This window comes from Rhea americana, unplaced genomic scaffold, assembly GCF_003343005.1.
Source record: "Rhea americana isolate MKP2758 unplaced genomic scaffold, rheAme1 scaffold_172, whole genome shotgun sequence".
NCBI lineage: Eukaryota > Metazoa > Chordata > Aves > Rheiformes > Rheidae > Rhea > Rhea americana.
In genome coordinates, this window is record NW_028185839.1 from 135,631 (window position 1) to 207,719 (window position 72,089).

General features: G+C 40.8%; 1 protein-coding gene across 1 annotated transcript; it reads left to right on the forward strand.

Annotated features, from left to right (window-relative positions):
• The first annotated feature begins 22,129 nt into the window (after positions 1-22,129).
• Positions 22,130-58,043, forward strand: MMP2 (matrix metallopeptidase 2). Its single transcript, XM_085301060.1, has 13 exons — positions 22,130-22,466; positions 26,900-27,126; positions 29,184-29,332; positions 31,456-31,584; positions 33,177-33,350; positions 39,484-39,657; positions 41,590-41,763; positions 42,932-43,087; positions 44,849-45,002; positions 49,886-50,022; positions 51,938-52,097; positions 55,598-55,707; positions 57,039-58,043. Exons 1-13 carry the CDS (start codon positions 22,323-22,325, stop codon positions 57,140-57,142), a joined length of 1,992 nt encoding a protein of 663 aa, XP_085157186.1. The 5' UTR covers positions 22,130-22,322; the 3' UTR covers positions 57,143-58,043.
• The last annotated feature ends 14,046 nt before the right edge of the window (positions 58,044-72,089 follow it).

The following is a 72,089-nucleotide window of genomic DNA, read 5'->3' on the forward strand; positions in this document are numbered from 1 at the left end:
ATTTCCAATTCCTCAATCCTTGTATTCACATCCTTTCTTGGACCCAAAGTTACGTGTCTTTAGTGAAAAGACGTGAAGTTTCTTTAAGTAGTTCATATTCTTTCTTGCTCATAAGAGTTCACAGACCTGTAGCCCAGAGCTTTTCATCACTACATGTGCTCTTAATGAACAACTTTAGCACCTGAGAAAATAGAGCCTGCCTGGCAGCTCTGAACAGCCATCATTCTTGGATCTTCTTCTCCTAGTCCAGTGATGCGGTATTTGTCACACTAACCATACTTGTCAAAGGAAGCACAGTTACCAACGTAGCATCTGGGTTATAAGAAAGCTTGCAAAACTGAGAGGTAGCACTAGCTGCCTGCTAAATGTCTTCCCTTCACTGCGTACAGTGTATGTGTGAGACTCCTAAAGGCATTTTGGCCATTAGCATAAGAGGAGTAAAGGTCTTGTCTGTCCTGGGTCAACTTTTAGTCTGGAAAAAGGAGAATAAGTTGCAATTTCCTTCTTTCACTCTACCTCATTGTCTGACTAATCCATGCATCCTCACCAAGTCTGATCACATTTAGCATGGTTCCTGCACCTTGACACTCAAGCAAGGAACCTTTTCAGAAGAAAAACCGACTCAGACACCTCCAAAGAGTGAAATCATTAATGCTTAGCAGCTGTGCAGTTTCAGGTGATAAATGCTGTACAAGAGATGGTGGCTGTCTGAAAGTCACCCACAGCTGGCTGCAATAAACTTTCATAAAGATCTTAGCATCACTTAAGACACTTGTGATGTCTTCATTAGGTGCTTGCTGCCTGTGGAATTAAAAGTATCTTGCAGTAGCTGACATAGAGGAAGTAAAATAGATTGTAATGCTAAATCTTTACAACATCTCTTTTCTGCAGTTAGTACAAATTATCTTTGAGTAAGTAAAAGTCTGGAAAATTTATATTAACTTTAGCTTCAGCAAATTCTGTCATAGGAGAAGGTGGAAATTAAGCTTCAGCTTTTTTTACTTGCCAACTGACTTCACCCAAGTGTTAGAAGTATTTAAATGAAGCTAACATTCTTGAATTATTTGGGCTCTATCTTCTTATAAATATTTATACTCAGTATGAATCCAAGACAGTGTCTCTATCTAAAAATAGCATTCTGATTTGTGGCTTTGCAAACATGAGATGAGAAGTCAGAGCACTATAAACCACACACAGCAAGTGTATGTGATTATGCTCATTAAAATACTTTAAGTGGAAAAAACCCTTTGCCATCCTGCGATACCAGAGAAGCAGGCCAGACTCCCACCTAGATCGTGGCTGCCAACAACCATTGCCAAGACCTCACAATCTCATTTCTAACAGTTCACTTGGACCCTCAGCTGCTCGCTCTGAAGCTAGTGTCTGGCCATGCAGAGCAGGGGCAGAGGCACTGCTGCTTGCTGAGTAACTTCTGTAAGATTACCCAGCGCGTTTCAGGAAGGCTAACGGGAGAATTCTGGTCTGGACTTCCGAGTGTCTGAGCTGCAATTTGAAAAATGGCATGGAAAAGCTCTAAACAGGACACGTAGGCTCCTGTTCTTTCAGGATTTTATTGTTTAAAAAGCAGTTAGCCTGACTGTAAGGGGATTAGTGTTTGAGTATTCAGTGTTGCCACTCGACGGATGCTGCCTGCAAATGGGAGCTTCTGGAAGCAGAAGAATAAACGCAAACATCACCATCCCATAACTGCCATCTGTCTGCTATTCTACAGCCGGCTCCATTTGAACAGACGTTTTACTTTCATTCTGCTACTCTCTACCTTAGTTTTGAAAGCATAAATCCTCAGTATCCCTCCCACTTACTTAGGCTTTCTCCTTTCTTTCTCCAAACACCTTCACATTGCTTCCCAGCGATCCCAGCATGCTTCTGCYCTACAGAACAAGGGGAACCCTGATCCTTTTCACTTCTCCTCCAACTGAAAGCATAGCAGGAAGAACTCCTGTAGCCATGTTTATTCAGCTGTGAAACAGGCTTCCAAAGGAAGTGGCAAATAGCTAACACCTGAGTCATTTTATCGCAGACTGATCCGAAGCTCTGCAGAATGTATGTTCTCCACTAGCAGGGGCATAGCTTATCCTCCGTTGTGGAAAGCATGCTGAGAAATATGTAACTCCATATTCCCTGCCTGGAGAATGCAAAACAAAATATAAATCAATAAAATAAAAGCTGTGCATCAGTTCTTTGTACCAGGTAATAAATGCTTCATCAAGCTTCTGATTCTTGTTCTTTTCCAGGTCTGTTGCATGGAAACATGTTCAGTTTAACGTGTTTCCCCTCAGTAGGTCACTCTGACTAGCCTAGCTAGAAGGAAATGCACACTCTGGAGGACACATACTACTAAATGCCTCAGAATAATGAAGTGGCTGGAATTTAACACTTTTAATTTAATTCCCCAACATACTTTCCATCTAAGTACTTAGTCATAAACCTAATCTTCTTGGTAAACTACACTCTTTCATTTGTCAGGATGTCAGATATGGTTTCCATGTATTTACTCATTTCATTGGCACAGATATTTATCCACAGGAAGCATGACATTTACAGTGAAAGCAATCACAGTTCTAGCTCATGTGTTAACTATAGTGTTTCTGCTATATCAGAGATATAATTCTTTGGCCTGGAAGAGGAGTAGAGATAAAAGATGCCAGATGAGAAATCAAATTCAGATGGCTCCACAGTGTCCCCTGCCAAACATTTCCTTGTAGTCCCACCCATTCAGCGCACATGCGTGACCACAGTCCAGAGGAGGGTGCACTTATTGGCTAGTCAATCCATAAAAGAAGGTCTTGCTCGTTGTATTGGATTGCTAACATTGCAGGTAAATGACTCATACAACAGGAAGTAGCCCAAAACAAAACATTTTCATGACCTAAATATTAAACATTTTAAATGCATCTCATGTTGGTGGCAAGTGCAGAAACTTAGGATTATGTGTATTTTTTCCAATTTGAATCTTCAGACAGAGTAAGAAACATTACACCATATTGCACTTGCTGAATCAATTCAAGCTCCAAATGGTTAACTTCTTCTAAAAACACATTTTCCCTCCTGGGCTTCTTCACTATGGCTGAAACTGAAAACAGAAATGCCAGAATACCACAATAAAGGCTGTTCTTACCGTATTTTTGAACAGACCAGAAGAGGAAGGAAGATCAAGAAACCCTTTGAGAGATAATAAAAGACAAGCACTTGAAAACTGAATTGTGATGTGGCCACCAGAAATACCGCTTTTAGAAGCAAAAATACTTGTGAGTGCATCCCCAGAGAACAGACTGCCAAGCCCTGGCTCAGCAGCTCAGAGCTAGGTTATGCAAGGCTCCTCTGCGAGCACATGGAAGGAGGGAAGAAAAGCAGCAGTGGCTTTTGTCAAGTGTTAACCTATCATGGCAATCAAGGAATTATCATAGTCGATTAGGCTGCGTCCCCTATCAAGTTTCTCCTAGCAATTGTTAGCACCAGAGGCTCCAGAGGAGGCAGAGACAGTCCTGGTGTAGCATAACCCCCTGGGAGATGTTCCCTGCATTTCCCCTAGGCAGCGTGTGGATATAGCACTGAAGCGTTGGAGGGAGATTACCTCCCTCTGTGCCCAAACGCCGGAGAGGAAATGCATAGAGCATGGCTCCAGACTGCTAGGTCTCTGGATCCTCTCAGAGCAATTCAGAGTTAGCTCTAGTTCAAAGAGCATTTCATCTGTGAATGCGTTTAATAAAGCGATGGGGCTCCCATGTTCTGCCATATGGGTTTGTGTTTTGGAGCTGCTGAAATGTTTCAGTGAGGTGCTTTTCTTGTAAAATAGTGATGCACACCAAAATCCTTTTAAATGTCATATCAGGCAGATAATGGTATTATGCATGGTGAGCTAATACATTTTTAATAAAAATAAGTCATCCAACTAAATTTTTGCTATGAACACACGCAATAGTAGCCCCAGCTCACATGTTTAAGTGAGATGAGTACACAGCTCCCTTTTTCCCTATTACCTTTTGAGAGGCAGCAAGGCAGCCTCAGGCAGGCCCTGTCTCCCTGGGAACATCACTGGGGAGCTGTACCAGTTCAGACTTCTTCAAAACAGGAAAACATTTCAAAAGCAACCACACACTTTAATTACTGGCAATTAGAAATTCCTGTTTTCTTGTGTTTACAGCTCAAAAATGTTAATGTGTGCCAGTTGTGTCAGAAAGTTTGATTAAGCTCTTTAAACTGAACTTGAAATGTTACAATACTCCAAACAATCTATGATCAGAATATCTTGGGGGGCTTTCTGAAGTGACATGCCCAAGTCAGAAGTCGTGTAAGAGTCCCCTCACTGTTCCCAGTGGACCATGACATGCCTTGCAAAGACATGCACCTAACAGACTTGGCAAAAGACATTCTTATCCGGCAGTTTTACAAAGACTAGGCAGCATCTTAATCATTCTTCCGGTCACTATCTGCATGGCGTATTGGAATGAGGAATGAGGGTCAATGAATATATCCAGTGTGCAGGGTGAATTAGCAGCTGTGAAATTAGGTAAAGGTGAGGCTGAATGGATTAGTTCTCTTCTAACATACAGCAAAGCTGTGTTATTAATTTTGTTAGAAAATTAAAGACTGCAAGAAATAGCATCAATAAAAAACTRATGTTGGAGTAAGTTCACAGGTAAAATACAAAGAGAACAAAAGCTTTTTTTTTTGGCCTAATGGAGGTGATATTCCCTTAGATATGTAAGGCTGATGATGAATGCTAGCTACACAGCTCTCCATGTGTCATAAAACATAAGCAATAAAATAAAGTCAAAGAATTGAAAAGACAAATGACAAGCCTCTCTGCATCATTAATGAATGATGAGGCCAGAAAGGCAGAAGATAACCCTCCATGCATATAATAATGATGTCTTTGACTGGTGGTGCTTCTCTATGCTTGCACGTTTAATAAAATGTGTTAGAATTAAAAATTTAAAAATCAAATCCATGTGCTCCATTAAATATGAGGAAAGAAGCAACTCTAGCCTAAGTTAAGATCTTCACATTGCACATTTCATTCAAGAATGAGCTGTACTGATTTACGCAAATGCTCATAAATGAAGCATGGCAGCATTCTAATATGGAAACAAAAAAAAGTTGTATGGTCTATAACTTCATGTCTTATTAAAGAAGGAGTTCTGATAATTAGCAAGAGTTAGTAGGCCACAGGAAACACTATCTGTTATTGTTCCTCCAGACATTTTGCTAGCTTCTTTATACATGAAGCTGCTGCAGACATCAGGCTCTCTAGCAGGGTACTCTATTTTTTTCCTGAATATCATGCTTTAGAGGGAAGACACTTAAGAGTTTGTATTTTGTTTATAACATTGTCCACTGCAAAGGAAGAGACCACACTCAGTTTAATGAGCAAAACCACACAAACAGATTGGAACAACCCTTTCAATAGCATGTGGACTTCCTAGTGGAGAAATGAAAACACTAAGAATGGCAATTTTCTTTTTTCTGAACTTCAGGAAGTGTTTTTCTTTGTGCTATGCTCTCTRCTTCACTGCACTGTACCATAACACCATTCAATCCAGCAAGCCTTTACTGGGAATCAAAGCTGCATCTCAAACTTTCTCCAGGATCAAAGACATACCCACTATGTTCCCACAGGCAAACAGACAAATATATTCACAAAACAGCTCTGCAATTGTAAACATTTTGGGGACTTCCAAAAAGGCACTGATTTCCTTATCCTGCTGACTAACCATTTAGTTCTTTCCCAAATATTGCCAGTTAGGCCAAACCAAAATGTACTTGTTTTCAATTAATCACACCTTGATCACAGTGTATTGTTTCTGAAAAAACAAGCAATATTGTATGTTTTTCCTTTTGTTAGATAGGTCAGTTCAAAAACGTGAGATTTCACATCCTACTTTGTCTCCATCTTATTCCTTTCTACACATAGCTGGGGTCACTTCCTAGCCTTGCCTTTGCTGCCTTTCATATTACCTTCATCCCCATGTCTTGATCTCTCAGCTATTAAAAATGCAGATAAGAATAGGCAACAATCTCAATTTCCTGCACTCTAGATATTATAGGCACAGATCAGGGTGCAAGTACTACACTCTGGGAAGATTTCATCAGCCTCGGCTGTGGTGTGGCAGTTTCTGCTTTCTGCAGGCTTGAACTTCCAAGGAACATACTCTTTAAAAGGAGAAGAGAGGGAATTTCAAAATGTCACATCTGCATAAGACAACATGAGCACACTGTCCACAATTCTGGGATGCGGCTAAGTCACGGGCTGGGTTAATGCTCACCTTAAAAACCACTTAGCATGTGTTGTTGACTTGCATCACCAACAACCTAGTGATGAAACCACCACAGCTTGAATTTCGTTATTAGAGTTGGTGCTAACCTTCACGGCCAAATTCTCAATAACAACTATTTAATGCCTGAATTTTTTGTACTGTGACCTTGGCAACAACAAAAGAAATGTATTAAAGAAATAGAAATGGTCATAGAATACACCATAATAAAAGAACAAGAAGTAGAAACAGCTAGAAACAGCATGGCCATGATGGTACTCTGAAATGCAGTTGCATTGAGTTTTACACTGAATGCCAAACTGGAGTTGTGCCTCTACGAAGTGTGTTGGAGGGGCAGAAGGAATACCAGGTGTGTACAACCAGATGATGGGGTGAGGCTGATGTCCTGGAGGAGCAAAGTGTAATAGAGAGGGTAATGGAGCAAGGGCAGGTCAACCTTTTAAGGTTTGCAATCCATCTCACACCATGAGGCTTTTTTTTCTATAGTACATTAACAAGTAATATTTTTTGCCCCCCAGTTTGTTTGAACTTAAATATGATAAAAAAAAATGTGCTTTAATGAAGCACTAGTGTATCTAAGTGTCTTCCAGGCTATGTCTACTCAATTTACAAAGCAAATGATTTTCTTTATCCTTTTTCTCCCATGCTGCCAGCTCTGCAAACGTAACCTGGAATCTGAAGTCTGATCCTAATGGCTCAAGTATCATCACCAATAATAAAAATCTGGCAACTGAAATTATCTGGCAGTGATGCTGTCTTGTGCCAGACACGGCAGAAAAGCAGCTCACTTTCCCACAACTATATTGTCTCTTAATTGTTAGCAGCAGGAGAAGCGCATTTCCATTAAGTAAGCAGATATGTCAGACATATGGGGAGCAGGTCTGTGGGGTGAGTGCCATTGTTTTACAGCCCTTTCCCTCACTCTTATGGCATTTAAGAAGTTACTTGCAGTATGTAAACTAGAAGTGGGACCTGCATGCGGGCACTGTGTGACAGCAGGACTAAGAAAAGCATCTGGATTTTATGCCATAGAAATCTTAAACCTTAAAGCAATTAAAAGTCCTGAAGGTAAGGGACTCTATCCTGTTCCCCAGTTAAATGAATGGCCAATCTTCCATGGGTTGCAAAAAGAGCAGTCCGTCATCAAAATCTCAGGAGCAAAATGACGCCCATTTGATGTACCACACTTGAGAGGCTCTTGGTCAAAATGAAAAGACTTTTGCTGCAAAAAATCCCTAACTCTTAGGTTCTTAGTTACACAGTTTTCCTCAGGAAATAGAATTGCGGTATTTACTACACCACATGATTAAACTATTTTTAGGACTATATTCTACGCAAATAATTCTGTGAAAGAACTATCAAAATTCCAGTCTCGTGACTTGCAAAAGGGAGAGAGGACAGGTAACACATTTAGTGTGAGCAACAAATCAGTAGGTTGTCTGATGGCAGGTTCTGCCCATATTTCAATGGAGTATTACATATCTTCTAAATACATTTTGCTACATAACTCTAATGATGGGAGCCAAGTAACAAACTTCACAACTAGTATTATATGCCAGTATGAGGGGCATGATTTTCCACAGTCTTGCTGTTATTCACATTTTTATTACAGCAGTGTATTAATGTTGGACAAGGTGACTTGGCCAGCTCAAACTTAYCATTTAGCAAAAGTAAAAACCAGAATGAATAGAGTAAAAAATAAATCCAAAGCTTGGTGTCATGGGAGAGAAAAAGCCAAACTTCTTACAAAAGAAACCTGGAGAAAGGCGAGTAAGAGTTGTACTGGAATGATGTTTAAAAATCATTTTTCTCTGGCTGAATGACAGAGCTTGTCACTCCCATATAGTATAAATGACTGAATAGTTGGGATGACCAATAATACCATGGCAGACTGAGTCAAGCGAAGATGTGATTCTTAGCTCTGCTACCACTTCATGCAGATAAATCATTCAAACTCTTTGTGCTTTGACTGTGCTGTCTCAGAAAGGAGATATTCAGCTTAGTTCAGAGAGGTGTTGAAATGTTGATCATTTTTATGCATACAGCAATGTGAACTCATTGGGCGAAAGGTACTTTGGAAGTACTACATATTCTTCTTGGTATCATGCCTGCTTTCCTCTTCCTACTGCTTATGAGTTCTGCTATTCCTCTGCCTGAACTTCAGCCCATTAGAACTTGACAGTATAGAATTTACATTCTTTGCTATGATAAATACATTTAATTTTCTTCAAGTAAATATATTCCAATCCAGTTTTAAACATATGACTAATCTCTTTTGTTTCACATGACTGTTGAGTAAAAACAAGTGCTCAAGTGCTTTGTCAGACTGAGGCCAGGAGATTTTTTGCAAGAATAAACTGCATTTGGCAGTTAAACCTGGCGATTTGAAAGAAGGTCTCCTCCAAAGCTTGAAGAAACTATTAATAATTTGGTTACTATCCCACGGAAATGAAAGTGGAGTAATATCTATATATATAATTGACAAAAAAATTGTAATCATAGTCCTGACTCCTGCCCTAGAGCTCTAAACTGAACTGTGAGGGCTTGCTTTGGCTTTGAAGGGGAAAGAGGAAGGACTAAAAAGTTTGAAGGAAGAGGCAGATTCTTCCCTTAGCCTACAGGGAATAGGTTTTCCACCTCAGCCATGTCAAATGTGGTGTATTTCCTAAAACTGTAAGAATCTAATACACAATGTCTTTGATATTTTCTGCTGCCTTCCTGTGTCACATGTTAGTAGTACTTACCTGTCTTTCTTTTATACATTCAAAAAATTGATCTCAGGTAGAAGGATGTTTGTGCAACCCATAGGGTGAAAATACATAYGAATTCTTCTAGAGTATGTGCAGCAAAATGAGCTACATCAATGCATATATCTTTGATTCAAACTTGTATATTCATATTAATAATAAAAAGTTCATATTAATTCATTTTCATATCTATATTAAAACAGGTAGTAATATTACAGTGCTCACGTAGCCTCTACTTTTCCTGAAACATTGTATTAGGTGAGAAATTTAGTGTGACTAGTGCTGCTGTTTGGAATCTGCAATGCTACAGATTATAAGGATTTTCCATACCTTCCATATAAGCAGGTTTTCTTGATCAGAATAAATTCCAGAAGGCTGGGAATGATTTCATTTTTTTCTATATCAAAACTTCTTTCAAAGCCTGAGACATGACAAGCCAGATAAGCAGAGCCCCAGTTTTGCGCACAGAATCGGGGAATGGACCTTGAAAGAGCTTCTTTGAATGCTCTCGTCAGCTTTAGTGAAAAGCTGAGCCTGACAAACTTTGGTGAAACAAATGAAAATGGAAATTTCTGTGTGTAAGAGCTAACAAACCTAGGAAATAGCTTAATACAGAACAGTCTACAGGTAATTCACAGAGAGGTTGAACTGATCAGCCATATATGTGCAAATATCCCTTGAAACGAAGAATTCTGCTGAGAAATCTGGGCCTCTTGTGCCTACAGCAATAAGCTGGGAAAGGTGATGTGCAAACGTCTYCAATGGCCATGGGATATCACGGCAAATCGTGATAAAGCGACTGAGAAACTGGGACACCTGAAGAGCACTCCTCCCCTTCAACTCTGGTATTATCAAGAGAAGCAAAGACTAAATTCTGTCCCTAGGAAAGGTATTGGATCAATCCTCTATGAAATACGGTGAGAATTAACTTACACATGCAGTTATCATGCACTGGCAAATGCTGGTGGAGAGGGAGGATTTGATCTTGGACCRAGAGCATAAAAAAGCTTCTTGTCTTCATCTATGAGAAGATTTTGTTCACTGAAATAAATGGCAAATCACTTATTTACTCGCCCGCAAAAGCTTGAAAGACTCACCACTCTCCTGAAGAAGGCTGGTTTATGATGGATATGGAATTTTGGTTTGTGAACCACCCGAGAGATCTTTGTAGACTGCAGGCCTCATTGCCAGAGCTGACAAAAGCTCAGTAGAGCAGTGGCCAGAACGAAAGCAGGGGCCGGAGGAAAAGCCAGTGTCCCATCTTGGATGCCATGTGGCCTGCCATGACTGTGGAGATCAAGCAGCACAAGATACTTAGCTGCACTAGGGCAGGCTGCAGAACCTCTCCATGTGAAGAGCTGAAAGCAAGACGACATACTGGGTTTTATAGCATGTACATTCCCTCCTATGTAAAGCACAAATCAGCCCTGTAATAGGAAGATTACCCACCGCAGAGGGTAAGAGGTAGTACTAAAGAAAACCTAAAACGAAACTTAGTAATATTATACAGATGCTGTTGCATCAGTATAGAAAACAATATGTTGTCAGTAAAGCCTGCTGCACACAGAAGTTCCTGTTGTTTATTTTCCTGTCATTGGAAAACAGGGACTGATTTGCTCAGGATAATGATTCCTAACTCAAATCTTTCTCTATGGCATCAGGGAAGAGGCAAAAAAAGAAATCCAGAAATATAAAAGTAAAATAAATTTCCATTTAGAGTTCAGAATAAAATGCTAATCATGTTCTTCTTTGAAATACAAAAAAAAAAAAAAAAAAAAAAAAAAAAAAATCTGTGATCCTGATTTTGTACAGAGCAGTAGCAAAATATTTAATACTATCTCAAAATAAGCAAAGAAAAACTATATAAAACTTGTACAAATGGCTCTAGAATCAGGCTCCCAGACAAAAAAGGTGGACATATTGTAAGGCCCATCAAGTTGCCTCTGGAAGTAGTTTAGCCATTTATTTGCCCTGTATTAATACTAGTCAAGTATGAAAGAAATTAACAGCCCATAAAATGCATAGGAAGGGTAATAAAAATGTTGAAAGACAAAAAGTTGGAATTTAATCCCTTCATAGAAACATTCTCACTGACCATTAAAATGCTGCCTTTATTCGGTGATTCCCATTAACAACTAATGCAGACGGCTAAGGGACAGGCACGTGGTGCCGCTGGGGCAGGTTAGGTTTTCACTCTAATGGAAGCTTTCCTTTGAACCCAATAGCTCCCTTTTAACCACTGCGGGCTGTCAGCCTTTCCCCGCTTCCTCCCTTTGGGACTCCCTTTGTGCCCTTAGATTTTTCCCCTTTCTGGCATCTTTGAGCTTGTAGKTCTGTTCCTGCGTCCTCCCATCAACATAGTAGATCTTGTTAAAGGAAAATAAGCTGACCTTGATACCTACTTATACAAGAAAGGAAGTCTCTAAATAAAAGCCATGAGCCCAATCTACTTAACAGTCTGTTGAAGCAGCTCCTGCTGCATGTGCGATGCCTGAAACTGCCAGAAGGACCTTGATCTAGACATTRAACACACTTGGGCACATCTGATCTTGAAAATAATCCAAAGTTTTCTAATGTAACGCCACAAAATAATGCTCAATGGAAAAAACCCTGCAGTTAGGTTACTTTTAGTTTGATTTAACATTCTGAAAAGGCTCCAAACCCAGCTCCAAATGCCCTAGCAACGGCTAGACTTGCAGGAACAACCTGGGGGTATTAAGACTCCTATACAAATATATCTGCCAGCCAAACAGCCTTAAATAATCACATACACATAACAGTTAACTTTAGTATGTTGACAATAAAAATAAAAGAAAACATCCAGATAAGTCTTTTCCCCCATGACTGCCCAGGAATTTGATTCTGACAGCTCTCAAATTGTAGTGTTAGCAGTTGGTTGAATTACTACGTGAAAAGTTAGAAATATAAAACAGATACACTTTGCAAACTTTTGCAACATAAGCAGGAGTAATTACGGAAAGAAATCAGTTAATGTCTCCTTTACAGGACAGTTATTTTTATATTTCTGATACTAAGAAGTTATTGCCACAGTAAAGGTAAAGATGGCACCTACAGATAGTTGAATGATGTTCAAAATGGTTTATTAAACATTTTCTCAGCAAATGTTGAAGAATAGTTTGTGAATCATATTTCCTACTGTTTAGTCATTTCTATAACTAGTAAATAAGCTATTTCTGAATTTTTGCCAGCTTGTGGTAACTAATTTATTCAAAATAATTTTTTCCATTATTCATCTCCTTCTCACAGCAAATTTTTTCTGTGAGAGACCTTYATATGACTTATCGATCAATTTTCCTTAGTTCTGCTAGACTGTAAATTTTGTTTATTACCTTTTGTATATGTAGCAGGTAGTTGAGGGTGGGTTTTTTTTTTTCTTTCCTTTTCCAAAGCTAAGACCATGGATTGGCTTCCATACACATTACAGGGAAATGCAGCAACACAGGCTGCCTATTCAACACGCTCCCACTCGCCTCTACTCCCCACAAACACAATCAATCAACTAATTCCACAGAAAGGAAGACCAGTCTCCTACTAGACCAAACAATAATCCTTAAAATACAACCTGCAATTGTAAAATCAGAGCTGCAAATGCCATCTGAAGGTTTACCCAGGAAGGCAGATGCACCAGGAAGACATCCGCCCTCTGTCGCTCGATGGACAACTTCGTTGTCCTCTGTCCTGAAGTCTGTTCAAAGAAGCCTCTGTAGTAGCTGGGCARTATTTTAAGGGCCCTGGATAGAAAGTATGTTCTTCATGTGAACATGAAGAAAAGCATGAACTTCAGGTGAATCAAAGATACACAGAGACCAAATAAATGGAAACAAACTAAATGGCACTAAAATAACCCACATTTCCTGGCACAACGGGTTTAATCTACAGAGATACATTCTGTTACTGTATTTGCTTAAGCCCAGTTTATACATAGGCCAGAAAAAAAACTGTACTTGATTACTGCACCAGGCTGCACTCTTCCAAAACACATTAATTTCCCCTGTTTTTTGAGTGAAAGTAGTGACTCAGGTTCCCTTTATGTGAAACGGGATTGTCCTACTGTCTGCAGTGAGTACCTGACAGCATTTTTACCCACCATCTCCAAAGACAGTAACGGAGTACATAAGCTTCACACAAATCTGTAGCCTTTTCTTTTGTACCAATGTAGATTTTTAAACTATGTGAGAATTTAAGAAGGAGAAGGGGGTGGGAATGGAGAGGGAATCAGATGACTGCAGGCCCCCATGCCTTACTATATTCCCCGAGTCTATAACAACGAGGACCTGTTTTAAAGAAGCTTATTCTGCTCTCTGACCCTGCTGGAATGAAAGGGAGTTTGCATTCAGCGTATCGCACCAGCGGTCGGAGGGAATCACTTTCTCCATCAACGACTGTGCACTTTAAATCCTTTGCTAGTTCAACTGCTATACTTTTGATTTTAACTACAGTTCTGTCATGAATTATAAAAGACCAGATCTTCAAAGTCATTAATTAAGGCCCYTCGGTGTCTCAGTGCTGACATTATAATGACAAGTGAGACGTTCAGTGCCCACCACCAAGCGGCTGCCCAGCAGCAGCAGCAAGGCAAGCAGAACCATTATTCTGACACGCTCAGGACTGCGCTTGCCGACTGCTGCGGGGAAGAGCTCCCCACGAACACAGGCAGGAGCGCGGCGGAACAGTCCTGCTTTGCACGGTCCTCCTTATAAGTAACGTGCATCTTCCCAGAACTCGATAACCGGCTCACTCGGGGAGGGGCTCCCTAGGGTCTAGGAGCTGAGCATGCAAGCACAAAACTTAGCCCTTGCTCTTACTGCCGTGTGTGGAGTATTGAGGCTACCACGCTTCCCGGCCAAGGCGTACGCCCCATCATGCTTACTCACATCTTTCACTGCAAGATGCCTCATTAAGATCAACAGGATCGCTGACAAAATATGACGCTAGCCAACATCAACACGGATGGCAGGATCTGTCCCCAGAGCTACTTATGATCATGCTGGGTTTACCAAGCTTACGCAAATACAGCAGCATCAAGACTTCTTTCTTCTGCCAAGCCACCAGTGGTGTGGAGTTTCTCTTAAAGGCAAATTAGTTCTTCATATTTTATCCAGAAGATCTAGTTCATTTTCAATGAGAGAAGCCACCAGCCAGAAGCCTCTGCCTTTCCCTACAAGTAGGTCCTTATTTTTTTGGAGTTGCTTCACAAAGTGAAATACCACTCAATACAAAATAACTAGGCATTTTTCATATGCTGAAACCGACTGGGAAAGCTACTACAATAAGTAATAACCTCATTTGTAAGTCACTGTGGAATCAGACCTGGTAAATAATGTAAAGCACTAACATGTGAAAAGGGAAAAGGGGGAAATATAAAATCAGGATATATAGTAGTCACGATATTTTTCTTTGAACTAGTACAACTTGATGCGCATTTTTATGTTTTACATTGAGTACGCAGGTTTATTTTGGAAACAGTTCATTTACAGATGTGCAGTCCTCAGAGAATGCCAATAAATCAAGACTAAAAAATCCTTATTCAAATTAGCTTGATTCATCTTCCAAAACAAAGGTTTGCTTGTACTCCAACGCAATTGAAAGCTTGACACCAAAACCTTTTCTTACTGCACTGCTGAGGAGTGGTTTAAACTTTGTTCTCTCTCTCAGTGCACTACAAGGTGTGTGGGCAGACTGGACCTGCTGCAGCTAGCAAGCAAGGCCCTTGAGGAAGCCAGGGCCACCTTCTCACTCGTGCCGCTTATCTTGACCAACAGGTCAGCACAACCTTCTTTCAGCTCAACAGCCTTGCATGCTAAAAAGGGAGTCCTCCAGATCCAGAAATAATGAAAAACATATCAGCGCACAATTTTGCAGTATCCCACCCCAGCTGTTCAGGTTATGATGCCTCATAGTAATTGTTACTCTACAGAAACTATTCCTCGGAGTATTTTCATAATTCACCCTAAGGGGCAGTCTTATTTTGTGTCCCATTCATAGAGGCTTAGGAAAATTTCCACATTATTGGCCTGCTATTGAATATGTTTAATAGCTCTTCRTAAATACTGGACCTCCAGAGTCCATTTCTGTATGGCCCGTAACAGGTCATATTAATTACATACTGTCAGTAAAACRTGATTTCTGTTGCTTTTGCCATCAATTTCTCCCATTAATTAATAATTACATGCTTTGCATAATGTCTGAATTGTTACTAGTAATCAACAGAAGAACCGCCACAGCATCTGTGTATCCACTTGCTTCATTACATACGTCCATACGACTTTGTAAAACTCAGTTTTCTATGAAAAAGCAAGGCTTAAAAATAACAACATTCCTGAAAAGATGTCCTGAACCAAAAATACCCTTTACAAGGATGCCATGGCACCAAGACACAATGAAGTCTTTGGCTTCCTGGAAGACGTTTCTGGGCTATTGTCCAGCTCCAGTTCCCCATCAAGCTGACGGCAAATGTTCTGTCGGCTGCAGCGGAACCTTAGCAGAACCCTTCACCTGTGTTTTATGGGCTGCTCATGAAACYTAGTCCCCAAGAATACACATCTAGAACATGACCATAAAAGCATCACAAAAGGGTAGTAGTAAAGCACACTCTAAAACAGTGGGTCCTAAAGTCTCCTCTCAGATTTTCTGATTCACCTAGAACTTTTGAAATGGTAACAGAGCTAGCAGGGCAATTTCACAAAGCTCCACTAAAACACCATTCCCTTGGTTTCTCTTATAAATAAGCAAGTTGCTGCATTTTTTATTTGCTAAGTGTCATTACTCAGTGGTACCGAAGGAAAAATTCTGGTAAGGGTTAAACTTCTATTATTCTTCCAGGCAAATGAAAACATTGAAAATATTGGCAAGGCCTATGATGTCTCAAAGGAAGGCCCAAGTATACTCACACTGAAGGGGGGGGGGGTAAAAAGTACATCTACTCCCTTGCATTATTAAATCATGGCTTTTTTCACGAAGGCACTATACTTTCCATATTTGACTTACTGGCAAAMTTTTCACCAGAGACATTTCTGTTAGTTACCTTAACAGTTAATAGCTCAGCTATTTGCTGCTTATATAGCCAGAGTCTAAATAGAAACCTAGAATATATATATCTATTACATTAATGACTGAAATTCTGGGGAAGAGCAGGCAATGATCAACTTCTATTTCTAGTACAAGTGCTGGAAATTAGTTTGTAACCAATTCTGTATAGGCTTCAGAGTTTCTGAATGAACTAGCTAGCAAATGTTCACCAGCAATGAACAAACAGAATGCCCCAAATTCAAGTGAAATGAACTCACCAGATCTCATTTTGTCCTAGCAGATACGTGAAACTAAGTAATTAAAACTGCTCTGAAATACATGGCTTGGAATTTAAAATCTGAAAATGGGAAAAGGTGTAGAGAGGAGAGAAATTTCTCAACAGAGTTTGCACTTTGAACCTCCCCTCGAGTGTCTGCCAGTGGTAGGCAGGCACACAGAYGTTTGCACCGGTGCCACACGTAAGCTTGGCCTGGGGTTTCGACCGCAGTCGCTCTGTGTTGTTCCGCTGAACTATTTCACCCAACAGAAGCTTTGCAATGGCAATTAACAGCAGCTGAGGACACAGGCTGGAATTTCTGCTTCAGACAGAACTACAATGAACATGTGCAATGGAAAATGCCTTGCCTGGAGTAAGAGAATTACCAAAAATTCATTTCTAATTTAGCAGCAAGCTAACAAACTAAATCCATGTGTCAGTGGAACTTCATGTCCTTAGGACCTAACTTCCCAAAACAGAAGAGATGAGAGAAACAAAAGCAAAATATAATTGCTACCTTAAATGTTGAAAATCACATCTGGCACCAAATGCTGGCCCTTCGTATGCTGTGCGCCCTCACCACCCCCCCCATGCAGACACACCCACAGATTTCCAGCAGTTTAAAGGCTCCCTCACGCAGTGGTCAGATACTGTAAATGTGGATCACATGGGTTTGAGCCAGCACTGAGCAGGCAGACAGGATATCCAGATAAGGTGGATATAAACGATGTGGATATTTAAGTCTTACACTCCCTGTTAGGATCAACTCTTCAACATACGAGTCTTAGATGAGCTCACTTGACTGCAATATAAATGAGCTCTTGCTGATGTTATTAATCCTTTTAAAGTCAAATGGGGCCTGCTGTGGCTAATCATTGCTTCCTGGAGATATTTTTACTGCAATGGATAAACTGCTAATACGATGCCTTTTCTGTTCCTACATGGGTACATCTCTCCATCAGGCAGCTACAGCAAACACCCACTATTGCTATTACAGGCACAAAATAAAGTGGATGGTAAGTACTTGCAGTTTATTGTTTTACCAGTGGAAAATACCAGAAAAAAAAACATATTCCCTTAGTATATTAACATTAWGATTTGCACAGATGGTCCATCTTTGGTAGACATACCCCTAGGAAAGCAACAGGGAGTAGATAAGTGAGTCTCATATACATCCAGCTCAGTGGGGCTACAGGCTGGCACCACTTCGGAAGCTTCCCTAGAAGTGCAGTGTCCTGCAAGCCAGACACATGGGAAACAGTGTCCAGCTGTCTTAGGTTAGCTGAATCCCAGGCTTTCTTCCTGGAACTCTTTGGTTTTCCCCATCCTTACAAACACCTCTTCCTCAGACCACAAAGAAGGTGGGTGGCACTCCAGCGATGACCCAGAAGAACTAACAGAACAAGATCAGGGCACACAAAAAGGAGTTGCAATGCAATCATGGCAAATTGAGAAGAATCCAAAGACCTGGATAAACTGGTCCTGGGACAGCCCCAATCATACCTTTCCTCAAGCCCAGGCAAACTCCTCCATCACCTCAGCTTTGGATCTTCCAATCCCTGGGAAGTGTGGGATGAAACATCCTTAGATCACTACACTGGCAATTTTCTTACCATTTTAATGTGTTATTTCTTTTTGAAAAATCCTGCTAAAACCAATGCAAGTCCATCTTCATTAATCAGACTGTTGGTTTGTTTCCTAAATGGGAAGCTATAACCTGACAGCTCAGAACCTGTAAGTAGCAAATGCAAGAAGGGGTATATATATATAAAGTATAGCAAGAATTTACTTAGAGATTCACATCCCACTATACCCTGTCATGGACAGATGATTGTCATCAGATGATCAGGTGCCTTCTTGCAACCTTAATTTTCCTGATAATTATTTATTTATTTAGCCTAGCAAAAGATTTCAAGTTAAAACATGAAAACCCACTAAAAACAATGAAAAGCCCACTAAGTCTAAATCCATTATCCCGTTATGAGCTGTGCTCATGGACATTCTGCCTAACATTTCTCCGGAACCACAAGGAAATCATCAGCTTTTATTATAATTTTGGAATTAGTGACAGTAGGAATTGATACAATGCCTTTCTGCARTGACTTACTGTCAGCAAATTACCCAGGACACCATCTGAAGCCAAATCCTGAAACTGCCGAGCACTCCTTAATCATTTCAAAAATAATTTTCTTTAAAGCAGAAAAATCCTTTGATAAAAACATCATGTTAATACATGCCCATGTGTCTGTTATCATAGTTAGACCTACTGAGATATATAGCTTACAGCTTAATAACACAAGACATGATGATGATTCCCTCTTTGCTGTTATTGCTTTTGTCTTCAGAAGACGCATTTGCCATCTCCTGATGTGCGGCTTCTGCTACACAGTTCCTATTAATGCATAAAAGCAGACATTTAAACTGCAAAGCTGGCATCTTACTCGTGAAGTAGATGGTTCTAAAATTTGGATATGAAGCGGTCTTAACCCAAAACAAACATGGTTAACTGGAGAGCAGGGTTTCTCTCCCCTGAACCAGGAGAAATCACATATATCAAATACATTTCTTACTTGATATGGAAGTTACTTGCAACATTGAAATAAATTTTTTCCAGAAATAAAAACAAGTTGTAGCTGTAATTATAACTGTKTTCACTTTCTGTAGCTAATCCAGAGGTAACAACTATGTACATAGACAAAATATTTTATAGACTGACTAGTAAGAGAAAAAAGATCTAGGTTGCTCTTTCAGCTTTTCCATAAAGTTGCTAGGTGGCCTGTGTTCCTTCTCAGTGGGTCTTTTTCCTCTTCCTCTTCCTCTTTTTGTGTTTTTTTTTTTTTTCATTTTTAACTTCTATGCATCTATTCAGTAGTCAGCAGTGTATGTAAGAGGTAAACTCTGCAGAGTACAGAGTGTTAAGGAACATTTATGAAGTAAATATTAATAGTCAAACTGTAAATCTATAAATGTCAAAATGTTTCAATTCAAATGCTTCAGATTCTGTGCGGTTTTAAGCTTATCTAGTCAGGGAACAAAAGGCAGATTGTACCACATTGTTGCAAATTCAGCAAGGCTGGTAGGATCACAGAATAAGTCAGGCTGTAACAGACCTCAGGAGATCGTCTCGTCCTACTCCAGCTCAAAGCAGGGCCAGCTATGGAGTCTGGTAGTGGCAGAGATTCTCTATCCACAGGATTTAGCAGTGCTGCAGAGCTTGCTGGAGGAAAATCACCTACGTGGCATGCTGAGGAGAGGATGATCCCACAGAACTTCGCGAAAAATTTAAGTAGACAAGAAACATTTAAACTGGAATTTTGTCACACTATGGTGGGACTTCTGCTCTCACAAAGAAGTGTCACCAGCATTTAATTTGCTTTGCTTATCTGAAGATGACACCTCAGCTATGATCTTGTAAACTATTACTGATCTCAGTAATAGTGATCACAGGTAAGAACACCTTTCACTGAATGATCAGAAAATCAATATATGGGTTCACTCAGGATTCACAAACCCAATATTATAGTATTTATTGTATTTCATAACTGAAAAGAATTTGCTTAACTGCTCACTAGCTGAAGTAGCACCAGCAATATAGTTTGTCAGCAAAATTGCAACCAGAGGTGAGAAACAGCATTCCACTGCAAGTCTGTATGGTTTCTGTTGCCTTCCTGATTTTTTGAGGTAATTTGTTTAAAAGGTGACTTCCGGGCTCTCTCTTTCTGCCAGCAAAGTTAAGAAACAAAATATAGTGAGATTTTCAAACTGCAAGGGCCTTGTAAACCATTCCTAGGTGGCCTCCTCCATTTCTGAGTCTATGTTTGTTAGGACACAAGGAGCAGGTCAGAGCGTTCATTAGGTTTCAAGGAGGTTTATGAGCACTACAGGAATGTGTCAGGATGCATTTAGCTTTAAATGGCTTTGCTGCACTACCCTTCTAAATGAAAGCTACTACTCTACCATAAATTAAGTTAAAATTCTTACCAAAATGAGATCATTCTTATGCTGTAAGATTTACAACAGCCCTTGGCCTACTGCAGAACAGAGATAACTAMACAACTTTGCGACACAACACATAGTATTTTCACTTGTTTAAATACGGATAAGCTAAGAGTGATTTGGTACATCTAGGGAAGGCTTCCTTAGCTTTTGTTCTCTTCCAGTTTCCTGTGGCCAGACACAAATAGGCACTGTCATCACATCAAAGCAGGAGAGTTGTTCTCCAGAACCAAGCGCCGAGCTGTGGAAAAACTGGATCATATTTTCAGAAATGCTACTTATTAAGGCAACTTTTAGAAGGGACTCTGTTTTTTGCTGAAGGGAAGATGAAAAATGAGATGTAATTTCAAAGCTGAACCATTAGGGCAAAGTCATAACTCTGGTGCTGTTGGAATCATCCACGGAAGGATGAGGAGGCATAAATGCAAAGCTACTTCTTTACAAAGAAAGCTCTTCTTGCATTCAGAGTTCCTGTAATTCCTCTTCCTTCCCTGTGTGTTAAGCACTGCTTCCCATGGCTGATTTGCCCCGTGGCCATACATCTACCATGGCTGGTTTTCAACCATATTAATTCCATGTGCAGCAAAGGCTTTGGCCAGTGCTTTCTCTCTGCATCACCTGGCCACAGTCTGAAACCCTTGCCCTCCTCACACTATTCAGTTCATGGATGATGGGGTGCAGTTAGCAAAATGGCTTGATATTAGAGTATGCCAAAGAATTGTAAATATTAAATATTTTCAATCAAATATCAAAATATTATGAATAAATACCAAATACCCGCAAAATATTTCCTTTTCATTAACAGACTTATTTGGTAACAAGAGTCATATCCGGAAAGCTTTCATCAGTAACATTCAGTGGAAAGCTGTAAGAATCTCTATGCTGACATATGGCTCAGAGGAACCTTGATGGTGGGATTCAGGATTAATAGCACTGATTTTGTGATATTTGGCTGGCTAGAACACAGTTTTCATTCATACAAAATTGCCAGCCTCCAGTCTTAAAAAGTCATGAGCCAAGTTCACAGATTGAGGACATTCAGCTAAAAAAACATTCAGCTTGTAATAACATCTCAAAGCTGACAATATTATGAATAAAACAATAACAAAACTGTCCCTGACGGCGGACATATTCACACCAGTATTTCAGACTAAGGCAGCGGACCAACCCCCCTGCATAAGCGAATCGAGAATTTGGTACAATTCTCCTGACATCAGCTGCTGGGGATCATTTGCATTTGCTGAATCTGCCCCATTCTCTCTCACTCCACAGATAAACAGCGAAAGGCGATATACCACGCTCGCCCGGCGAATGCCACGCGCCAGCGAGCCCTCTGCGCTCAGCCCTGCASTCTGTGCAGCCTGGGCGGCAGCGGGGCGGGAAGCCTTGCTCGGCTGCACCGTTCCATATGTGCTCTGCCTCAACATCTGTAATCAAAATGTTTACTGAAAGGCACTGGGTAGGAGCAAAAACACATGGGACTAAAGCAGATTCTTATGTCTGTGGCAAGAAAAGGGGCTAAAAAATAATACAAATGCCTAGTCCAGAGAACAGTGTTTAGGAAATTTTTGTAATGTAAAACACACCCAGGACCCTTGAATATAAGGTCAAATTTTGCTCTTCACTGTTTTCTGGCATAACTAAATGCATTCACATATACATATGAGGACAAAAATGTGGACTCTTTCAGCAGTAATAAGTATCTGCCTGTTGCTACCTTAAAATCACAGCAATCTCAAATTGTAACTGCCCTTTTCTCATGTTTCCACTAGTTTTCAGACTTCCTCTTGTGGTAGCTTGAGGCTGCGCATCTGGATGTTTTAAACATACAAAGGAATTGCTAGAGCAAGCAAAAGAGAAAAACGGTGCAGAGAGTTAAGATGTGCAGATAAGCAACTGGTGCACTGTGCAGCTAAAGTAACTGACAGCCGGTTGGGAAAACCGCTCTCCAAGGAGTATAGCGCAAGTTTAGGCAGGATGAAGACTCACATTGTCTTTGGCTTCATTTTTAAAGTAGTATTAATCCACGTCTATCTTTTTAACAAAACTTTAGCTGCACCGTCACCAATCATTAAGTTTCCTGGAGACAGCACTCCAAAAACAGACAAAGAACTAGCAGTGGTAAGTCTTGGTTTCATCTTTGCTTCAGATTTATATTGTTGTTCTTCGTAAGCAGATGTTTCTTTCTTGTTTGAGCTGAAGCTAGGAAATGACTGTAGCATTCTCTCACTGGAGTCTCTGGAAGAGCAARCTAGCTAGCAAAGTATCATCTTTCAGAAGTAAAAACTATAGCCAAGTAATGTTTCCTCTCTTAAAATTTTTAAAGCCAGCAAAGAGAGTCTTTTTTTTTTTTGTCTTAAGTCTGAACATACAAAATAATTCCACTAAATCACTGTGACTGTAGTCAAAAGATTCCAATGGTTAAGAGGGGAGAAAGGCAAAAATGTACATCTAATATTTGACTTAAACCAAACAGAACTGAAGGCTGCAGAGGCACATTTAAATAAAYCTGGACTTAACGCATGCAGTGCATAGCTTTGCAGAATTTTGTTTTCCAGGTTGTTTACCATGCATTGCATAAGACAGCTTTAAGGAGCATTTACAGCTAAAAGCTGGGTCATGTTTCAGAAGCCATAATGACTAGTCCTAACTTTGAAAAAAAAATCTTATCACAGCTGTGAAGATACATTCTTCTCTAAAYTTGATCTGGAACAAAAAAGAGTTTGGATTTCTGAATGTGACATTAGGAAATTATAGCTATAGCTCTACTGCATTTTATTCAACCTTATTTTAGCCCTGTGGACCTCCATAAAAATGACATTACGGGGAAGTCCATTTAAGGGGAGATTGAGATGGATTATCCTTATTTTAGCATGTAAATTATAGACATTTCTCTTCTTCAGCAGTAACTCCATTTTAAGGAAGATTGAGATAAATTATTCTTATTTTAGCATATAAAGGATTGAAAGTTGGTCACTTTGCTTTAGGAGTTGTTGCATGTCTTGGGAAACCTTGCCAGGTTAAAGGAGGGAAGGGGAGGATAGACTGAGAATCTGCAGACAGTTGGGGGGGGGCAGTGGAAAGTTTAGGAAAAGCAGACAAATTGACCCCAAAAGGGCTCTCCTCAGCACTTAAAATCATCCAAGGTTTTGCCTTGGCAGCACGGCAGCCAGAGGACGGGGGCAGTGTGTGTGGGAGGAGAGTAGGGTCATACATGCCTAACAGTAATTTAACCACTCTTAAATAATCTATTTTCTTAGGCACACTCAGGCTTTTATTCAATAACAGCAATCCACATCTCCTCTCGTCTTTATTTCTCTCAAACAACCTATTTATTATGGGTACTCCAAGGAAAATTACAAGCTGTTTTAACACTGCAGCTCTTCTTTGTCTTGGGTGCAGTATTCCTGGGTGACGCTCGCTAACTGGCTGGCGTTCCCTCACCCCCTCCACGTGAGCAGCCCCAGCACTCGGCAGCAGGACACAAATTGCTGTGTTGCAGCTGGACCCTGTTTCATTAACGGGCTGGATCTAAATTCCAGATCACCACAGCTCCCTGCTGACTCTGGGGAAACGGCAGTTTGCAGTGTAGGCCAAGATGCGGTTTACAGAGACACTAAATTTTCTTCAGGGTTCTCTTCTCATAAAACAGCTGGTTATGTTCATTTCTCATCTTCAGTAAAATCACCATTTTAGGAAAAACTGAGAGGGCTTAGGTTTATATTTATAATCCTAGCAAATAAAATTCTTTATCATGCCTCATTTTATATTCTTTTATATTTATCATGCTCCCAGACCAAAAATGGCAAGAGCAGCATCCTGCTGCTTCAGTAAACGTCAGTTCTGATATGCGGTCTATACTGTGTTGTGGTATCTCATTGGGAGATACAGACAGAATCATAATAAAATATGCCAAAAGTACATCAAGATTAAAACCATGATAACAGATCCTGCAAACTGGCCTGTTTATGCTCTTAATGCCCTTCRCACCAAGCCACTAGGCCCTACTAAGTACGAGAAGCCAGAAGAAACTCAGTTGTAGCAAAGATGAAGCCAGCAGAGGATTTGTGTGCCCGTTACTTGCCAGTGCAGCCATCTCCACTGGAGAAATACCACCTCAGAAGAAGGTGTTATAAAAATCATACAAAGTAAGCACAGTCTGTGCTTAGGCAGTAGATGGATGGAGGACCTTCCAAAGGAAAAAGGGCAACAACTTGAGTGAATCTCTTTTTCCCAAGACATCTCTGAACCATTTCCTATGCAGGCTATAGTAAGACTTGATGAGAAGGTAGGTGAAATCCAGACCTTGACTGTTGCAGTCATAGAATATCTTTTACTATATTTCGCTGATGTAGAGATCTTATCTCTGGCCTCCTGGGTGAACTTCAGTCAATTAATTAGATACATAAAACAAAAGTACCCTCAGGAATAGCACGTGGCTCATGGACTTGAGTGTGCAGTCGGTCTCTCAAGATTCTTAGAATCATTAAGTTAAAAACAATTGCTTTGGACATTTCTTATACGTTTCAGGGAAATACATCTTTAGCTTGTTTACATTTTTTTCCTTCCTTGGAGTTTGTAGCTAGTATTTTGGATACAATCCTTGAAGGGTGTTTTTTCTTATTCTACAGACAACTGTACCTAAAAGACCAGCAGCTTGCAACCTTTCCTCTTTAGCAGCATCATTGGCAACAGCATTTCTCTGCTCTGTGCCATGCTATGTACCAGTGTGGGGGATCTACACAGTAGTCTGGGAACACCTGCTGTTTTACATGGCTATGTTTTTTTCTTTTAGAGGGAGGTAGATAATGTTGTAAACTCAAACTTTCCGAAATCTTTGTCCGAGTATAAGGGAATCATAAGGTTCCCTCTAATGGATAAAGTCTTAGTCTCCAGAGAGTTGGTCAAGCAGTCTGGAAATTGTGAATTRAACTTAGTTATTGGTTATTATCATTCAGGACGTGTCCAATCTAACATCTTCATCCTAGTCCATTTATCTTCTCTTCAATAAGGATGCAAATTCAACAGYTGAAACCTGTATTTAATCTAAACAGTGTGATTATCTGTGTAATGGGCCAAGACAAGGCAACAGTTTTAACTACAATTTTTCCCAAATTCAATCTGGGTCCAAAAGTTGAACCCAAGACTTTTATCTAGCAGGCAGCCTACTGTGTAGCCACATTTCGTTACTTCCCTGTTAAGAATAGAGTTGATAAATGATTTATCCGTGCAGGTGCAAAGATACACCTGGACGTTTTCTCAGTTGCTTTTTATTGGGGGTCATTCTTTTTAATTCGAATGAGTGCTTCTATGGCAACTGTCACCATGTGCTAGAGACAGCCAGAAATGGTCTCAGGGCTGCTGCCTCCCCCACGAAGCTGTCAGTCTGTCAACATTTGACATTAAGGGGAAAACATACTAGACTGTTTGTGTGAGGTCACTTGGCTATTGCACAGAAGGTGGGGACCATGCATGGATATTTGAGACCACAGCTGTGTACCTACAGCTTAGTTTAACAAAAGTATGTGACATAGCAGTGAGCACTTGAAAGACAGGCAGGACTGCTTACCTGGAGTAATTGCCAGGGAATGGATTAACCCATTGCTCCTTCGCGGTCAGAGGCAAACTTACTGTGCTTAAACGGCACACCTGGTGGTGTCTGCAAATCACCCCCGGTGGTTAGAAGGGATGAACTGATGCTTTTTGGCTCACTTTTTCTTTTTTAAATTGAACTGCACCTGCTGATTAGGTCATACTGAATGAAATAGAACATGGAGTAGAGTTGGGTTTTTAATATTATTTTAGAAAAGACTAGAAAATAATGGGTTTGTGCTGCCTTTTTGATCCTCTCTGACTACTGTTTTTGAAGAAGAGAGAATTTTGTGGTCTGTCAYCTCAGATGCATGAGAAGGACTTGTCTAGCTATAATCTGCTGCAGGACTCAATAAAGCAGATATTGATGGGATAAGGCATCCAGGCAATTTAAATGCTATCAAAGACTTTCTTCCTCAGTGTTTGAATGGTTGACTCAAAAGCAAACACACACCACATTCAAAKAGCTCTATGCAGTTTGAATAAACAACGCTTTTTTCTTCTCAATTAACGTAGTCTCATTTGTGAAGTTTCCTTGATACCTTAACTTGACAAGTTCCTCAATAATCCATAGAGTCRTCCAGGAAAAAAAAACATACAAAATCTAAAACTGTAAGCAAATTTATACATCATAAAGAAGCCAAAAGAGATAAACTGATTTTTACTTTGTAGTTCTACATTAAAGCTCTATGCTCTACTTATTAATAAAGCAATTCATTAAGTAAAGGTGATAGCTAATAGAGGGAATGATTGCTTAATTAGCAATGTTATGTGATCAAGGATGGTTTATGTCAATTAAGGCGATTCTGCTGCTTTCTCAGTTACTAATAATAGTAATTTTGAAAAGAAAACTTGCAAATTGCAGAGGTGAAAGTTAACACAGAATTGCAGTATTTATTTGTAGTGATTAGTCTGTCCTTTATGAATTGTAAAGTCTTTGTTCTGTGCCTTTTTTTTTCAAGCAATACCTGAACAAATACTATGGGTGCCCAAAAGACAATTGCAATTTATTTGTACTGAAAGATACTTTGAAGAAAATGCAGAAATTTTTTGGGCTGCCTGAAACAGGAGACTTGGATCAAAATACTATTGAGACGATGAAGAAACCGCGCTGTGGTAATCCAGATGTGGCCAATTACAACTTCTTTCCAAGAAAGCCAAAATGGGAAAAAAATCATATAACGTACAGGTACTGGCTAGCAACGTCGGTTTTTACTCATATGTATAACCATGGACTGCTTTTAAGAACCAATTAACTGWGGCAGTAAGATGTGGGGTAGTGCTTGGTGGGGTAGGTAGAATTTATTGAATTATTACGTCTTTGTGTTTGGATAACTACTGGAAGCTCAAACAAACATCTCCGAAATTTCAAATTGTAAAATTTGAGGAATAATTATGTAAAGCTCAACCTCATGGTTCTGGTTGAGACTAACAAGATATTTGTTTTGTTCTGTGCTCTGCTGCAAGCCTCCTGTGGACCTGGAGCAGGAGTAGCTCACCTGCCCATCCGTTCAGCAGGGATAAGAGTACTCTGCGACTGCAGAGCACATGTAGGAGGACAAACTCCTCTGTATTCAGCAGGCATGAAAATGGAGATCATCAAAGACTTTTCAAAATAAAGCAAATAACACTGTTGCTCATTTACCAGTTGCTGTTGATTGGTCTCTTGTGTTACACTTCTCAACAGTCAGGAACCAGATGAAATAAAATCCTACTTAAGTAGCTGGCCTTAAATGAGGAATGATCAGTCAGCAACACTGGGAGTAAACACTGCTAAAATAAACCGCAGGGTTGACAATTTATGTTAAAATCTAACATCTAATCTAATCTAAAGATCTAATGGTCTAACTACATGAAAAACTTGAAAATTTTTAAAGAAGTAAAAAAAAAAAAAAGATAAATTCAGTAAGCAATTGTACTTACTCTTCTGTTTCCATACTCCTGACTGTTGCAAATGCAAAGTATTTTAGCCCCCTATGAAAGAAGGCTGGACTAACGTACAACCATTCAGGGATTGAAATGGCCCCACATTGCCTCACATCTGTTACAGACCGAGCACATATAYGTGACTACTAGCTATGGGTCAACCGCCATGCCTAAAAGCAAACCTATTGCAATAAGTTTGGCATATTTTCATTTCTTACTATTACCCTTAGGAATTAGGGACCCATATTACTCTTACTGAAGTCAACAAGAAAAAATCCCTTTGGCTTAGGTGCCCAGGAACAGATCTTTAGCATCAACGAGAGAAAGCAAGAGTAGATTTGTCTTAGTTGCGTTGCTTGGTCTGTTGCTTCCTTGCTAGTGATGACTCAAAGCATCCTCCATTCTCCAGCCAGTCTAACAGACTCTGACTCTAAGACTGCAGTGGCTCTCTCAGCCTCCTCACGCTGACGGGCCTCCTCTGATAACAATTTCCTTGGGCACAAAGTAGCTTCATTCACTGTGCACAGCAGTGGCAAAGAGGTGGATGGAAGCTTCTCCTTAGATGGAGGTTAGTTGGCTGCAATACAAGGCGCTACTAAATCCAATTAGAATATATCAAAAGAGAAAGCAATGCACTTAAGAGTTTGCTCCTCTTTTATGTCAGGTCCACGACTTTCTCTTACATGCTTTTGCATTTTTTAGCTACTTCCCTGTATCTTCTACCAGCAATGTAACTGGCACTGGTGAAGGATTAACATTCATTTGCCAAGAAACAATATATAGCTAGCTACAAAGGTGAGGGAAAAGGGCTGTTGTCCTATAAAAGAGCAAAATAATCCACTCCAGAAACCTTCAAAACTATACTGAGCCCTTTCCTGGCAAACAGGAGACTCAAGTGCTCGGACAAATCAGCAATGTGCTTGTATGTTCAAGTCTAAAATTTGACTGTAACTTGAAAAGTCTTTTAGTAGCTTACAAAAATGTAAATCTCAGAGGAGCAAACAACCATCAGGTGTTGTCTTTCCAGCACCTCAGCATTACGATAAGACCCTGCATATTTTCTACACTGCCCACTGCATGCAAGTTTCACAGCCTCTGGCTACATAATCATTTTTCTTCATGCTGTTGCATCAATTTTGAAGGAAAACAAGCATTAAGTGCCACATCTAAACACCCTTCTGGACTAGGGGAAATCTAGATCTTACATGCAGTGGTTTCACCTCTCAATTTGTTTCACAGTGCTCTCTGCATTTTGGTCTGTAAGCCAGAAACACTGGCAGAAGGTTTATGTGCTGTTTGACTCTTCCTTTTATCTCTAAGGATTATAGGTTATACACCGGATTTGGATCCTGAGACAGTAGATGATGCCTTTGCTCGAGCCTTCCAAGTCTGGAGTGATGTCACACCACTGAGATTTAACCGAATAAATGATGGAGAAGCAGACATTATGATTAATTTTGGCAGATGGGGTATATTTTTCTACTTTTACATATGTTTTTGGTTTTGTTCCTTTCATTAACCTCAGTATTGGAATGATCTACTCTCAATAAGCACTACCCATGAGCCTTTCTGGCAAACCTTGTCCTAGTTTGCAGTTGGCTTATACAGGCTAAGATCTAATTTCACTAAGTTTTTTTTTTCTTTCTTATAATTGAGAAAGAGACAGAGAGAGGGAAATATTTATACAATACCCTTATGCTATATTTATCTTTCCAAAAGAAAATTGCTAGGGGCAACATTTTATTTTTAAATTTACCAATCAGAAATAGAACTGGGAAATATTGGTACAGATCTTCAGATGATGTGTATTGGCTTTCCTCCATTGAGGAGAGAGGAATGTCATCAGGTTCTTCATTTATAACACTCTGTTCAGCCTTCCAGAGTTAGTGGAAGAGATTCTAACATGCTGGACTTTAAAAATGGATTTATGACTTCCAGTTTTAACTCCATGGCTTGTCTCTGCTCTTTAGCATAGCAGAAGGTGGCTTGCAATGTACTGTTTAGTCTTGAGGAATTTCACAGTACAGACTGTGAAATTCTGATGTGAATTCAGGTTTGGGTCCAGCTCATGATAAGTGACATGATTCATGTTAGTTCTACATGTCTTCTGAAATAATTTTGGTTTCTCCTAAAAGAACGTATGTAGCTTTTTAGTGTATACCTGGAGCATTTTAACTTACTATGGACAGCCATAGAATTTTTAATACCAATCAAGACACTTGTGCAGCCAGTGACTTGGGAGGTAGACCTTGGAATTGAAGCGAATAGCTTGAAGAATAACTGAGCTCTGTGTAGAAGTCTCCCTTTCAAGTTAGTTTGCTTTGCTTTAGCTACCGATGAGTTGACCTCAAAAGCTTCARAGATTCTGTACAGCACCCAGAACTTCAGATCCTCATCCAGACTGGCTTGGGTCTCAAAAGTGAACTCTTACAAAAGCAGAAGTGTTCCCATTGGTTTCAGTATTTGTTGATTATAGTCAGCTCAGAAATAGTGGAGGAAAAAAGCTTCTTCCACATTCATTCTTATCACTTTGTTGCATGTCAGATTCATAGGAGTTGTGACTTCCTCAAGCTTATTCATTGCTAAGCTTTCTTTTAAGCAAAGAATCTGCTTTGAAATAAATGAGAATTAAGCACTTAAATGTATGTTGAAAACTGGCCGTTGACAACCGACACTAGTCCACTGAAACGAATAAACTAAACTAGTATCAAGAGACCAACCCCAGCATGAAATCAGCGTAGCAGAGTACAGAATCAGGCCTGTGTATTTAGGGCTTCTGTCAAATGGTAAAACATCAGACCAAAAGGGTTGAAATGATGCAACAGGAGGTGCTGGCAGCCAGCTTTGATGCACAGGTCAGTGTGGTGGGAAAGCTATGAATACCAGGGCTATGCCCTTGCCAGCCTGCTCTAGCCACATGTGGTGTACTTCCAAGAAAAGCCTACAGTGTAATAACAGGAGAGCTACTTAAAACACTGCTGCCCTGCGGGCAGGCTGAGCCTCGGAGTGGTCAGYGAGAAGGAAGGACAGGCTCATTCACGGGACTGAATAAGAGTCATCTTTCCACAGATTTCTCACAGGAGTGCAAAACACTCAGCCAATTTGCTTTCCTGCATAAAGAAGTTGGTGCCCTGAGCAAAGAAAAAAGAGCAGAGCAGGCTGAGGTGTAACGGAAGAGTAGCTGCAAAAAGAAACCTGTCTTTGCTTTCCCATCTCCATGTTGTTGGTCGTCTGAAAATACCTCTCATCTACAATGTTTAACATTGTGTATGCATCCAGACTTCCAGTGTACAATAATTTACTGGTCTTGGCGGCCTTTGAGTCCCTCTCACTATACTTAGGATATATAAAGTAACATGCTGCGACAACTGCAGTACAGTCACTTTATGTTCTTTCTTTGTATGAATTGGCTGCTTCTCTTCAGGTTAAGGCTTGCCAGCTCAGCCCATACCAATAAACTCACTCACCAGCATATGCTGCTGCTCTCTTGGATGGGAACAAGGGTGCACATGATAATCATCAGTCACAATTACATGCTGTCAGAGCCGAAGTCATTAGAAATTGCTCTTTTTTTGTATGCTTTCTCCTGCAGAACATGGTGATGGCTATCCTTTTGATGGCAAAGACGGTCTCCTGGCTCACGCTTTTGCACCGGGTCCAGGAATTGGAGGAGACTCCCATTTTGATGATGATGAACTGTGGACTCTTGGAGAGGGGCAAGGTACCAAACTTAAGTGTTTCAGAGCATATGGCCTGCTGACTGCTGTGTTTTAATGCCATTTCAGGCACTACACTAAATGTTTTCATTGACATGGTTTAAGTTATCAATAAACAGAAAATATTACTGCAGATGAAAATTAATTCTTGCAATTTAAATCTCTATAAAATGTTTATATAATTCTTAAACAAGTGTTCCATAGGATTTCCCTTTCTGTTCCTCTCCCGTTACCCTTGAAAAACTGGATTAATAATAAGCCTGATGCTGCACAACCTTAACAAAGTGTGAGAAAAGTACAAAGCCACAGCCATGACTCTGAGTGCGTCAGCTTTTGAGTACCCAAGCTACATCATCTTTAAATTCATTCGTAAAAGGCAGACTGTCCAGTGTTTTTCTGTAGATGTACCCTTTTACAATGACTTAAGCTGTGATCCCAATTTTTAAAAATAGAACTAACTACCTGAATAAGGATTTATACACTGATTATATCTGTTAAAAATACTGAATTACAAATTTGTCATGTTGAGGATTGAAACAAAGTCTACATTGAATAATGGATTAAGGACTTCTCCAAGAATCTTTAACAGGCAGCTTGCCATATCCTTTTTAAGGAAACAACCGAAATCCAGAGCATATCACCTAAGTTATACAAAACAGACCACCTATTAGTTGTTKGGGATCTGCTTTTTCTGCTTAAGCTTCACCACAATAATTTCTCACTAATTATAATTCTTTATACTGTAAAATAATTTACAAAACTTAGACTAAGAATGCAAATTCATGCTTGTCTCTCATGTCAAATTTCATTTTCTCAACTCTCCTGCAMATTGAAAAAATAATTGAACTTTAACACCAAAATAGTCATATTCTGTCTCTGGCTTTCTTTTAACTTCAGCAGWAGCACTGACTGATAGCTGCAGTATTTGGGCTGGATCACAATGAGCAGGAAGAAACTGTTCTCTGTATTAGCAGATGTATTGCACAAATGTTCAAATAGTTACTGCCAATAAAAATAYGCTACGGATAAGCAGATTGTCTGCACACTCACAAACATTACAGCACCAGTACTACAGGCTTAAGAAAAGTGTTTATATGTGACAAACTGAACTAAATGCCAGCATCCATGTGTGTCTGCGTTACCACCGTATCCCCCAGTACAGCAGAAGATCTCATTCAACTCAAATTGGAAATATCAAAGTGGTTTATGAGGCACAAGGCATATTCAGYTCATGCTCAAAGTACTGCCTGGAATCTTTCAAATTATACTGAACATCTCAAACCATATTACCCAAGAAGCTAAATTACTAAATATATTAACAAGTTTGCATTGTCATAGTAACGAAAAATATGTATTTTTCTGGGCTGATTTTAAGGACTGCTCATCCTAACAGTTCACAAGGACTAATATCCACATAATCCTTTTAAAATTACCAGTTATTATTTCAGCTATGATCACCTTGCCAACAGAGAGACCAGCAGAGTATAGAATTTCAAAGTGGAAACTCAGACTACATTTCTGTACCAGTGTCCTCCAGGAACTGGAGGTGGTGACTACTGGCTGACTAGTCTCACCATGGTATCTGTTCTCTTTACAGTGGTTAGGGTGAAGTATGGAAATGCGGATGGTGAATACTGTAAATTCCCCTTCTGGTTCAATGGTAAGGAATACAACAGCTGCACAGATGCAGGCCGCAATGATGGGTTCCTCTGGTGTTCAACAACCAAAGACTTCGATGCAGATGGCAAATACGGCTTTTGTCCCCACGAGTGTAAGTGGAACACTATTTCTAATGTTTTCTTCTGAAAGACTGTTCCCTACTTATTTTTGCCTATCCACTTCTCTCTGTACTTTTTCCACTTCCTTGATGGTATATTTAGATACATTTACTCTTAGGTTTAGCTCAGTTGGTTACAGCGTGGTGCTGCTAATGCCAAGGTCATGGGTTCAATCCTCATACRAGGCTATGCTGAGGGTTGGACTAGATGATCTCCAGAGGTCCCTTCCAACCTTACCACTCTATGATACTCTTCAGTAWCTCCACAGTATCTAAACAGACTTAACTCTCTAAAGACTCTCTTCATGTAGAAGAGTCTGTAACAGAGGATGACCTGTGCCAAATCCTTTCTCTGAAGTCAAGGACATGTTGAAGATAGGTCTGAAGCAATGCAGGTTTCATATATACAACTAAGACACTATGGGTTCAGTTTTATGATTTAGGAACTACAGCCACCTTTTAAAGCAAGGACAGGGCCAAACATGGAGATAGAGCACACTAAGTCGTGGAAATCTCTCCCAGGATTGTAGGCCATTCCACTAACAACCGTTCCTTCAAGAGCAGCGAGTRAGAAAAACTAGTAGTTAAGGAAGAAACTACTAAGTCAGAATCTCTGAAAATTCATGTACCATATATCAGTACAATAGATTTTATTAACTGGCAGCCTAAGTCCTCTGTTCGAGCCCAGGAACCCTTTCATTACAAGGTGATACTATTATTGTCACTTACCATTCTTGAACTGTCCTCTTACTGTTTTTCAAAATAAAAATGATTGGATTTCAACTGAAAATCAATTTCAGAACAAAGTTATTTAGTATACTGGTATGTCGCAAATTGCTAGCGAGGAAAGCAAGAGTTCAGGTTTTATTTTAAACACATGCCTAGGGATTCTTTTACTCATGAAGCAGTCCCAGTTGTTCACTTTAGATATAGGAATGACACTGTGTTTCAAAAGTCACAGCTTTGTATCAGTGGAAAAATGTTAGAGGGTTTAGAAAGCTGAGATCATAACTAGTCTCCAGCTTTTTGACATGCGAACAGAATTCTATGTTCCATAAGTAAYTTATTTCGTATTTGGACTGACTTAGGAAGCACTCATTTACAGATAAGACAATTTGTATAATGCTTTCATGTAGCCATAATTTTTAAAAAATATACATAATGTGATTATACTGAAATGATAGGGCAATGTGTTTTCCTTTAAACACTGGGAACATAAAAATACATGCTTGAAAACCTTGATGATGAGTGTACAGGATACAGAATTTCAGACAATTAGTTGCTATATGAGTGTTAATTTGATCGCCTGTATATCACACAGYAAGAAACCTTTAGAGAGACAAGTAAGTACAACAGGCAGTAGCCTACAGGGCTAATTTAGCAGATGGAAGATGAGAAGGTAAGGGGCTTTTAGCCACTTATTCCATCTCGCGTTTGCCAACTCCAGTGCTGGCACCTATATTCACTTACACTCCCAGTACTGCAGTTTCAAGCATCCATTTTTTTCCACTGAACATAACTAACTGCTTTAAGCTCTTGGCAGCAGAGGCTGCTTCATCACACGTTACCCGATGTCTTGAGCAACGGGCTTACAGTGTCATCTGAAACTGCTACATGCTACTGCTATGTCCTAATGAATAATAACAGAGTTAAGAAAGAGAACGGAACAGCAAACAAGGGAGCTTTTGTTGAAATCCTGCTAACTCAACTTGGAACAATAGCATTAAACTTATTCATAATATTATGGCTACATGCAGTCTGCATAAGGAAAGTGAATGCAGATTACTGAAAGAAAATTCTTGATGCTTCAAATACAAAGCTAACAAAACAAGATAGGCTTAGGGCTTTGCCAAACTCAGAATGCGTAAAAAACAGTCCAATACGTCCCAAGCAAGCCCCAACATTCACTGCGTCATACAGTATCACACATGTATGTGTGCTAATGTCCATGTCAATTAAGTACCCACAATCTTCTGAAATATCACAGGCATGTGTGCCAAAAGAGTTCAACTACCCTGTCTTCAGAACTCTCCTGCTAGCCTATTGGAGCCAAGCAACAAATAGATTCCTGCCTGACAAGTTTGGGGGATTTCTCAAGCTCATTTGCAAAACCATACGGTTTCCAATAGGAGTTTTCGSTTTGTCTACATCAGGATGCTAATGGCTTTCGAAGAAAATCTGTTGTAAAACATCAGTCTTCTAGTCTTAACATGATAAAAAAAGATCTTTGAATTCTAAAAATATTTCTATATCCCATCTGCAGCTGGGAACTATCCTGGTGGCAGCTACAGGAGATGCACAAGCAGGAGTATGAACTTTTAACAGACAAGAATTTACCAAACACTAGGTCGCTTAGCCTAACATTCACTTCAGTGAATTACATGCATGCACACTCGCACACCCACCCTTTGTCATCTCTTCCACTCCCCACTTTCCCCAAATCTCCTACAGGATAAAACTCCCAGGAGGAAAAAAGAGAAAAAATAGATTTATTTCTTTAAAATACCTCAAATGCTCAGATATTGTAGGAATGAAACACAGATTATAGGTAGCTGGACAAGCAGACATCGCAATACCCTGGCTAATGCCATTCTAGAACGCTAAGATCACAGAAGGAGGAAAGGGAAGCAGGGAAGCTTCCCTCTGTCGGGGAGAGCTATGAATCTTGGAAATGCTCGTGTCAAGGTTTCTGAAACCCAGCGGCTGCGTTTCAGCCTTTTGCTCGTGACGTAATTGTTTTGCAAGATCCTTGAACAGTYATGCACAGCTGTTTCTGATTAAATTCAGAGGGGTATTGTTCACTCATTATTCTAAGACACCATTTGCTAAATCCTGCTCTTAAATACACCTAGGGCAGGATTCACATCACACAGGCTGTGTGTTGGAAGCAAGATTCCTAATTGCCAGTGTTTTTTTCTCTCCTCTCTAACTGGCTTAAGTTGGCTTCCTTTCTTCTCTTGTTACATAGTCACATTGCATATTTGGCAATATTTTTAAAGGTACAGTACTGCACAAAGGTTTTCTAAAATTGATCACAGAGCTGTACCCCAATTTTGTAGACTTACTCAACTATCACTTGGCAAAGCAGAAGAAGGGAAAGCAGAAAGTAATCTACCTGCTGCTAATCTACCTGTATGGAGGTGGGCTGAGCCTCTCCTTTGCCATTTGGGAACCAGGGAAGTCTTTACCGAACTCTGCTGACAGCACTGGGCTCCTAACCGTGGTCCTCTGCTTTCTAACATTACTGATATCGGTTCTCTGCCTTACTCGCACAACCTCCCCGCCAGAGAAAGCCACCATGCTAACCAGCTAGTCACACACCACAGGGTGCTGGTTGGGGGTTAACTCAGGCTGGTTTTCCCAGTTATGGCATCTTTGATACCAAGATCTTGAATCAAGTCAGCAGGCTGTGGGGACCAGCTCAGAAATCCAGACAACATCCAGAATAGGAGCAAAAAGGACAAGCCATTTCCTCTGCAAGGCACACAGTCCAAATACCTCCCTGGCAGCAGTCGCAGTTCCTGTAAGCTGCTGCGGCTGCTCAACTGACTCTCGCAGGCAGATGCCTCCTGCAGGTGCAGCTACCTCCGTCTCAGGCCTGCACGAGATAGATTTTAGCTACCTTTCAGCCCTGAGGTTTCCTTACACCATGACTGGCTGATTTTTCTGGGAGTGCTAACAGTGTCATCCAGCTTACGGTTTAATAATAATGTCCAATCTGAATCTGCTCCCACACCTAGCTTCCCTAACTTTTAAGACGTCCAGCTTGCCAGGGTGCAGAATAAAAGTTACAACACTTTAAGACTTCCTTACAAGCTCCTAAAACTTTAGTTTAGTTTTGAGAGAAACTAGGAAACTAGGATCTAGTATCCTTCTTAAATTTTAATTTGCAATAAGGCAGAGTTTTCAACTAGTGGGGTGGGGTAGGAGGAATCTCTGAAAACTTTAAAGACCATTGCTGAAATACAGGATTGAGCATCACATGATGTTACCTCAGGCAAAATGAAAAACTGCATCTTGACTGTGACTCAGAAGGATTCCACGCAAAGCAATAAGAGATTGACTTTCCATATGGTTTTTGCAACTTAGCCATGTTTAAACCAATAAAAAAAAGGCATTAAAATGCAGAGTTTGCCAGATCTAGAGCTGGAAGCAGCTCATGTGGCAAGTGAGTCATATAAACAACCCAGCTGTATTTTGCTTTCCAATTCTATCCTTTAAAAATTTCCCTGATCTTTCCATCAATCCACATAAACACAGCCCTAGTTAATGCAGGTTTCCTAACTCCTTACAGAATGAGGGATGTAAGCACAAAAATTTGTACCTTGCCCCTTTTGGGGATGCATAGTGAGACATTGCCAGCTGCGTTTCAGTCATCTTGAGAAGCGCAGTTTTGCCTGGCGATAGGAACTCTGTGTGGCTGCTTCCACATCCAGGACACACAAGGATTCAGAGGAGAGCTCAGCCAAATCTGAGGTTCAGCAACGTCGTGCGCGTGAGCCAGGCCTGCAAGCTCCAGTCCTCTCCTCCGGGCAACTGGAACTTACTTGAGTAACTTGCAAGTTCGTGCCCTTAATGCTGTGGCCGTAGCCAATTACTGATTTAATTGGAAAAGAAAGGCAAAATGAATCATCTGTGTCACAGTTCACCCATCATCAGAGCCCTCTCTGTCACCCTACAGCCAGAAAAGGCCCTTATTTATTGCTACTTTAACAAGTGGAGCAGGCTCCCAGCAGCGTCCCCTCCCAGCAGCGTATTAGACTAAGCAAAGGAGAAAACAAAAACAAAAGAAAACAGAAAAACCCTGAAATCCTACAAAGACACTGGGGCTCCAATGACTTTCAGTCCAAATGACTAAAGTGAAGTTCTAAATAACCTGCCAAGCCTTTCATGCAAATATTTGGGGTTTAGCTTTAGATTTAGACTGGGGAAAGGAAAGGAAAAAGGTGCGTCCTTGGGACGCAAGAAAATATGGGCAAATCACGCGTTCTTTACACTTGCAGTCAAACAGATGCATTTCATTCCAAGATGCTGTTCTCAAGGAGAACTAGCGTTCGGCCTGCGTGGTGGAGTTTTGCTCTCGGTTCAGCGAGAGGCCCAGCACATTACGTTCTCCTGGTTGTTTGCTCTCATCAGCACATGGCACTCAGGAGCAGTCCTGCCATTGTGAGTACCAGCAGATCCAGCAGCCAGGAGATTCGAGCGAGTTACTGTTAGACACTCTGAGCCGTCTGTATCCTCAAGTAATTCAATCTTTCAATCTGGACATTTTTTTTTTTTTTTTTTTTTTTTTGAAAAATTGGCCTGATTGATTTTACTCCAGAAAGTTTACTGAAATCCTCAGGTAGAGTGCAGAACTCTGAGCTCAGGTTGTGCTATGCTCCTTCTTCCATGAGAGGCTCGTGGTCCTTGGGGATGAACCAGCAGCCTTGTTTGTGCAGGGGCCTCCAAGAGAGCAATACCCCACGTCCAAGCTCCCTCCCCAGGCAAAAGGCAGGAGGAGCTGTCCCTGCCCAGCTCTCCCAGATGGGCGGCAGTCCTGCTACCTGGCCTGTCTAGCCAGTGCCAAGCCCAGTTGCAAGGGCACTCAAAAATGCAAAGCAAAGCCCAGGGAAAAAGCCTACAGACTGTGTTACCTTACTTTAGCTTTTGTGTATGTCAGCATCTTACAGAAACAGAGAAAAATCCACATAAGACAGCTTTTAGAAAAACTGATCTAGGTTGTCCCTGGCTCTGTACAAAAGCTTACGATCCTATTTAATAGTATTTTTGCTGCAAGGTAAACTCATCAGCATAACACTAAGGAAGGGGAGCAGCTTCCTCAATGTACTCTTTCTAAACGTCGTTTCAAGGCGGGATATTAATTTTATGTTATGAGGCAGGCTATAAAGGATTCGCACAATTCAAACCACGTCTGCACAACTTGGAAGCATTTTCTTTGTTCCCAGCTCATTTATAAAGATGAATCAGTCTTTCCTTTCTTTCCCTGCTTCTAAGAGGGATTGTAACATCCCTTGTCTATCTTGCCAAACTGTTTTGGTTCTGCCGTGAAACACGTGAGAAGAGCACCGCGCGCAGCGACACGGCGCCTCTGTACTGACAGTTTTCTCTCTCCTCTCCCCTCCAGCCCTTTTCACAATGGGCGGCAACGGCGACGGGCAGCCGTGCAAATTCCCCTTTAAATTCCAAGGCAAGTCCTACGAGCAGTGTACGACTGAAGGCCGGACAGACGGGTACCGATGGTGCGGCACTACCGAAGACTACGACAGAGATAAGAAATACGGGTTCTGCCCAGAGACTGGTAGGAGGAGTTTTGCTTCCGCAAGGCAGCCTTGTTCTAAGCCACCCAGAGCTGCCTTCTTGCACCTTCCCCAAAACACCCAGAGCGGACGGGTTAGGCAGAGGCTCAGCGCAGGGGCCCAGGAAGCAGCCAGAGGGCAGTGGCTGTGCTGAGCAGGCCTGTGCCAAGGTGCACCAGATCCATCAGGGATGCCCAAATGGCCTTGAACCACAGGGCGAAGCGTCTGCCCCTGCAGGATATTGGTGAGCAAGCTACAGCTTTCTAAGGGCCCTGGAAAGAAGCTTCATGTGAGCAAAGAAAGTGTTAAGGGSTATTTTAGCTTATAACTGTCAATGAGTAATACTTAACATTTACACTTGAATAAAAATCCTGTTTAGTATGATAAGGTTGAGTTAGTAAATCTGTCGAGCTGTTCGAGACAGCCAACTGAAGTAGCTTCTCCAGGAGAATAAAATTTCTGCTTCCAATTTTTAATACTTTTTAACCTGATTTTTAATGCATAAAGGAAAAAAAATAATTTATAGATGTGTATAGCTTGGCAGGTGCCACATTTTAAGATGYGGACTTAGAGTCCATAAATTGCCCTTTGCAGCTCTGCGAGGTCGGCCTCTTAACCCAGCGGCCCGCTYCGCAACGAGGGCCAGCTGAGCAGCAAACACCTGCACCCCCTTTCAGGAGCCTTCTGAAAGTGCCGTAACCATTTCAAACAGGGACATAATGTATTTTTTTTAGCCTCCTTCCTGCTGCCCCTGACGTTCAGTTGTAACCCTTCAATTTTACCTTACAGCTAATAATAGTAATAAAAAAAAATTTTTTAAGAGAGTGAGCACAAGAGAAAGAGAAAGGCAGAAAGGGTCAAGCTCAGAGTCAGAAAGAGAAAAATYTAACTGATGGTTCAACAAGCAAAAGAACCTTTATATTTAAAAYTGGTATATTAAAACTCACCAGAATCAAGAAATACGTTCAGCTTAAGTTTTCAGCTCTTACCTCAGGTAGCTGTGTTCATCTGTTCTTTTATTTCTGCCTTATTAACAATAATGAATGAGAAATAAATAATTATATGTGAGGGAGATAACCAGCTTTTTCTCTCTGCTGCTCTCCTTTATGCTCCAAGAAGACACAATGTAATTTGAATAGTGTAATTATTTAGTAGCAATAGATTTGAATTAAAATGAGTTTTATATTCTTTCCATATTCTGTTTGTGACAYCTACTTCAGAGTGCAACTTTCAATTCATTTTTATGTGCTTCCCTCTACCAAATACTTGTACTTGCATACACGAGTGTTATTTCTGACACGCTAAATACAGGAGAAAGACTTTAGGGGAAAAGTTTGCTAGGTTTGCAAAAGTATTCTGAAAGAAAGCATCATCCACATTTTATATCCTTTTCATTAGAGAATGTTTAAAACCATAAACTTTTAAACTGCCTCCTGCTGTCAACATAAAGCAATTCCTCAATTTGTAAGGTGCAACCTATTGACTCCTCTTCAGGATTTTTTTTCCCTTGAAAGCTCATTATACTTCAGCAGGACTCCTACCAACCAGTCAATCAATAGCCTTTTAATCTTGCTGATAATAAACATACCTGTACCCTTTGAGACCCACTTTAAAATAGCCCCAGGGAAGCCTTCACCAATATGGCAATACAAAGATATTTGCCATGCAGTCCTCTTCCCCAAAACCCCGAGGTAACCACCGCTTTCTCAGAGCTGAGAGYGTGTCTGGGGCTTGTCCTTGCTCCCACCAAAGCTAATGGCAACAGGTCATTTCAATGGCACCAGCCAGATTATCCCAATCTTCTGCGTCAGACAACGTTGTTTCAATTACTTTGACTCTTACTCTTCATGTTCTGCTTGCCTTACGTTCTGTTTAGGAGAAGATCCATCAAACGGGATTCCCKTCTCACTGTATTTTCCTACTGTTTTCCACAGCAATGTCGACAGTCGGTGGGAACTCTGAGGGAGCACCTTGTGTATTCCCTTTCATTTTCCTTGGCAATAAATACGAGTCCTGCACAAGCGCAGGTCGCAACGACGGCAAGCTGTGGTGTGCCTGCACCAGCAGCTATGACGACGACCGCAAGTGGGGCTTCTGTCCCGATCAAGGTAAAACCATTTGCCACAGCAACACACTGGTGACAGTATATTGACCATATCGATGACACCACACTCAGTATGATTTTATTGCCTTACTTATCTAACCTCGCTGGTAATATTACTTTCCCCTTGCCCAAAWTATCTGAGCAAAGAGCCTAGACGTAAACATGAAAGAGGTATTAGCTAAGCAGCCAGTCCCAGAGCTCCTCTACCTGACACATTTAAATTTTCAAAATTCATAACAAACTATCTTTCCAAAATATAAAAAGCACTTTAAAAAATCAAAGAAAAGTATTTCTCTCATCACCATTTTTTCCCCTATTGGGCTAAAACCCACAAGTAATGCAGTATTTCAACAGTTCATAAGAATTAGACTGTGATATTGGCCAAGCAAGTACTAAATGTAAAAAAAATCCCAACCAAATAAATAAGGAAATATTCGTAAGTGATATTGCCAAAGACAAAAGTAAAAAAAAAAAAAGAAATTGTTAAATTTGCATGGTGAAAAGGAATACTTAAAATTATTTCAGTTAATTTTATTTGTAATGTGGCTAAGTTTAAATAAAGCAAAAGGCTTTTTTCACATATATATAAACAACTGCTAAAATCAGGTTTCTGAATATGAGTATTTCCCCTTTATCTTTTAAGAGTGAAAATGCCAAATTTCAGAGACTTGCCTGTTTGGGGATAATTGAGAACACGTTGTCTTACGATGCAGTGGATTGTTTTGAACATAGCCATTTGGTATGACAGTTCTGATTCAGCCACTGCTCACAGCAAACTCACATGTTGACCTGTTTAACACTTGGATGCTATTCCGCAATGCAAAACAAGTTTTGAGGTCTAGACTACAATTCAAATCTTCTGTGTTAAAATAAATAAATAAATAAAGTCTATGATTTGACCCTTCTTTTTTTCACAGGATTAAGGGCATGGGCAAAGTCACTTTCACGGGAGACCGTAACGAGCCCATACCACTACACAAGAGCTTTTGGAATACCTCTRTTTCATGAAATGTCATTTCTGGCAACATATATGCCATACAAAACTAGAGGCTGTARATATTAACTATGATTTATTACAATAAGATGTTTAGGGGAAGCTTTTTGATGGGTAGCAAGGAAAATAAAACGAGAGTAGCCTGTGCAATACATTTTTAACTTCTTGTATTACTCAGGATACAGCCTCTTCCTGGTCGCTGCTCACGAATTTGGCCACGCCATGGGGCTGGAGCACTCTGAGGACCCAGGAGCTCTCATGGCCCCCATCTACACCTACACCAAGAACTTCCGACTTTCTCAGGACGACATTAAAGGRATCCAGGAGCTATACGGTAATGGCTTCCTTTGTCAGCTGAATTCATCAGAAAACCAGGCAGCACAGGCTGAATTTGGGGATTCAGGTCTTGCAGTAATTGAAATATCACAAATGACAGGAACACTCCTTGTTCCTTTACCTGCCTCCTTCACGTTATTACCAAGGCTCCTATTTCTTACTAATAACACAATTTAAGGATGAGGAGTCACTAAACCTACTGAATTACTGGAAGCCCCCAAACTCCCTTGATAAATGGCAAACCCATAGATGAAAATTTTTAGTGCTTTTATTGGGCCAATGAAACGTGCTCTTCCCTAGCTTGAAATACCTGGTGTGGGCATTTTGGTCTACATCACCCTGGGCTTCCCAGATTGCATCTCCGGGCAAGAAGTAAAGGGCTTCRTTTCCTGCTCCAGCTGGAAACCTCTTCGCATTCCCCTCCCACAGCAGTTCAAGCYGTACAGTCTCAATTACATTTGCAAACGCGTGGGAGCTGATACGTGTGCATAAATGTGTTTGGCAAGCTCAAAGGGAGGAAGTGGGGTTTAAGAATTTTTATGTCAGTACATCTTTAAAATTTAGTGTTTTCTCTGCAGACACTCTTACTGAAATGAATGGGAATTACTATGATGAAGTCCACTCCCTTTCTCTATTTCCCACCTTGCAGAGCATAAATATACTACAGTCTATTGAGCAGTTCAGGAAAATCTATATCATTTCTTTTCCTATGCTTTTCACTTTTACACTGAGATATCTTCCTAATTGTATGTGACAATATTCTACTGTATTCAACACCTTAAAATTGATAATAACTCAAAATCATTACCAGATAAAAAAAACATTTTTCAAAAATCTGATTGGAATCTTCCCTTTCTCTTTGTTCTTGGGTATAATTAAGACTGGGAACTGAGATGTGGGCAGTTAAGTGCATTTTCTAAGCTCACACAGCATACCTCTTAGAGCTCAAACTTTAACTCAGGTCTCATGTTATAGTTCAGAACCTGAGGCAAAACCATCTTTCTTGCTGCTTTACAACTGAGATCACCCTTTAGAAATGGCTCTCTATAGGAACCAAATGTTTGGAAAACTTTGATTTCTTTCACTATTCAAGATGCTCTCATACCAGCTATACTCACATTTTGTTCAATTAAGTACATCAACCTGGCATCTAAGAAAAAGCCAAATGCCTCATACGGTAACACAGGAGCAGTCAAGTAATAAACCAMAATAAAATAAACCAGATGGCAAAGTGCATGCACATTTGATTACTGATGAAGGCAGAAAAAACATACAATTGCCTCAAAATGTAYCTTTAAAACTTGTAAACAGTTAGCACTTCTAGAAAGAAGAGAAATCCACTTTGATGTCTCAGCTGAGGTKCAGGTAATTCTGAATAGAGAGGCATCAAAGTGGATTTCTATTCTTTCCCCAAGTCAGTAAAATAAAAACCTCAGGGTTAACATTTCAACCAAACATAGCCACTTCTGAATGTCTTTGAAGTTAAACAGGCGGCTCCACATTGATAGGAGAAAAAACACAGACACACAGACACAGCGTCTTGAACGAGGCCACTCAGCCACACCGGGCCATGACTTGAGTTAAGGCCGTCTGAGCTATACTCTGAGACCCTGCTCTGGAAAAGATTATATTGTAATTTTTTTGTCCCTTCAGGTGTTATCTCCAAAATATTGCCCTTCTATAAATTCTGATGTAAACTCATGTTACCAAGGTGGCACTGTATTTCAGACTTACAGAATATTTCTGTTCACCACTGCAGAAGTATCGACGGACGTTGAACCAGGGCCAGGGCCAGGGCCAGGGCCAGGCCCTCGTCCAACCCTTGGACCTGTCACTCCAGAGCTCTGCAAGCATGACATTGTTTTTGATGGAGTTGCACAGATTAGAGGAGAAATCTTTTTCTTCAAAGATAGGTAAGTGAGATGGTTAAATAATATGGAAGAGATTGYCTCTCATTAGGGAGGGGTGAGACAGTTGACATAAATAATGATTACAACCCAAATTCACCTTTTCTTACAACTACACACAAACTTTTTTTGAGATTCTGGAATGTTTAACTTCTCTCGTGGTTTTAGGCAGTTCCATGCTGTTTTTTTACTTCTAGTTTCTGGCCTACCCTGGGATTGCTCATGCCGAGATGTTATGACAATGACTGGGCTGGTGACGATTCTGGMCAAAAATCAGAACAAGGAAATGCCAGAAACTTTACAAAAAAGCCTGCTCTTATGATATTTKCAGTCCAATTTTACACACTAAGAGCCAAAGTTACCCTTGATGTCACTGTGCTGGCTTCTGAGGAGTCACACAAGGGCTGCAACCAGCTCAAGAGGGTCAAGTAGATGGGAGAAGTGTCCAAACTTCTAAATGTCTATTCAAAACAGATCTAACCCCRGAATCTTTAGCTGTTTACCCATCTGTAACATTAATCACAAAATTAATAATGCAGGAGATGCATTAGTTAGTCTATTCTCTGCCAACAAAGGATTCATTCCCTACAAAATACTTCCGGATGCCTTTTACAGCATATACAATACGGACTGTAATTCAGCAATGGAAATTCCATCACTTCCAGTGGAGTAGAGTTCTGGAGGCACTGCCCTTCTGGATTTTATTCTCTATAGTCTGCACTTATTCTACATGCTAGTGCAAGCTTCAAGGCCAATTGCAGGAAAATTGGACAAAAATTCTAATAGCGATTTCTAAAAGACTCCCCCCAAAAGTAATACATTCAAAGCTAGTGGTAAGAACCCCAAATGTCTGTTCCACCATGGAGACACTCCTTAACAAACCTGTAGTGCAGGCATTACAACGGCTTTTCTGGTCTGAAGAGGGTCTGTTCTTTTCCCCACGCTCATAAAGACACAGTTATGGACATTTCTGAATGCCRTCTTGTTCCTGACTGGCTTAGTCCAGGGTCAGTTTAAAATCACCCAATAATAATAWCAGGTGGCACAAGGCTGTTGTAACGACACCTCAAGGACACTGGTGGTTAGGATGGGCCCCACGTGTGCGAGGGCTTCAAGGCAGCCAGTCCAAAAGGCTTTGCAAATGTGCAAGGGTGACAAATGTGCAAGCCCCAACAAAACGAAGAGGCTGCAGAGCWGCGGCTCCTGTTGCTGCTGCCAGAACCTCTACGACCCAGCAGCTGCTGTAATGAAGAGCATCTCCTGACGCGCTTGGTAGCACCATACACACTACAGCTCCTTTCCCCCCTTGCCATAAATCAATGCCTGACTTTTTATACCTTTTATCCTCCATTACCCTGAACATTCCCAATGTGGATGAAGATCAGGATGTGTCCACATCAAACACTTTCTCCTAACATACAGCAACATCTAAAAGCAACTGAGGCTGAGAAAATACCAAAACTCACCTGTTCACTGCTCCTCACCACGTGTCTAGCTGAAACTTAAAGGRAGCAGGAACTGACAAATGTGCCCTCTCACAAAACACCCTTTCTGAAACCAKCAGTTTAAGAGTTATCGGTATCTGCAGGTCGTGTAATGTCCAGCAATGTCCTCCAGGTTTTAAGTTTTCATCTGGAAGATGTGAAGGATTTATTACTATGCTGCATTGTTTAATTCCACACACTGGCTTTTCACAGCGAAAAGTCAGGGGCAAGTACGGATAATTTTACAGTCTCTGGTATACAGCAGTTCTTTGGATATAATTACTTCTGGTTCCCATCTATGTGACACCCTGACAATGTGCTTTGGGTTTGCAATTTGACTTAATCTTTATTGCAGACATTGTGTTCTAGCAATGGAGAAACTGTGATTAAAAAGTCCTAGTTACAGGAATATAATGTTCCCCATTTCTATTACAGCTGCTAAGGGCAAAAAGGAGGCATTAGACACATCTGTATGGGGACACCTATGATATCTCTTGTACTATTCTCATGCCCATCAGCAGCATGATTCCCTATAATCCAGTGATCCACAATGGCAAAAAAAGAGCCCTTTTTGGGGCGAGAAATGGCCCCACTGTACCTGCAACTTGGCATCACAGAAAGCCAACACTGGACGGTGCCACCAGGGATTGCTCCAGAGCTGGCCATATGCACCAGCCTAAGAGGATTGCCAAAGCAGKGTCACCACTGCTGCTAACAGAGTCATCAGAGAGCTGAAGTCTTCACTTTGCCTCAGTGCCTCGAAATATTCGCACAGCAGTAAAAAACCCTGCCAGTTTCACAGTATTCACAGTATCCTGACTGCCTTCTGCTCAGCTGTGGGCTTTGCTCTTCAGCCAGATTGCCACCCTGCTTCCACTTTCCAAAGCTGGCAAGCACCTACGGCCTGATTCAAGAAGGCACAATTTTAAATCTATTCCTAAATCAGGAAAGCACTTCAGTATTTTCTGTAATCCAAATCAATTTAAAGCAGTTCACATTCAGATACAGTTGGTCAAAGAACAATGTAAACACTAGAACAGTCTGTTCAAACTGACTCATGCTTTARGCTATCATTTAGCAAAAGCAGACAACAGTTATTTAATTGTTTTGCTTTTGAATTAATTTGCCTAGGAGTCTCTCAGCCTTCCAAATATTAGGGAAGCCACACTATGACTCACTACTGAAACTAAAAAAAACTAAATGTCTATCATGTGTTGTGTTGCACAGGCATGAGGACCAAATAGCAAAAAGAAGGTCAGATCAGAGGAATTCCATCCAAAAAGCATTTTCCTCTTTCCCCTCAAATCACATCTCAAGCCATGGAAATAAAAAGAGAAATCCTGTAGGTGTTATTAACCATAGGGAACAGTCAAGGCTAAAAGCTTATTTTGTTCCTAAAGGGAATAAAAATCTAAATTTCTGAAGTTTCCTAGGAAATTAAAATAAATAAGTAAAACCAACAACACTGAGTTGTTCCGTTTAAATAACTGCATTTGTTAATGTTGGAAAATCTTGATTATATCAAAACATAACTTGAAAATCCCAACCGAAATGAAGAATGAAATCTGTCTAGACATATAATACTAAAATGTAACTTGACCTAAAGCATTTTAAATTTGTCAGAGTGAAAAAGAAAGCCAAAATATCTAATTTCAACATTTCTTCAACATGATGAACARAAATAAAAACATCTCCTACCATTTTAAAAGGAAAGAAAATTCAGTTTTGACAAAACTTCCCATTTCAAAAGAAGACTTCACTATTTTAGTAAGTCTTATGAAATRTGTTATTTAATACAAAACTTGCCTTCAGCTCTCTGTTGGCTCTGGAAAATTCGGAGTCCATAGAGATAGTAATTATTAGAGTTGATTCATCTGTAAGTCAGATCCAAATTTGATCAAGAGCTACTTTTATTAATGCAGCGTTAGAAAGATTTGTTTTATGGATTCCATTTCATACTATATTGGATCCATTTTTCTGTCTAAAAAGACATGTATGACCTACATTCTATCATTACCTTTTACAGCCTTTTTTTATATGTTTAAACATTGAGATGAATAACAGTAATTAGCTAAATGCATTATTCTTTGCCTCTTTTTAATATRAAAACTCTAATGAGATATCCTCAGAGATATTTTTGTATATGATAAAAACACATACATGAATGCAAAATTAGTTATTACTAGCTTAGTTATGAGTACCATATGTCAGTTTAAATAAATACTCATTTTTAATTGAAAAAAAGAAAAAATAATGCATTTTGCCAGTTGCACTGGCTCTACAAAGTATAATAATTGAGTATCTTGCAAATAATTATACTTGCAAATATATTTCAGAATGTTTATATGTCCCAGTTAACTTTATTTGTTCATAGTTAAATTTCTGTAGATGATAACGCAGCCATTTATTAAATTAATTTAGGACTGATCTTCCAAGTTTTAGGCAAAACCCAAATCCACTTTCAGCTCCTGGGTTTCACAAGAGAATGATGATTCCAGGTAGGAATGGGTAACAACTGTTTGTACTTCTTAAAATACAGGACACTAGTAGTATCTTGAGCTTCAGCAACTTGCAGGACTTGATTGAATAATATTTGTGAAAGCTCTTTGACCCGAGGCTTATTTAATAGCTGCAGCTCAGTGAGAGAGAGATTCCAGCTACCTTGTTGGTTTTTCATTTTATGAAATTGGCAAAACTTTTATTCTGTTGAGGAAAAACGTTGGTTGTTCTTTGGAGGAAATACCAGTGCCATTTTTAATACTAAAAGCCCTCAGCACAAAGCTCTGCCATTTAAAGCTAATTACATCTTTTAAAGCCTAYCTCAAATGATGATCCTGCCTATACATAAAATAGCCAATAAATTACCCTTTGCATTTCTCTAATGAACATTTTTAGTACTAGCAGTTCCTTTTACAGCCAAGCTCACTTCCAAGCTGTTTGATGTACTGTTATTAGATCTGAACTTTTAGTCACTACAACAGTAATTGCAAGTGCAATTCACAGAATACAAATCTCTGCTTTTGTCAGACACCCATCCATCTGCTCCAAAGGCAAGAAGCCTCTAATAGTTTAAATGCCTTGCAAATAAGTTTATTTGTATAATCAAAACACAGGATGCATTTTGCTCTGATGCGAGAAGCAACATGGATGCTAAAGCAATCAGCATCAGCAGTTTCACCGGTGGTCCAGCATGGAGCGCGTTGTGCAGCTGTTTTAGTAGCATGCTTCTAGTGAGTGATTTGCCTTTTCAGCCACCACAGGAAAACACTTATAAGTGTGTACTGTGGTGTGTATGTGCATGCGCGTGTGCACATGTGTATGTGGCCTTTGCCAGAAATGATGAGAAACAGATGTGCTGGTGAATTAGTTCACTGCAAATCTCTTACAACTTTCTGTTTGGCTCAGATTCATGTGGAGGACCGTGAAYCCCCGAGGCAAACCCACAGGTCCTCTGCTCGTTGCTACGTTCTGGCCCGACCTACCCGAGAAAATTGATGCCGTCTACGAGGCCCCTCAGGACGAGAAGGCTATATTTTTTTCAGGTATCGGTTTGATGCTTTAAAATATACACAGTCACGCGCATAAACGCTATGTTCAAACTCACGTCGTGGGAAGCTGTGCCGGGGCCAGGGAAGTGCCTGCCCCAGCATGGTGCAGCTCAGCAGTGGCAGATTCCAGGCATCCCACCCTGGAGCATCTTAGAAAAAAGGCTGGATCTGAAAGGCTTTGAACAGCRTTCAGCGTCCCTTACGCCAAAGGGCACTTAAACACTTGGAAAAATAAGTTCAGCAACAAGTAAGACTAAGAAAGATCCACTAGTTAAAACAAAAAGCAGCTCCAAACCAGCAAGGGCAGCTCTTTTTCCTCGCTCAGCACTCCTGCTTTGCTCTCCTCTCATCCCAAGCTATTGTCTCTGTACATGTTGCTGGAGAAGATCTTTTTTTCCCCATGCCTTTCCATGCCTCCTCCTTTTCTGCGAAAWCCTGACTCCTGCTCCGACTGCGAGCTCCCGGGAGAGGCTGCAGCGGGCACCCTGGCTCGCTCGGCGCCAGGCCGTGGCTACCAGGAGGCACCTCTCTGTTTGCCCAGACTCGCACATATGGTTCAGCTCTACTGGCCAAAGTAGTGGAGCTGGGAGGCTGTTTGCAACAGCTCAGAAACTGAGCCAGCAGAAACTGGGCTTCAGTATCCACTAAAAACATGACTAAACATCTCCAACTATGTAAATGCCATATGGCTGAAGCTGCTGTACACTTTCTGTACAGGAGGGGAAAAAAAGTAGTAATAATCTATCCCACATGTCTGAAAGGCTGTTTTCCTAACTTCACATGGTGAAACAAAACAAAAAAAACTTTAAAAACTCTTTATTTCAGCCAAGTGAAAACATTAAACATTTCATTTATTATATATATAATGCCAATACATCTCCATCTCTCTCTCCCTTTCTGCTTCTCTTCTCCCTCCCCCTTTTTATTTTCCAGGAAAATACAACTAATGTKCTTTAAAAAAAGATATTAAAATGAGAACTATCAATCAATCAGATTAGTTAAAAGTAACCTGCAACTCAACTATCCAAAAACACTTACTACTGAGACCTACTTTTTGCTCTTGAATGATCATACTAGTAACTCTGCAAAACTCAAACGCTGCACTTTACACCTTTCTCATATTAAATATTTTGCACAGTCAGATCGAACTGCCACAGAAATCAACAGAAGCTTTTCCTGGAATTCACAGTTACTGTGATATGGAACCTGCAAAGAAATGTCCCGTCATGAATGAATCTCCCCATGTCTTTCAGTGAGCCTGGGGGTCYTATTTACTACCAAATTGCAACTCCATGTAAAGGGTGCACAACCAGACCTCTCCCACTAGTACATATTTGGAAGCACATTAGAAAATGTTGTACAGCAAAGGCCAACAGAAGCAGGGACTTTGAGCAACAGCTTCCTATTAATTGGTCAAGAATATTCCCAAATAAAACAAACTATGGCTATGTACAGAGGTTGAGCATGAGTTTCTACACTTGACCTTAGGCACCCATGCACAGTTTATGACTATCTCCATTATACAGAAAATTACCAATACTATTTGTTTTAAAATAATTGCAACTGTACTTTTCTTGCAAGGAGCTGTACATTAGATGAAGACAGTTTCTGCCTCAAAATGTTCACAAAAATAAATGAGATGGACAAGAAGCAGGAGAGGAAGCAAAAGCACACAGAGGTGAAGCCATTTGCTAAGAGGCAAGCAGCAACTGGAAAATAAAGCCAGTAACTGTAATTATAGTATATGTGCACTGTAGCCCTGGCCTTCACCAATTGTAAAACGCTAGAAAGCATTTTACATTTACACCATTAGTCTGATAAAAAGTCCCACAACAAGCATAAAAGAAGAGCTATTCCTCTGTATCCCATCAGTAAGCAGTGTGTGTTTGCTGTGTTCTCCCCCACCTAGGAAATGAGTACTGGGTCTATTCGGCGAGTAACCTGGACCGGGGCTATCCTAAGAAACTCAGCAGCCTRGGCCTCCCTCCCGACGTGCAACGCATCGATGCGGCCTTTAACTGGGGCAGGAACAAGAGGACATATATTTTTGCCGGAGACAGATACTGGAAGTAAGCTACGTTGCAGCGGTGGTGGTTTGCCGTTGGCYGAGCTCGTCTCTCTGGCGCGGCATGCACATGCAGGTGCGGCGGGGTGGGGGGAAGCAACCCGGGGCGGCAGCATCCTTTGGCAGCCCAAAAAGAAGGCTGCCAGCACAGCACTGACGGAGGCGGTGAGCGAGACTGCTGAGCCCAGCAGCATGGCTGGGAAAGCTCTTCAGACAACAGCATGCACTTGAGAAAACAGCTTGCCAGGGAGGAAGAACCGCGTGCTCCTCTCTGCAAAGCTGCTCACCATAACAACTGCTCTCTCAACCCCCGTGTCCCAGCTACTGCTCCCCGTCAGCCCCGGGCTCTCYAGAGGCGCATGTCCCTGCAGGCAGCTCGCTGCCGCTGGTGGGGCATTTAAGCAGAAGGCTCATCACTGARCACCGGAAACCAAAACCCAAGCAGCCTGCCTTTGAAATCCTTTCGCTTGAAGCGCTGCACACAAAAGCAAATGCCACCGTGCCCATCAGCACACGCTGGCAGTGCYGGGACTCCTGCAGCTGATACACCGGTCACCCATACACCTGCTTTACTAATGCAGCTGGCACTGAGGAGATCCCAACAAATCCCAAGAAGTGTGTCTGTCAGTACTTTAGGAAATCTTGGATTGCATTCATTTCCACAGTCTCTACATCCTTTTCAAGTTTCTAGTACATACTCAAGCCAGTTTTGTTGCAAAAAAGTCCACAGATACACATAAACATGTATCTGCACCAAAGCTGCTGTTCGAAAAACTGTATGAGAATCAAAATACAATGCAACACAAGAAACCAAACACACGTCATTAAAACAACTCTTGCATTGCAATGGAGCTTAGAAGCCCTAATCAATGTGAGATCTACCTGTGTTGGAGTAACAGTCAGCACTTCCACCAAAAGCTTTATGCTGTGCACATATGTACATATATATATATATATATGTATGTACACACACAGACATACAAAAAGGCCCATAGGAGTTCAGTGACTTAGCTACAGCTATATACGAATCTATGGCAGCACTGGGTACTGAACTGCATTTCCCTTTTGTATTCTGCACATTCAGAGTAATTTTCAAGACAACTGTGCTGCAATTGGGCTGGCAGATACAGGAAGGATATTTGACTCAAAGATGAGGAAGAAAGGTCTTTAAAATGCCTCAAGTCTATTAGCATGGTAGAATTAAATATCTTACACTGCAGCTAAGCAAAAGTATAAAACACATACACAACAGAATTGCATGATTATAACTGGCTGGAAGATCTGGCACAAAAGATCTTCTTAAAAAGCAGACCTGCACTCAAGTGCTCCGATGAAGCGGGGTGAACTAGCCCAGAATCGAGGCAGCAGGCCCCGGCTGGCCTCCAGAAGCCCCTGTCAGGAGCAGGACTTCAGGCCAGGAAGGCAGATGTTAAATGACAGGCTGAAAATAAAACCATTCATTAACTAACAATTTGGAAAGGAATTAAAAAAAAATCAGAATCACCAACCAGAAATTTAAAAAATTACCCAAGCTTTTAGAGCTGCTTTTCAGAGATACACCATATCAAAGAGGTGTCAGTATAATTAAGTCCAGTTTTTATCAACAGTCGTTGCCCGTTATGATCAAACTGGATGAGTATCTATTTTATAACCTAATGGCAGCACTTTCCTGTAAGTAAATAAAATACCCTTTCACAAATTACAAATTGATCATAATTTTCTTCCAGATACTTTAAGCACAGCACTCTTTTCCATTATTTAAATATATACATATATATATATAAAAGAACTTAAAACCTAAAGACTGATACTCATTTTTTTTTTAATGTCATATTGTACAGCTGATCTAACTGAATGTTTTCAAGTAGTTTTAATGGTCGTTTGCAATACTTCAGATTCCTACCAAAACCTACAGACCCTGAGTTAGCAAGCTGCTGGCCTCCTTCGTTCCAGCYGCTGTTTGGATTAACTGTACTCTGAGGCCTCCAATTTATCTCTCTAATCACAAAGAGTATTTTTATCAAAATGCTTTATCAATTGCGGTCACTGCAGATTGCACAGTTTATTGTTAAGAAACCAAAGCAACTTTACRTGATTTCTATCTGTTTAGAGAAGCAAGCAAGCAGTTAACAAATATCAGAGGGAAAAGGAAGCATGTGTGCTTAATGCAGACACTACAACCCTTAAGTATGCGGCTGTTTTATTTTACACAAGGCCTCTGCCACTTGTAATCAAAATAGTTACATGCCTTGGCCCTTCCCATGTCATTATCACACACATTTTATTTCAACGGATATTTTGGAAGCCTTCTCTTGTCCCTTGTTGCAGCCCCAAGCTATCTTAGAGTCATCCTAGCAGGACTGCTAAGCAAAGCGAAGGCATGTGAGGGAGAGGAAGAGGAGCTAGCTCAAATTCCACAGCTSAAGTTTTAAACATACACTACAAGGCACTAGATTTTCTTTAAATATCTATAGAAAAAAAAATAATTATCTAACTTGATTTTGACCAACTTACTGCCCATTTGCACTGGTGTAACTCTGGACACAATCCAAGCAGTTTCATACAGCAATGAGGCAAATGCAACRCAGCTACACACAGGTACGGATAAGCAGAAAGTGAGAGCACGAGTGCTTCCCTCCGGGATTACTCCCAGAGATCTCCGCAAACCAAGGTGAGCTGAAGAGGTGATGCTCGCGGTCACTGCTCCCTCGCAGGCACAGGGACGAAGCCTGCTGCRCGCTATACCCAGTAATACTGTTTAGGGTCACCTAAACAGCCTCCTCTGGAGCAGGTGCTCYGGCCGGCGCCTCTGCAAAGCGGGGAAGGCGAGCCAGAGCCTTGCCCCTTCCCTGCCACGTCCGAGAAATCTGCCTCCCCAGATGCCGATTCCCTACCGGCGAGGAGTGAGCATGTGGATTGCTTGTTGGCAAGAGTGCAAAACCGGCTTTGGGGAGAGCAGTCCTCTCACCGGGCAGTGGAAAGTGCCCAGAGTAACAAGGCGATACAGACACACACCGCTCCTCCTGCGCCCGAAGGACACGACGACAAAGATCCGACTTCCCTGGGGTTACATGGATTTACATCAGCTGAGCTTTTCTCTACAAAGCACGGAGGGTGAAAGCCATTGTGTGCACTTCGAAGAGATTCATGTATTTTTAACATGCATTTATCTTTTAATCATCCCTGAGAGGGAGGCAGGACTGTGGAAAGACAACAGGGTTCTAGAATGAATTATCATGGAAAGTAATATGTTACATTTCTGGAATTGTGTGTTTCAAATTTTAAAGGTGAATTTCTGAAAAACATTTTGCTTAAAAAGCATATTTTCAGTTCAGCAACAATTGCATTTCTAGAAACAGAGGAAGCCAAATGTCACAGGGTTTTAAAGGAATTGGGAAACACAGAATGGAAAGAGTATTACAATCTCTGCAAAAAAAAAAAAAAAATATGTCAAATCTTAACATTAAATACAGATTCATAATGCCAGGATATAATTTCCTTCAGGTACAATGAAGAAAAGAAGAAAATGGAGCTGGCATCCCCTAAATTCATTGCTGATTCTTGGAATGGAGTTCCAGATAACCTCGATGCTGTCCTGGGTCTCAGTGACAGCGGTAAGCTGCAAATCTGATCTAAGCCACTGGCAAGCTCTCTTAACTTTCACACCAGACAATTACTGGAGACTTTAGTTTCTCCTGCTTAATGAATAGGAGCTAAATGCTAATTCAACTTTACATACTGCAGGCTCAAACTTTTTTTGTCTCTCTTTCTTCTTCCATTAAATATCAATTGATAAATATCCTACTAACCACAGACTTATCCTTTTAAAATGAAGCATTTAGAGAACAAACTTTGCTTAGATGAAATATTTGGGAAGCAATAATAGTTATTCTAATATCCTTTTCATAAGGCTCGTTTAATTTAAATCTGCTGCCTTTCTTTATCATTTGCTTCATTGATGCTTAGGGCTTTGGAAAAATTTATATGGCAAGAAATGGCTTTTAGTAGCATTTTTTTTCTCCTTTTCTTCCTGTTAGCTTTTTGTAGGAAAAGAAGCAAATTAGTTTCATAAGGCTTTATACTGTCTTGTGAAAGTGTCTTAGAGCATCTTGCTGCTTTCTGCTGCTAAGTTGTATGGGACTGGAAACGTGCTACGCAAATGTTAGGCTGCTAAATATATGGAGGAGAGCAATAGGCAATGCAGTTACTTTGATGTCAAGATGTCACCAAGGCCAGGATCTGGGGTTTGTTGGCTTTCCAGTTTGAGCATGGGGAAAACTAGCCTCTCTTTCCAGCGTAGTTTGAGATGGTCACAGAAGAGGTTCCTGTCACACACAGCCTGCTACACACAAGTTGTTTTAGCACCAATTCGTGTGAGCAGGACAGTCCCTATGACTTGGAAATTTCCCAACACCCTAACAGGTCTGTAGGTTTCCAGCAGCCAGAATGTGGCCCAGCACCATTTTGGCATCCTTCTGCTCCACCACGGCCAGCACGAYGATCCTCTCCCGCATGACAGGCACAGAGAGGTGGCATCTTGCTCTTTTCTTCCTCTTAGCAGCTGCAGCTGAGGGCTTGGCACCTTCTTTTAAGTGCCCCCATACTTTTTGCAGATACGTCTACGTGTCTGGAAGCACCGCTGATGTCAGTAAGTCCGGAGCGATTACATTTTTGACATCCACTGCATCAGCAGACATTTCTACCCAGAAAWCTCAGGCTGACAAACTGGTAACCTGAACAGAGGCTCCCTTTAAAGCAAGACCTCTGTTCTCCAGAAAGGGTTCTCTCTTTTTTTTTTTTTAATGGAACTTTTTAAAATTGAAAAAATATTTTGGGAAATAACTCTTCCAATTCACTAGGCTTAGTGAAATCAAATGCACAAAGGAGTTTTGATCAAGAATTACGTTGTCCATAACCTGAATATGTTTTTTAATTTACTCCACAGGATACACCTACTTTTTCAAAGATCAATACTATCTACAAATGGAGGACAAGAGTTTGAAGATCGTTAAAATTGGCAAGATAAATTCTGACTGGTTGGGTTGCTGAATTGTATGAGCTATTAATAACCAAATATTTACTTTTTTTGTTATATGCCTTATCTGTAATTAGAAATAGATCTGAATGCTAATTACTGGACCAGTCTGGTACTGGCACCAAAACATTAAGTACCAGTACTGTACACATCAGATAATTTAAGAGTGTTTGCCTCCTCAGTACACAAAAGAAGTTTACATATATATTCTGGTACAATTTTTCAGTTTTYGTGCTAGTCATAGTAATGCTCCTAACAGAACACGCATCGTTCTTTACCCCCCTGGTGCTTAAACAAACAGAAACCCTCGGAGACTGGATCAGGCCCCTGCGTAGTACATATCCCAAAGAGGCTCAGATGAGATGTACCAGCAGTGCACTTTGATTTTTTTTTTTTTAATACAACTGTTATAGTAGATGGTTTGTCTTGATGTTCTTCAACCCCTTGTGAGTTTGACCATTACTTCCATTTATTTACATAATAATACAGAAAGACTGTCAAAGGCACAGGTTGCCTCAGGATTTGATTTGTGTTGATGCATGATGGAATCATGGCAAGAAACTGTATTAAAGTATTGTTTTAAAGTACTTTTTATTTTAATATCTTAGTTAATTTAGCAATTTGCTTCATGCACTTTGTTACTACTATATAACTTGTTTATATGGACAGAATGACTCAGATTTTTGAAGTCAATGCATTATACATAAAAGTCAAGTATTATTGTTTAACTTGTCTTATCTTCCTGTTCTTTATAATATTAGGTTTTTGTTTGGTTAGTTTTTTTGCTATGCATTGGGCAACAGAAAAATGTTCTTTTCACAATCTGATGGAATGTTTCTCATTCAAAAAAGCAGAAAAGAAATGTCCCACACATGAAGTGCCAACGATACAAATAAAATCAAATTACCCTGTCAACACTTCTCATGGCCCTGCTTCATTAAATCRTTTGCATTTAGAAATTCAGTAGCATGTCACAATGAAACACCTGTCAAAGGAAAGACAGTAGTTCCTCAGTATATAACTGCATATTGGATTTACTTAGAAACCTAGATTAATTTTTCTGTTAGCTCTAAAAGTGGAACTGCACCAATTTATATTAAGCAGATGATACAGCCCACAGGCTTCCACGAAGCCCCCTGCCTTTGCAGAACAGTGTACRTGCCTGTCTGTTATCCACATTTTTMTTCCTTATCACTATGGCTACCCCCCACAACACACACAGCCAGGATAGACGCACAGCCTCGCAACTCCTACTGGGCACTTAGTGCCTCTAGAAAGAGAGAAACAGAGAGGGAAAGGCAAGATGCCACTCTGCAAAGGAGCTTACCCAGCTTCACAAACAAGAAATGCCTTGAATCTCTAGATGGCATCATGCAACCCAAATCCTTCTCACTTTAAGTTCATGATTTTGAAAAACTGGCTATTAACCAACTAATACCTGCTGAACCAACGACCAGTTGATTTCTTCTCATGTCCTCTACAATGTCAAGTTTAATTTCAGTGCTTTTCTCTTCTAACCTGAGGGTTTTTTACCAGATATTTTGAAGATACACCACTTCTGAAGTGGCTGCATTTGTCAAATAACCTTTCTATTGCCCAGTACGCAGAGATAGCTCCCACTTTGGGAAGCTTTTGTTTATGATGATTACAGAGATGATTATTACCCGGATGAACCAATACTACTTTCATCTGTGCCACAAGAAGCGATGGACATCTCCTCCTGAGCAGTCTCATTCTCTTCAGCAACAACCACCTGCCCCTCCAAGCAGCCTGCACCAGAGTCAGCGAGATAAGGCAYGTGATCAGAGCAGTTATAATCACAGTATGTTGGTACTGCAGTTTTTCCTGATACCTGGCAACTTTCACAGGATACCAGAAGCTAGGGAGCCATTGCAAGGATATACGGTCTGTCCTGACCATAAACATCTTCCTAAACTTCTGTTGAATAAACTCGGTAGCTTTAATGACAGTCAGGAGTTCCTTCTGAGTGTTGCAATAATTTCTCCCTAGAGAATCTAAGCTCTTACGGTTTATGCAGCCATCTTCAAGCAACAATCCTCTGAAAAGCTTTGTGTTCTTATGTCAATACTACTCCAAACTGTATGCTCTAGCATCTGTATTTAATACGAAGAAGGATTCAGAATCATGGATATACCAGGAGAAGCATTTGCAAGAGGCCTTCTCAGCCCTGAAATTGCTAAATCACATTCTACTGATTACTGAAATAGTTTCCTTTTCCTCTCCAACTTACGTATATGTTTTGCAACCCTGGCAATCTACCAGTACATCTTCTGTAATAAGACGACCATCATTCTACAAAACTTTGCGCATCTGTTGGCTTTAAGGAGTTGTGCACAGCTTTTTGTTACTATAAATCTATTCCACGATGGCTATGGCACCATCAGAAAACCAGAAATAAATTTTCTTTCCTTACAACAATCCACACTTTGGATTCAGTTTCAGACTGGCAGCCTTAAGCTTTATCTCAGGCCATTTGTAAATGCATCTGTGTCTATTGATACACTATAACATTTCGTCAGGCTTTAGATCAGACTGGCTGGAGGGGTACAATGATCCTTCCAATTAACCTTTCAAATTCAGCCACTGAAATGCCAAAAGTCCCAAGATCTGTCCTGAAAATGGTCTGGGGTCTAATTGCACTTGCTGGCGGTCACCTTTAAAATTCACATTAGGAACGTGGACACAACCTGCGCCACCACCTTGGTGATACTCTGCCATCACCTAGTCATGATAATGCAGCAGAAACTTTGCAATTTCCTGACTGCATTTTTTGCAATTAGGGGTTCCACCCTTTTTCCTATGGGCAAAACCTTTCCTCAGTGATTTTGTAGGTTTTCTTTTCCCTTTGTAACTCCCTTGCTTGGGCATTGCAGAACTGCTGCTGAAACCACTGCCTCTGTGTGTCTCCCCAGGCTCCTGGCTTGCTTCCTTTGGGAACAATTCGCTCTTCCTGCCCACAACAATTCTCTAAGACATTTACAGAAGTCAGTCAACGTTTTCACCTTCCTTCTTCACAGAGGAAGGAAAAAAAAAGTGAGAAGTTTAAACATTTTTTTCAAAGCCACAAATTCCAGCAAAAAAAACTCCACCAAACCGTCGCCTATCCTGCTCTACTTCCACAGTGTTCCTTCTGGCATTGCCTTTGAAAAAGGAAGTGAGAACAAAAATGGTGCCTTCAGGTAAATTGTCCAGTTCTGCTACTTGCACACCAACAACTCTGACTTCATGTGCAGCTACTCAGGAAGCTACGTACATAGCTCCCCGCCACCTGGCCACCCTTGGGAGTGACAGTAAGTYTGCCCTCGTGGAAAAAACAGGCTCAAATTCCATGGGTTTCTTCCTCAAAAGATCTTCCATAAGTCTTTTCTAAATAGAGAAAAAAAGTTATGAAACGAACATAAGAACAGAACCATACGATCTTATGGAGAAAGGTATGACAGAAACCATTTTCTAGGAAACAACAGAATCTGATAAAAGGCACGCTTTATTTCTGGCAAGAGTGACAAACGCCTGTGCCAAGCTACCAACGGCAGTGAGGGATTTGCCATTTTTGATGTCTTCAGATCACCACTGGCTGCCTTTTTGGAGAATATCTTTCAGTCAGACACAGCATTGCTGGCATTAATACAGCAACAAATTGCTGGCCTTGGCTATGGGGGGATTGGACTAAGTGAGCCAATGGTCTCTTCTGGCCTTGAAATGCCATAAGCTATGAYACTAGTTATATCAGTTTTATATATACAGATAGATAGATATAGATATAAAAACCAGCTTTCTAGAAAATATGTATTAAACACGTGCCTGCCTGCACAGACACACATACAGAAATACCTCCTGGTGATGCTAAAATGTCTTATTTAATATTAACATCAATGTTGATTAACAGTCAAGTAAAATATTCGTGTGTAATAACACACTTAGCACATAGCACCAGTTTCTTCTCCACCTAATAAGCTAATCCTGAGCACCAAAGGACCGCRTGATGCCAAAACTACGAGCAAGCAGCCTGCACAGGTCTTCTCTGGCAGCACAAGTAGAGATAGCAGGTGAGAGTTTCCAAGTAAACAATAGTTTACCAAGTTTATTACTCAAAAGACACAGTTTGCCCATAGCCGCCTAACAAGTGCTGGGCAGGCTGTACCCAGACAGCCTGCTGATACAATCTCTGCATCATTCTTCCACTTGTTTTTGCAACCCCTCAAATTCCTGTTACACTCCTAAAGTCAAGCTTCAGCCAATGGCACCRCAGCCACACTTGGACTCCACCAGACAACCAACAAGCTACTCTGAAAAAGTGAGATAGGAAGAAGAGGCCACAGGTCACCGGAGTCCTGCGCTTCCCTCGCCAGCCCTGCCGCAGCCTGGCTGCACAATGAAGTGGAAGGTGACTGAAGAGAAACCTCGCAAGCTCGCAGCTGTGCGGTACTGCCAGCGCTCTCCTCTGGGACTCCCCAGAGCTGCTCCTGAGCGACTAACTCGCTGGGCTGTTAAGAATTCGCCAGCATTGCCAAAATAAACTTAGAATTCTAAGAGGATAATTGTTTTAATTTGCATTAGCCTGGAGCTTGGCTGACTGCGCCTGGAGTTATTTGGAGGGGGCCTCCTCTTCTAAAACACAAATTCACAATGTTAGGCTATCAAAGTAGGCGGCAGGCTTTCTTTTTTTTTTTTTTCTTTTTTAAAGGTTTCTAACACTGCTTTAATCTTGGAATGCCTTACAGCTTCACTGCGTCTTGCCTGCACCATTACAACAGCCATAATACTGTTGCCAGAAAGGCTGAAGCTAGAAAGCAGCTTTGCATCCTGCATGTGGATGCTGGGCAAGGATGAAGACCCAGCATTCCCACTGCATGAAATTTCTTATCGCTGCTAGCCAAGAAATTAGGAAATCTAACCACAGCGCTCTCATCCAACGTCACATCACATAGTCAGTTGTGCCATTTCTTCTGTGGTTCCAGTTACAAAAGACGACGCTGGCTATTGCCCTCCTTTTCAACTCCCTTCCTTTGACTCACACTGAGCCACACTGTAGAGAGTTCACTGCCGAAACAAGGCACCAACTACTGTACTTGGCAAACCAAGYTGAGGTAATTTACTGAGAGGTATGTTTTACAAGTAGAAGAGAAATTCAGTCCGCTTTCTCCGTGGTCAATGCACTACCTAACCCGTTCCTCTAAAGGGAGGGAGTGATTTCTCCCTCTTTGAAGTCTAAGTAAGGCTCATTACAGTCTCCTATCTTGCATTTTCATGCTTTCTTTTCCATGCAGAAATCCACCTTTTCCAAGGCCCCTGACAGTTCTCTTGTGCAGCAGCTCAGAAGCATGACGTTGGAGGACCTACCCCTGAAAGTTCTTCTTCTGCTGTTTGCTATGTGGTCAAAGAGATTTCCATTATGTCCTTGTAAAATCCTCACTGTGACTTTGTAACAYGCTCTCTGACTTACTGCTTTGGTCCTTTCCTACTTTAGGATGGATTGCTGTGTGTTACTATGTGTCACTGTCTCAGGCCTCCACCTCTWGTACTATGTTTTGTCAGTGATTGTGTAAGCATAATGTTGGCTTGGTTCAATGCTCAAGTAAGTAAATTTTCGGTTCTTATCATTCTCATGCAGCAGTTCTGAATTTGGGAATACCCTASAACTAAAGGGACTAAGGTTGCAACCCAGAGATACGACAGCCACATAACAGACCTTCAGCTTTCAGGTTGCGCTTTAACCAGAAGGAAACAAGTCCTTTGAGGAAATGCATTATAGCAAAGCATTTGTGGCATTTACAGATTTTGTTTCGATTTCACTACACAGATATCCCCTCTTTACTTTCTTGTCCCTTCAGCTCTGTTTCCCACATAAACAACTGAACACTGGGACTAAAAAGAGAAGGTGGCAGAGGAGTTAATCTGTTACCTGCAAATAGAGTTCAAATCCACTTTACAGAGCAAGACAACATTTTCTCAAGTGCTTGTCTGCATATACTCTTAATTTTTGTATGCAAGTTTTGTGCTATCAATGGAAAAAAAATGGAAATAATCAGGTAGCAGATGCTGCAAAACTACTACTGAAATCATGAAGTCCTTAAATACAGCTTTATCTTCCAATCGCAATCCCCTCCCCAGCAGTTAAATACATCTACTATACACACTGTTCCTTTCTACTTATAAGTTCAGAAGAGGGCTAAATGTATTCCAGTTGGAGAGGCCATATAAGAGCTTTCAGGACCCAGTACTTTGTTTTTATCATTGGTATATTTATACTAATAAATATTTATACCTATTTTTATATATTGTATGTATATACAATAGTATTGTATTATTGTATTAAGCAGCACTTCACAGCTGGGACTAGAACTTTCCTATGCAATGCATGGCAAATATAGATAGCAAGATATGTAAGACATCACAGTAGCAAAGGTTGGAGATATTTACTCTACCTAGAGYACCCAGAAAAATCTGTTACAGGCATTGCAAATCAACAATACACCAGAATTCAAGTCATATTTTCTAAAACATTTAGAATCCAGTATCTGCAGACRGGCCTAAACTAGACTAAGGCGACCACCTTCTGCTTAACCCCCTGAAGTACTTTTAAAAAGTCCGTCAGGGGCCTATCTGCATCCTTTAGCCATGTTGGTTTTGGCAGGTTGCATACATAACCACACACACTGATGTGGCTGCATTAAACTAAAGACTTCAAAATAAGGTTACTTAACATCCTTTTAAAAAACATTTACTCCTCAGGGTGACATGATGCTTATCACAATAGGGTCACATCCTCAGCAAGGGATCTTCACTTTATCTATGAACACAGATGACTTAGTGGCAATCATACTTTTCTGAAAGATGGCAGCATTAGGCAGATTTCAATAAGGACTAAGGAACGTAGGCAGATTTTAGCAGAGAAGTTTTTTTTTGTTTGGTTGGGTTTTTTTGTTTTTTTTTTTTTTTTGCCAGTAAATCAATTCAAAATTAGAGCAATAGGAAGATTTCAGTGTAACCCCTTTATCTGATCTCTCTCCAATCACAGACATAACTGTGCTCGTACACCAGGCCAATCTGGACAACTCTCACAGATTATTAATTCTTACCAGATTATCTTCAGCACAATAAATACAATTGATTTTTCCACAGTGTTAGCAATTCTTCACATTAAATTATTGAAAGCCATATTCACCAATACATCCAGAAAGCTATTAAATATGGATTGCTCATAATACTCCAAGATCTTTATTCTCCCATGAAATAAACACCACAGTAGATTTTTTTTTTTTTTTTTTTAAACCAGTGAAGGCTTTCAGCAAGCTAAGTCCAGTAATCAACCCAGGCAAAGGCACTTCACCAGTTTTCACAAGGCAGGGCAAACTGTGCAAACTTTTGTCCAGACAAAGCAGGAATCCTGCTGGGCAAACGCGACACCCTCGGTGGTCTTGCTCAATCGCAAAGCTCCCTTTTTTTAGGTCACAGCCTTCGCCAGTGCTCTACGTTACTTGCACCAAATACACTGAATACACAGTGCCAAATAGACTATTTACACCCACTAAATGACTTCTGAGAACTTATTTGCACTAATTGACAGAATATGTATCTCCAGTATTGAAGCCTGGATTCAATTGGGGAGGGGGAGAAATCCCACAACTGGATGCAGGAACTGTGAAAGTTCCTGCAACACAGGCAAGAACATTCCTAACATTGAAGGTTTTGTGGATTCTGAAATCTCACAGGGCCTCCRCATGTGGAAAATGAAAGTATGCCTTATTAAAAAAAATCTAGTCTTTGAAAAGTCTTGCTCTGTAAATACTAGACATGTAAAACTGGATGCAATCTCTGGAAGTTAAAACTAACATCATAATAAATATTGCTAAAATACATTACATCTCTGAGGCACACTGGCAACTTTTAGCGCTCCTGAGAAAACAGTCTCTATTCAAAGGTTGTTAYACTCGAGCATTGAAGTCCTACCTTCACAGGCAATTTTTCTTTTCTTTCGAAGTCTAGAGTCAAGGGAACACATTCTTTTTCACCTTTTTAACCCTCATAAGTACACACCAAGATTAATTCACCTTTCTCATCTCTTTTTGGAACATTACATTCCTCCTCGGCTGTCAAAGGCTGTGCTCTGTAAAGTCGAAGAGCTTAGGAAYACACGTTACAGCAACCATTTGTGTGCTCATTTTGGAAATTAMCTTCAGCTTTTTTGCCATGTGTCAAACTGACTCTGGTTTCTCTACTCAGAACACTAAAGATAATGATTCATACCTTCTCTTTAAGTATATTATGAATGCTAACCCAATACTTTTCTATATAAGCACAGAGGTCTCTCAAGGCAGCAGTAACGAATCCAGGCTTGCAGCCCCATATCCATCCCTCTGCACAACACAGCCCCAGAGGCGAACCACCTCCCCATATTTCCTGAGTAAAATGCTGTGAAGAAAGAGGCCCTTCTCAGTTTTCACACTCTTCATGAGTTTTAGTTTCTCAAAAGTGAAAAACAAGGCTGGGAAAGAAAAAAAAAAAAAAAAAAACACACCCAGAGTAGACAGATGAGAAATGTACGGTTGTTTTTGAGTACATCTGGAATGTTATGTGTGCTGGCCATGATTAAAAAATTATTCAGAATTTCTACTCAAGTTTCTCTTTGATACATGGGTAAAATTAACTGCACCATGAGATGCAGCTCCCAGAAGCAAACATACTGTTTTAATATCTGTATTTTGATGGAAAACGTAGCTCAGTTTCTCTCCAATGCTAACATTCTTAAGAATCATATTYAAATAACAGAGTATGTCCCCAACAACTGTGGCATGAATTGAGCTAGTGTAAACATCACATGGCACATTGTGAAAACGGCACAAGAACCTCTGCAGAAATTACAGTGGAAATAATGATAACCAAAGCTAAGAGGACTCACACAGCTCTATTTTCTCCTAAGCCTGGAAACAGGCTGCATTTGAACCATCCCAAGGTACTCAAGCTTAGTCAGAAGAGCATTTGTGAAGTGAGGAAGTAAACAGAAGCGCCTGTGAAGTTCAAGTGAAGAAAAGCTCTTGCAGTGAGAGAAGGGGCTCTGCAACAACTGATAGGCTTAGAGAGGACTGAGTGAGAGTTACGGCAGTTGACGCAGCATTGCTTCTAGCTCATTTTATTTCCAGAGTCAGTAAACAGACTGTCATACACAAACATTTGGCAAGCAGGAGCAATTCTGAAATATTTTAATTTACGTAGAGTTTTCAGATGAACCAGGCGATCGACTCCAGTAACCGGACAAACAATGCCACTTGCAGGCCAAAACAAATCACTGCAACAGCCAACTTCAGGAGCTGGTTCAGGGCGTACTAATCAAAAGAGCCTTCCTCATATCCAAATGCACACCACCCGCACAGCAAAATCACATCCCAGAACAACCCCATGTGCCAAAGGCAGCACAGAAAATAGCTGTATCCCTCTGAGACCTCAGTGCAGAACAGSAGGCTGCCAAGCAGGAGGCTTGCAGGATTTTGTTCTGTCAGTTACTCTGAGGTAATACCAAGCTATTCAGAAAGACAGTGAGTATTTGAAACATCAAAAGGAAAGCATGTTTTGTTGGGAATAAGTGTGAAAATGCATTAACAAAGACATTTCTTTATAGAGTGAGAGCCCTGACATGCTCTCTTTCATGACTCTCCTACACACCTACTACGTACACTTTGGGCCTATTCAGGRGAAGCTTTATCCTGTCATTCACCCCTCCCTCCTCGGGCTCTGCATTTTAGTGACCACCCTTCCAAACCAAGGCAGAAAAGTCATCCAAAGCCACTGGGCGCTGCAGCCAGAAGAGGGTGGAGAGCAACTGCGAGCAGTCAGAGGCATTTCCTCATGGTAGGAGGTAAGTCCCCCGCTGCAGCTCCTGCCAGCCTCAAGAGCAAAGATGGTCTTTATAGCCACCCAGCAGGCTGCCAGGAACCCAGCGGTCTGGCCCACGTTTCAGCAGTATCAAAGCCATGCACTATTTATACTCTAAGCCGTTATCTGTATTTTTCTCCGGAGGTGAATATTAAATTCTTTGTTTTTTAAACTCACACTCCCTGAATGTAATGTTAGCTGGTCACCTTAGCTCAAATCTCTAGCATTACTCAACACATGAGACAGCATTTACTTCACTCTAGATTTCTCTTCCCAAAGACATTTTTTAGAGGCTTCAGAGTGGGGCTAGCATGGCAACTTCTCAGCCCAGAGAATGGGCAACTAGGCCATGCCATAAAAGCTGTTGCACAACTACAGTATTACAATGAAAATTTTGTTAGAAGTATCGCTCAGCACTTGGGAACAAGGCAGTGAGGAGTCCTGCTAATTTGGAGCGACGACTGCCGCACGTTCTCACCACCACACGTGTCGCTGGAGAATGAAGAACGAAGAAAGGAATTGCTCCTCCAGGCTTGGCTTAACAGCAAAATGACACAGCTACAGGCCAACTACTTCGCAGTAATCGATTAACTGGAAGGTAGAGAGGCCGTACGCGAGGAGGATCGCAGAAAAAGAACAAGGGAMGCGATGGAGCACGCAGCCGCATGCGGCGTCTCCATGCAGATTACGTCACCCTCAGGAAGCCGTCTCAGCCCACCCTGTGCGTCGCTCCCACTTACCAGCAACCCTGCGATGCTTCAAAATASAGCCACACTTGGGGTCCAAAAATCCTTCCTCTCAGCCAAACAGGTTTCAGAGCCGCTACTGCATGAAGGTGGATATCAAAGCGCCAAGGATCATGGAAATATCAAAATCAACGAAATATTGACAGGATAAAGCAAATGTTCAAGCAGCTCAAAACTCTCAGAGTAGCTACCTTACTAGCAAARGGGCAAAGCAAAAGTCTTCTTTCTGCTATGATTTGCAAAGGCCAAATAAACAAATAAGATAAAAAAAATCTCCAGAAGAGCAGTCATTGTAGATAGAGCAGCAGATAAATTGTTATTATAGACAGAACTACTGATTTCCACTGCACCACTAGGAAAAGTTTCCCACAGGTGTATAGAGTTATCAGAGTATAAGATCAAGTCCAAACATAGACCATGCTCCTGGCAAGCTCTTTACTGCAGATGTTTGTCAATAAACAGAAATTTAACTGTATCTCTCTGGCATTTCATTATCTGGAGCTGAAAAATACCAGTAAATATTTCAAATTTTTATAGATTAATCGATTCTCCCCTACTGTCTAATATCCATCAAGACCTAATCTATATTGGCAAGACCTCTCCATTTCCCTGGTGGGATGGACCCATTCTATTAACACAAACAAGTTTTGTCTGTGTCACAGGCAGCTATTCCCAAACATACTTCAGTTTATCAAAAAGCAAGATTCTCTTGGTTATCAGAGCAAAACTACTGCCCTAGAAGGGAACGCAGCAGCCTTGAGTTAGGGACGAAGGCAGGCTGCTCTCTTCTCCCTTTCATTTGTCACAGCGCTTCAAAACAACTCAGCCTTTGGGCAGGCTTTGCGAAAGGGAGGGTTACAGTGAAGGACGCCCTCCGAAGTGCTGATACCCAAGTAGCAGGCACACTTTTCAACATAAACGTGGYATATAAAGGCCTGATTGTGCATATGCTTAGTATTGTTCAGGCACCTTTTAGTCCTGAAGGAACACTGTGATAATTCAGCCTGATCTCCTTAACTTTCCCCTAAAATTTCAGCCATCAATTATTACATCTATCCCAGCCGCTTTTCGACAGGCATCCATTCTTGATTTAAAGGCTATAAGCAAYGCAGAATTTACCACATCCCATGATTGTCTTTTTAAGTAGTTGTGTTTCCACAATGTCATGAGTGGCAGCTTATTTTTTTACCCAATGCAAAGGATCTGAGGAAACCAGAGACACGACCGGGTTCCCAGTGATGCTATTTATGAACTCTGTGCAAACACACAAACCCTGGTAGCTGAGCATCTATCCAAAGCCCCATATCAGGCCTCAAAAGCATAAGAGTTACACTGTTTATACACGTGCACAAGAATTTCACATCTAGTATAGGATTTACTTTCAATGAATTTGTCCATAATGCTATTTACCCTTCAGGATTATTGACTGCAGATGTGTTTCCTAAAACATGCTTCACAGTAGTTGGTTGATAGTAACTTCGTTTTATCATATTCTTTAACTCAGGCTTACACTTGTTCCCTAAGCAGAAACTACAACTACTTGGGCTTTCTAGAACCAAAGTGTTCAACAGGGTTAACTTCACTTTTTCAGCTTTGCAGGAGAAATGAACCCTCCTCCTACAGATTATCAACTGACAGAAAAAATTCATAAACAACTTCAAACAGGGACCCTGCAAGTSTGCACACAAGGATCCCTTCTCTTACAAGAGGGAGCATTTCCCTGACCCCTTCCAAACTGCTGTTTCTCCTCCCCTTTTCCTGCTCTCTGAGATCTAACACTTGATTTTCCTCTTAGACCCAGAAGCAGTTGTGTTTGGCTGTATTATCCCTATATGTGGGGGGGGGGGGGGAAGGTGTGTACGCGCACACACAGCGCAGCACTCTGCTAACACCCTTACATTACCTGTTACTCAAGTTAAATTAGAATGAATTAAATTACAACCAYTGATACGTACAAGGAAAAAAAGTGCTTCCATCCTATCACTATACCTACCTCTGCAGGCAAAGACATGCCTGAGGTCAGGACCTATAAACCTTCAGTGAGGCTCAAACTCAAGGAAACAATTCCTCATTAGAGGAAGTAGTAAACGAAGCTCTTGCTTTCATCAACTTGCAGTATCGCATGTGACTGACTGGCAGTGGAATAAGTAACTTCCAAACAGAGGCACTGTCAAATATTCCATACTAATCCCTGTTCGTTTTGTTTATCAGTTACATCATCTGTCCACAGCAAAGCCTGCTTTAACTTCTCCTAGGCTCCTGATGCAATGAATTAGAAGGAACAAAACAACAGGGCCCACATACAGATTGATTTACAGCTTTTTTCTTATTATTTTGGAAGTCAGCAGCATTTTCTTTCCAAAGTCTCCTACACTGGATTTGCTCTAAAAAGCTGTTTTCATTAGGTGCATTATAGTTAAGTAACAAAAACAGACAAGCAATTTCCTGAAGAGCTGAGCACAAATACAGTTACAGGGTTTTCTCAGCCTACGTACTTTCAATCAAAGCAGCTCTGTATGCAATTAAAAACAAAATCTAAATAAATCTAAATATTTAAACATAATGCAATATCTATTMAAAAAAAAAAACATATATTCTTAAGAGTCAACTGAAGAGCAACAGGAAGCCACACAGAAAAACTACCTGGAATTCTGACAGTGGGATGGTGTTTCCCCAAAAGCATATTTTTTGTAATTAAAACCTGTTAGTCTTGCATCTCTACCAAGAAGTAGTTCAAGAGCTTTAAGCGGTAACAACACTTTCTACTTCAACGCCCATTATAAACATGAACTAATAAATCCATGGGGCAGTTCTGGGAACTGAGGCACTTGTGGAGATGAAGAACTGGAGGCACCGAGCGAAACGCCTGTTGCCGCCAGAGCGACAGGCACAGGATCCGGGACGCCACGCTCCCTGAAGAACTGAAGGGGAACCACCCGCACGGCTGCTAATCCCTCCCCATCAAGGGCCCGTGTAGCAGCGAGATGGCAGGTCAGGCTGGGCGAGAAGGCCTGACCGCGCTCTTCCTGACTACGGAGATCCCCAATTGTGGTGAAGGCTGGCTGGGGCCAGCCTTTGCAGAACATGAACTCTTTCTCAGAAAGAGGAGGTCAGTGTACCCAACACTCATGCTTATTGACAGAAACTATAGTTATTTATTGGCCTTCTCTCCAGAGCACGCAATAGGAACATCAGCCTCTGCAGCTATGCGCTCTGGCTTATTCCACAAGGCATTTCATTCCCAAATGGGTAAGATCGACAATCGAGCGTGCAACTGCATGGACTAAAACCGCAATTAGCTTCTTCTCTATTTCAATAAGATTTCCACCCTTGGTGCACCATGGCTCTACTCAGGGGCATTTATTAGTCCTCTGGGTCACAGGACATCAGTAGTCCTTCACACGGACTGTTCTCTTTAATGAAGCAACAAACGAGAATACTGTTGCACGACTGTGCATGAACAAGAACGAACACGGGTAGCTCTTGAGATTATCCCAGATCATACGAACTCAGAAGTTTCCCACCTTTCATTTCAAAGTTCCTTGACCACAGTTAATCCCCCTTCCCCCCCAGAAGCATTTCAATTCAGCTGCAAACTTTGTGATAAACACTATGACAGAGGAGTCTCCTTTTCCCCCAGGAGAACCTCTTCATTTTGGGCTATCCAAGCATATTTAGAGCTCTTTACATCCCCACAAATTCGTCTTGTGACCACTCTATATCCTATATCCTTTCTACCATTTATCCGTTGCTCTCTTCTCTAAACAAAAATCCACTCACTCCCTTCCTAAATTGAACTTATATAGGTGTAAATGAAACATGCTGAAATGGCTACCAAGGAAAAACAGGTATATTTGCAAACATTTGTAAAACAGTTGGAGATGTATTTTCAAAGTTCCAAAGCTACAAGTCCTRTTCCTTGGGAAACTAAAAGTAATGACTGGGAGAGTAACTGAGGGAGATTTCAGACAAGGACAACCACAACACTGGCTTTGCATTTAGGAAAGGAAAGGCTTTGACACCCAAGATAGCCAGTACTGAAACACAACTGGTAGCAAAGCATTAACACCTCTGGTATCCAACTTTAATGCATTAATGGTTACACTAACCCATGCCAACCCCCGAGAAGTGTTCTAAGTGATACTTCAGGGTAAAGTAAGTGGATAAAAATGCTATCAAGGAGAAGGTGAATAGAAAGCATTCTTATGGAAAAAAACTAAACGCTTTCTAGTTAGGTGCGATAAGCACTCAGAAATAAATCTTGTGACATTCTGTATCTGCTAAGAGTGCCACTATAAAATCTGGAGCAAGACACAAGACAAGA